General features: G+C 41.9%; 3 protein-coding genes across 5 annotated transcripts in view; all 3 read right to left on the reverse strand.

The window, feature by feature from the left end:
• Positions 1 to 558, reverse strand: part of Golga3 (golgin A3) — a 47217-nt gene extending 46659 nt beyond the window's left edge. The window contains exon 1 of the mRNA XM_028777415.1: positions 237 to 558. The gene's annotated coding sequence lies outside the window, so the exon portion shown is untranslated. The remainder of the gene's footprint in view (positions 1 to 236) is intronic.
• A 4331-nt stretch (positions 559 to 4889) lies between these two features.
• Chfr (checkpoint with forkhead and ring finger domains) lies at positions 4890 to 40052 on the reverse strand. Of its 3 annotated transcripts, none has more exons than XM_028777373.1 (18): positions 39939 to 40052; positions 39687 to 39830; positions 35352 to 35451; positions 32399 to 32508; positions 31164 to 31223; positions 30826 to 31041; positions 28847 to 29011; positions 24593 to 24752; positions 23573 to 23727; positions 22765 to 22927; positions 20891 to 21036; positions 19207 to 19323; positions 17646 to 17729; positions 14644 to 14714; positions 13370 to 13457; positions 9338 to 9445; positions 8085 to 8157; positions 4890 to 6035 (listed from the first exon to the last, which is right to left on the reverse strand). In XM_028777373.1, the coding sequence occupies exons 2-18, from the start codon at positions 39817 to 39819 to the stop codon at positions 5993 to 5995; spliced, it is 1992 nt and encodes a 663-aa protein (XP_028633206.1). In that variant the 5' UTR covers positions 39820 to 39830; positions 39939 to 40052; the 3' UTR covers positions 4890 to 5992. The 3 variants fall into 3 exon arrangements, with proteins under 3 accessions (XP_028633206.1, XP_028633205.1, XP_028633207.1); XM_028777372.1 differs by having other exon boundaries at positions 19207 to 19326; XM_028777374.1 differs by lacking the exon at positions 39939 to 40052 and having other exon boundaries at positions 19207 to 19326; positions 35352 to 35429; positions 39687 to 39793.
• A 10658-nt stretch (positions 40053 to 50710) lies between these two features.
• Positions 50711 to 67907, reverse strand: Znf605 (zinc finger protein 605). Its single transcript, XM_028777365.1, has 4 exons — positions 67893 to 67907; positions 58344 to 58464; positions 57796 to 57888; positions 50711 to 52584 (listed from the first exon to the last, which is right to left on the reverse strand). Exons 1-4 carry the CDS (start codon positions 67905 to 67907, stop codon positions 50711 to 50713), a joined length of 2103 nt encoding a protein of 700 aa, XP_028633198.1.
• Between the last annotated feature and the right edge of the window lie 4004 nt (positions 67908 to 71911).

The raw sequence follows: 71911 nt of genomic DNA on the forward strand, positions 1-71911 counted from the left end.
CACCATGTCACGTTCGTCATCAACTGCAAAAGGAGCAGACTTCAAACACGCTGACCCAACCAAGCAGCAGTAGCAAACGCTCAGGGCCGACCGCATCCCGTGAGGTGCAGAGGAAGCCTCTGATTTACCAACCCCGTACTGACACCAGCTGCGAGGCAGGGTTCCAGACCCACAGAGTAAAATGAAAAGCTGCCTTGAGCTGACCGCCGCTGACCCAAAGTCTGCGCGACCCTCACCGGACTCTGCATCCGCCTTGCCCCTCGTACGCCTCTCCGGGCGCGGCCAGGGTTGCCCCAGCAGTTCCTCCACGGTCCTCTACCACAAGGTCCCGACACTCCTCAGTACTAGCCCCACAACCCTCACCCGTTACGGCCCAACCCTGCGGCTCCGGTAGGACGTGGCTGTGCAAGGGGCGGGGCGCAACAGGGCACCAGTCTCGGGCAACCCCCCCGGAAACAAACTGTCCTCGAGGTCTTCGTTCCGGAAGAGAGACTGTCCTCTGCGGCCAGTAGCCACTTTCGAATTAGGGTTAGTATGGATCTCCGGACAGAACTGAGGTATCCTTCAGAATGTGGCCTTAAAATTTTGTATGCCTTCCTTTTAGAGAAACAACTTCCAGCCTAAAGGACCAAATCAGACCGAAAAAAAAAAAACCTTCCGGCGGTAGTGACGTAACCAGGACTCACCACGCTCCCGCCCCTCGCGGCCTTCTGACTGGTGGGTATGATGATCCACGTGGTCACGCCCTCTGGGGCGTGGCTTTCCCGCCAGACACCGCCCCCACCACGGTACTGGCAGCTTGTTCCGAAGTGTTTGGAAGCCCTGTTTGTATTACGCCAGTGTTATCCACGGCCTGACGCTGTGCCACGCGACTGCATTACCAATACAAGGAAGTCTAACAAGTATCACAAGCTCGAGGACTGACTGGACTATAAAGTGGGACTTGTCTTAAAAAGTAAAAAGATGTCTGCAATGTAGTTCAGAACTCTTGGGTTCAGTCTCTAGTATGTGAAGAGATCGGAAAAGAGAGGAAGTTCTCGCAACAAACAATATACTATATTAAACTGATCCCACAGCTACATGGGAAAAATGGCAAGTCTACATTTTTTTTTCAGTGCTAGAGACTGTATCCTGGGCCTTGAAAGTGTCTAGCAACCTCCCCACCTCCAAGCTGCATTTCTAACCCCCAATAAAAATTACCATAGTTTTACTAAGGTATAATTTACATACTGTAGAATTTACTCTTGTGTACAATTTGAATAAATTTGCAGCTGTACACCCATTTCTATAATCCAGCTTTAAGGGCACTTTCATTGGACTAGCTCTTCTCACCCCCTTCTTTCAGCCCCTGGTGACCACTGCTCTGTTTCTGAATGTCCATGCCTGTACATTTCATAACAATAAGATTCATATATCATATAGCTTTGAGTTCTTTCTCAAATTGTATCCATGTTGTACATCTTTTAGTGCTTCATTCTCATTGCTGAATTATATTCTATTGTTTGGATATTTCTTTTGTTTCTGTTCATCAGTCAATGAACAAATCTGAAGGGTCTTGAGGTAGACAAAAGGACTGACAGGGTCCCAGCTTTATATGTCCATGGGGGTAATGGGGGAAACTGCTGTGTCTACTGAGGACTGTTGGGTGCCAAGGACTTTGCCAGATGCTGTCTAATATCCCTGCTTTCAGAAAACTTACTTCTTGAAGATCATATAAAGGTGGAAGGAATGAACCAACTCTACAAGTTGGCCTCTAATCTCAACATGTGCACCATGATACACTCACCACATGTTTACACATATCGTGCACACACACGCGATAATAATTTTAAAACATTTTTAGAGACCTCTCATCAATCTCAGCCAGTTCCTAAACAAAACCTATCTGTGGAAATCTGCTTCAAATTTGCCTGAGAGGGTAGTGATCACGTGAAGATCTAGGAGAGTGTTAAATATGAGTAGCATGAGGAGGGGAGGTCAGTGTGAGGCTAGGGAATGGCCACAGAGGATCTGTGGCAATGGGAAGGCAGAACTTTCAGAGATGGCAAAGGCAACAGTAACCAGAAGTAAGTAATGGCCCAGGCAGGAACTCTGGCTATGGGAACAGCTCATTCTTCTCATGTAGAATGCAGTTGCTCTTCGAGAGAGATGAAAGATGATGCCTGGGTTTTGACCCGAGTCACAAGGTCATATTTTCTGAGATGCTGAAGACCATGAAGGCAGGCTTTCATGGTATGTGTGGGTGGTGTGACAGCATCTACTCTAGTTTAAAGAGAATTTGAGATGTCAGAAAGACAAGTAACACACTATCCAGTCACAGGCATAAGGCTATTACATACTCCAGGGAGCTCAGAGAGCATCGACTCTCTCAGAGTCTATTACACTCAGAAATAAGACTGGGGGGTGGGGTGGGTGGGGAATCTTTTGTGCAATGTATGGAAGCTTCACCTGTCAATAAAAGGTTATGAGCTTAGGCAAGAAATAGGGAGGTGGAAGTTCCTGAAGAGAGGATTCTGGAATCTGAGGCTTGGGAGAGATTTGGCTGGAACTCTTGTCTCATGAACCCTGAGGAAAGATAACAAGCCATGTGGCAGGACTTAGAATAGCACAAATGGGTTATTGACTTATGAGCTAGGTGGGGAATGGGCCTAAGCTTTGGGCCTAAGGATTTATTCATATATACTTCAGCCTCAGTTGTGATTTTGGGGAACTTGAGCACAGGTGAAAAGGCCCGTGGTTACAGTAGACTAGGAAGAGTTTCAAGGCAAGTGTTTATTCTCTTTGGTTTTAATATAAGTTATGGGGCTCTATGTTATATGATGTTTAAACTAATGTGTTTAATGGAACTTGTGATCAGGAGGCAGTTCTGCTATAGATCACCTGAGCTTACTTCATGTGGCTAACTATATCTGGTGAGTTTGTGAGACTGGCCTCTCCTACTTTATGGGCCTCTGTTCTCATTTCTTGAGGAGAAACCCAGCCCATTTATACAGCCCTGAGAGTGTATAAACATTAACTGGTGTGCATACAAAACTTGAGGGGAGGCAGAGAAAAGGCCAAGCCAGAGAACCCACAGGAACAATGCTGGGTTCCTCTTTCATGCCACACTTGAAGTTGGCTCCACACTGGACTTTTGTGATCTTTTTACTAAGTTTCAGTTTCCTACTTCTGAGCTTCAGCTGCCAAGTGTCTAGGTCTGTTACCCAGGCCTCACTACAGCTATGTAAGGCCATCCTGGCTTGCTATCACTCTCTTAGGCTACCAGACCAATGCAGGGTAAGATGTCACCAGGGTCCCCTCAATTGGCAGAAACCCACTTTGAACTCCAGCTACACCTTTGGGTTAGCTGTGTCTTTGATACAAACACAGTTCCAGGGTAGGGAAGCCTGCTGGAATCCTGGTCTGACCATCCCACCACCCCTTACCTACAGTATAAAGTAATCAAGATGAGTAAGCCTGAAGTTTTAATCAGCTTTTTGTAATTGGAACTAGGGGCTCCTTTGTTTTAAGCCAGTTTGTTCAGTTGGAATTGGGAATCTGGCCTAATGAAGTTGTGCTGGGGGCAGCCTGGTTCCTTTAGCACCCCTATGACCCTTTTCTGGCTTGTGCTTAGAACCCTGCATGGCAGGAAGGGTTTCTTCTGATAGGACAAGGAACGATAGATACAACAAGGCAAGGCAGAGATGTAGTTCAAGCTGACCAGAAATTCAGACAGAGTTAACAAGGAATATGGAGTGCCTCTTGCTGCACCAGGAATCACGAAGTGGATATCTGCAGGCCCCACTCTGTGTATGTTCCAAGGCTAGGTTCAAGAGCTACAGAGAAAACAGTCTGTGTCAATTCTATGAGGAAACCTGAATACCCTATAGGTGATAACAGGCAGCATGACAACTCCAGATTATTGGGTTTTTTTTTTTGGGTGGAGTGGTTCAACTTGATTGGATTTAAGGTTACCTAGGAAACACTAGGAAACACAACTCTGGGTGTCTGTGAGGTTGTTTTCAGAAAGGTTTAACCGAGGAGCACAACCTTGCGTGTAGGCTATACCATCCCATGGGCTGGGTCCTCAACATGAACACAGTACAGAAAGCTGAGCACCAGCATTCACTTCTCTCTGCTTTCTGACTGCAGATTCGATGCGACAAGCTACTTCACATGCCATCAACATGCCTTTCCCAGTACAATGGGACTATACTTTCAAACTAGGAACCAAAATAAGCCCTTCCTTATTTCACATACCATCAAGAAAAGTAATTAATATAGAATCTAGAGAAAGGAAGTTCAGATGATTATAAAGACACTGCCCGAGTCCCACAAGCCTGCCTCTTTAAGCAACTCACTCAAATTATACTCAGGAATGCTCACCAAGGCCCAAAGTCCTCATGCTACAGCCTGATATGCAGGGATTGTTCTCTCTGTCTGTGTTTATCAGAAACTCTGTGGAGTCCCTTCGGCCTCTCTGAAGTGATTCTTAGACATTATGCGTTCTTAAAGAACTGAGGATTAAGTGATTCCCAAGGAGCTTGATGCCTTGGTGCTGATGCCCCAGCTTCTTCCCTTTGGAATAGGATCCTGTAGACCTGCGTACAGGGGCCAGGGATTAAATACCAAGCACCGGAGCTTAAGGGGCAGATAACACATTCAGCACTGCCCAGGTCTGAAAACAAAGATACTATCTTATACTATGTTCAGAGACACTCAGGTTTTGAGCTCAAACATCCAGTTGGCTCACCTTTTGACATTATCTGCTGGTGAAGCCACCAGATTGACTAGCAGGCAATAAAGTAAATATTAAGAGTAGTGAACAATTAGTGTAGTGAAGAATTAGTGGTGCCTGTCTGCATTAGCATGGAGCATGTGGCACTGCACATATGAATACGACACAAGAAGAGAAACAAACACAGCTCATTTATTAGAATCAAAAAAAGAGAACCATCTCCCACAAACACAGAGTACTGCCTCTCAGTCTACATCAAGAGCAAGACAACAGTTGAAAATTGTATTCCTGAGAAGCAAAAAGTTACCAGTTTGCAAACAAATATAACAGGTGATCTCAAGAAAAGATTACAAAAAAAACCTAAAAACAAAATTTCAAGTATTATTCCAGATGACATGGCAAACCTAATGTACCAGATCAGGGCTTGGGAAGCAAAGGCCCTGTCAGCCTGGAGCCATCTGGAGTTTCAGCAGGGAGCTGCTCTCAGGAACTGGAGGGCTAAGGGCAGAGGCTAAGGGCCTGGCCTGCTGGACAAGAGACACTGGCCAGCCCTGTGTCAAGGACCTGGATACTCGAGACATCCTCCCCAGGATTAGCAGTTTTGGACATTTGATAATTTTTTTTAAATAAACAGAAACATATGCTCATTCTTCCAAATACCAGGCTATCCCTAATTTTAGTCAATTTGTAAATTATAAATTATAGTATTTGTGCTACAGTTTTTAATATTTAAATCTTATTAGAAGATAAGCACCAAACTTATTAAAATAAAAAATATACAAAAGGCTGTGTCTTTCCAGACAGAAGACTATCCTATATATCCCTGGAGGCTGTAAACTTATGCTTCCTTTCCTTCTGGAGAATGCTTCTGACATATCTGACAGCTTTTCCCACGAACTTTTCCATTTTAACTGTAGTCAAGGTACAAGGTAGAAAAGATACAAAAGTATAAACCTGCACTGTCACTGCCTCATCACACAGGAGGGGAGAGCTGCCTAGTGGCAGGGAGGTCTCAGTCTACTGATCCTCTTGCACTGACTAGAAGGCCATTGTGGCCAGTAGGCCTCCCAGGTTACCAGAGGATTTGGTATGTGTATCACCGAGGATAAAGTTCTACAAAGGGAAAAGCTACACCAGAGTGCCTGACCAGAAACCCCAGCGCTGCTTAGGGAAAACCGTAAAAATGCCCTTAAAGTGTTTGAAAGGGGTATTTTAAAAAACACAGTATCATTGCCTCCTGTGCTCTGTAACTGTTTCATGGGTCTCCTCCAATATTCAGTTCTTGAACCTTGTTTGCTCACAGATGTGATTGAATTTCCTGCAGAGAAAACATCAAAGACTATTCAAACTGTGAAACTGCACACTGTAATTGACACATAAGAACATGTGTGAATCATGTGAACCCACTCAACAATTTTTATGCTTAAAAAAAAAAGATTGTGGTTTTTTTTTTAATTTTTAAATTGATGTGCATTTATATGTGTCTGTATGAGTATATGCCATGTGTGTAGAGATGACCATGGTGGCCAGAAGAGGGAATCAAATCCCCTGGAGCTGGAATTATAGATGGTTGTATGCTATTTTACATGGGTACTGGGAGCCAAACTAAGTTGTCTGGAATAACGGGAAGTGCTTTTAGCCACTGTGTCATCTCTCCAGCTCCACTAAGTATTTCTTTTTTTTTCCTCTTTTTAAATTTTAAAATAGCCAGGCGGTGGTGGCACACGACTTTAATCCCAGCACTTGGGAGGCAGAGGCAGGTGGATTTCTGAGTTCAAGGCCAGCCTGGTCTACAGAGTGAGTTTCAGGACAGCCAGGGCTACACAGAGAAACCCTGTCTCGAAAAAACAACAACAAAAAAAATTAAAATTAAAATACTATTCGGGAACTCACTCTGTAGACCAGGCTGGCCTTGAATTCACATAGATTTACCTTTGCCACCTGAGTGCTAGGATTAAAGGTGTGTGCCACCACTGCCAGATTATAGCATGCACTCTTAAATGCTGAGCCATCTCTACAACCTAAAATTTCCTTTCTTGAAACAGACGGTGTCTGCTGTTCATGCTAAAGCACAATGCAAAGTTTTATGCCACAAAACTACTCATTAAGAACTCATTCTAGAGCTGGATGTGGTGATGCATGCCTTTAATCCCAGCACTTGAAGTCAGAGGCAAGTAGATCTCTGTGAGTTTGAGGCCAGCCTGGTCTACAAAGTGAGTCCAGGACAGCCAGGGCTATACAGAGAAACCCTGTCTCAAAAAAACAAAACAACAATATCTCCCCCCCCCCCAAAAAAAAAACCAGTCAACTCTATCTCTATTCTTGTTTCTTATACTGTGGGCAACAGCTCCAATGCCTTAATCTGAACCAAAAATTAAGTACTAGCCAATGGATTGACTGGTAGAGGACCATGGCACTGTTTTAAAAACAGGAGCAGAAAGATTGGTGCTGCACACTGACTCTGACTTCCTAAGGCAATGCACATGTTACTGTGAACAGAACTTGAAGACTATGTTGAAGACACCATGGTGGGGGTTGTAATGGCTCGAATCTGCTTGACCCAGGGAGTGGCACTATTAGGAGGTGAGGCCTTCCTGGAGGAAGTTTGTCATTGTGGACGTGGGCTTTAAGACCCTCATCCTAGCTCCCTGGAAGTAAGTCTTCTCCTAGCAGCCTTCAGATGAAGATGTAGAACTCTCAGCTCCTCCTGCACCATGCCTGCCTGGATCCTGCCATGTTCCCGACTTGATGATAATGGACTGAACCTCTGAACCTGTAAGCCAATCCCAATTAAATGTTGCCTTGGTCGTAGCATGTGTTCATAGCAGTAAAACCCTAACAAAGAAAGGAGGCGTTAAGTTACAACACAACCTCCACACACACAATAGGAAGAAAAACCCAGGTGTTACTCTATCACACAAATAGGGCCAGTAACTTGGGAGACATGTGCTTAGACCACAGCTGTTGGCCCAGAGAGAGCTAGCACTAGAATCTGCCTGTCGGCTCTAGAAGCTGTCAGGCAAGGCACAATGTGACTCATCCATGAAGACACAGATAAAAGATGGAGGACACTTGCAGAGAAGCCATTTAGGAAACACAGTAATGAGAGCACAATTTCTATTTGAAAACACTATTTTACATACTGCATGATTTTATAGAAGTATTGGGATTAAATTAGCATACATATGTGTATTTGGGGGATGGAGTAGGATTCTGGGAACTGAAGACATAACTTTACACTCTACTACTGAAGTACACCTAAAGTCCCCAAATTAGTGCATTTTTTTAGCAATAATTTATATTACTGTTGTCTTCCCAAGCTCTGAGCCCGAAAGACGTGCAGTTGACCCAAATGTTCCCTACTCACATTGCATGGTGAGCCTTCACCTGAGTGCGACAGTTACGGCCCCAGTAGCAATCAGGACGGGATGTTACGGTCACTGGAAAAGAGAAGGACATGTCTACATTACATGTATCATGTATCTCATATGTAGCTAAATGAATTTAACTGGACATACAAGGAAACTCAGCACAAAGCATCTTTGTCACTCGGTGTGTGTGTATGTTCATATAGGTGCAAGCCTGTGGGTACAAATGTATGTGTAGAAGTCAATGTTGGGCATCATCTACTTTGAATTTTTTTTTGGGGGGGTTGGGGGGGATAAGGTCTTTCACTAGCCTGGGACTTGCCAATTAGGCTAAGCTAGGGATCTTCTTGTTTGTGCCTCCCTAGTTCTGGAGTTATAAGTATGAAATGCTACACCTGGCTTCTGGCAGCTGCTGCTGCTTCTGTGAACTTGCTCTATAGAGCCAGCCAGCCTTGAACTCAGAGGTCCACCTGCCTATACCTCCCAAGTACTGGGATTAAAGGTATGTGCCAGCCACCTTCTTTGTTTTTAAAACAGGCTTATTTATTTTATGTGTACTAATGCTTTGCCTACATGTACATAAGTACACTGTGTATGTGCTTGGTGACCATGAAGGCCAGAAAAAGGTGCCAGATAAGCTGCCACATTGGCTTGTTGAACTGAACCTGGGCCCTCTGTAAGACCCACATAACCATAACCACCTCCTCCTCTCTCTCTTTTTTTTTTTTTTTTTTTTTTTAAGGGGTATGGGTTTTTTTGTGTAGTTCTGTCTGTCCTGAAACTCACTGTGTAGACCCTAAACTTCAGAAATCTGCCTGCCTCTGCCTCCCAAGTGCTGGGATTAAAGGTGTGCGCCACCACTGCCCAGCTGCTTTCTTCTTTTTTTTAGTAAAACATGAGGACTGAACTGGGTCTTCACACCAGCACAGCAAGCCCTTTACTAAGCTCACATGCTAGCTTACATCTTATCTCTCCTTATGATCAGTTTTCATAGACCATGCCAAGATTGCCAGACAAGAAAAACAAATCTATCTGAAAACCAAGTGAAAGAAACGTATTGCTCCAGTAATGTCTGTCTGATGTCTTTATGTATCTTGACCAAGTCTGAAAAGCAAATGCAACCTCAGCCATCCTATGTGCCTGTCTTCTGCCTACAACTTCTGCTAAGTATAGAGTATAATGCCATACTAAGTGTCTGTTAGAATTGACTAGTGACACCAATACAGACAGAAATGGTTTGTGGGCTCCTTACCTGGCAACTCAGAAGCAGGAATGTTCTGACGATACTGGTAGGTCAGCTCTCGGAAGCTACGCAGACCACAGCAGTAACATAGCACAGTATTTCCAGTGATTCTGTAATCTGGGGGAACATAGCTATATCTGGACACAGCCATTTATCAAGCAATATCATTTTCTAACACCAAAATAGACACAATACAAACTAGTAGGAAACTAACACACTAATCCAATAGATTAGACATTTGGAAAATAATCCCAAAACCAATCTAAATGCCAATTTAGCTGGATTTTTTAAAGATTTATTTGTATTTTATCAGTGTTTATGTACATGAATGTCTGTGCATCATATGTGTGCAGTACCTGCAAAAATCAGAAGAGGCACTGGATCCTCTGGAACCAGAGTTACAGAGCCACCATGTATGTTCTGGGAACCCTGGTCCTCTATAAGAGCAACAAATGTTCATAGCTACTAAACCATCTCTCCAGCTCCATTAGTTTAGTTTTTAATAGTAAAATAATCATCTATGGATTAAAATTTTTAAATATTTAAAGCCCCCCCCAAAAGTTTTAAGATTGGAGAGAGTATTTTCTCTTGTGCTAAAGTTAATTAAATTGTAATTCCTTATCTGAAACACATGGGTCAGAGATATTTAATATGGTTAATTATTCCTTATCTAGATCATGTAGGTCAAAGGTATTCTGGCTTAGACTGATTTTTCAGATTTGGACATATTTGTGTATATGTTCTCAAGGATTAAAATAAATTATGTGTTTTGCCTGTATGTATACCACATGTGTAGTTAGTACTTGCAGAAGTCAGAAGGCACTGAATTCCACGGAAATGGAATTATGGATAGCTGTAAACTATTATGTGGGTTTGGGGAACCAAATTTGGATCCTATGTAAGAGCAGTCAGTACTCTTAACTGCTGGGTCATCTCTCCAGCTTCCCTACATGTTTTTTTGAGATAGGACCAGGCTGATATTGAACTCAGATAGATCTACCTGACTCTTGTTTCCCCAGTACTGAAATTAAGGGTGTGTGGCACCATCCCTGGTGATTTCTGTATATGTAATGAGAACTGGAGGACCCAATTCTCACCACAGAATCATTTAGATTTTCTGCACATCTCATACATATTACCTGAGGGTGATTTGACACAGTGACGCATCACCACAGGTCTGGTATAGACAGAATCTTTCTTGTGGTGTCATGTCTTTGGCAGTGTTACAGTGTTGAAGGCATTTTCAAATGTGGGATGCTAAACCTCCATGTGCTCAGAGTAAAATCACATACAAGAAATGACTTGTAAATATGACTACCTGCAATTTAAAATCTGAAATTGATATTAAAAAAAATATAAACTGTGAAGTAGTAACGCTACAGTAAGAACCTATCTATAACACAAAGGGGCAGTACTACATACTTTTACAAAGATAGTATGTCAATGCGGCCAAAGGACCCACACACACACCAGCACCAAAGAGCATTCGTAAAGTCCAGGGTCATAAATAAGCAGATATAGATGCAAAAAGGCCTTCAATTTTGTTAATGCACAAGGCATTCAAACAGTAAGTCACTGTCAGTTTCTCTCATATTCACAAAATTAAATGCCAAATGCAAAGCTAAAAGGCAGGCAATGCCTCAGACATGAAGGGGAACCTGCACAAACTTGGGAAGGTTGTGTGTTCCAGCAAAGACTCAGCTGAGCATACCAGTCATAAAAAAAAAAAAGAATCCCCACTACTTACTCTAAAATGAAAACTTCTAGGTGTACAGCATTGCAAGCTCAACAGCTGTGGCATAAATGTAGTGGAAAACGAGAAAGCAATACCATTTAACAAAGTAGGTAAGTAACGTTATGAGAAGAGACTTCAGTGGAGAGCTGGCAGCATAGCTGAGTTGGTACAATGCCTGCTTAAGGCCCCGGGTCTGACCTTAACACTTTGTAAAACTGAAGTAGTAAAATAGGCTGGCTTCTGCCAGCACTTGGGAGGTGAAAATTAGAAGTTCAAAGTCAGCTCTGGTTGTACAGTAAGTCTGAGTCTAGTCAGGCTCATGATCATTTTCTCTAAGCCTGTCCCTTTCCACGACTCTCTGTGTAATAATAAAAAACCAAGGCAAGGCTGGGGATTTAGTTCAGCAGTAGAGTATACACAAGTACCCTGACCAGTTTCCAGCACCTCAAAAACAATGCCTGGAGTTTTTTGGCTGAAGGGAGTGAGTGATACATGCTGAGCAAACACAGTGCCTTTAGTAACAGGACACCATCTGCAATGTCACCTGAAAATGGGGTTACATTTCTGAAGAGCTTGGATGCACATGAAAACGCTATTTCCACATTTGTTTTATTCTTTGTTTATCATTTCCAATGCTTGGGACAAAACCCAGGGAGGGCCTCACAAATGCTAGGTAAGCAGTGTGTATGTAAGCACTAACCCAGGCCACTCAGCCAGTGGCTTAGCTGTGGGATTTCAAGTGAGTTTTACTTTATCCTATGTTCTTCCAAAAGATTACTTGTATTTCCCTTTTTGGTTTTTTGAGACAGGGTCTCTCTGCAAAGCCCTAGCTATGTAGACTAGGCTGGCCATCTGACCTCAAACTCACAGAGATCTTCCTGCTTCTGACTCTTGAGTGCAGGGATTATAGGTGTGCACTACCATGTCCAGACTTTTCTCCCCCACCCCCTTTCTTTCTTTTATGTGAGTTCACTGTAGCTGTCTTCAGACACACCAGAAGAGGGCATCAGTTCCCATTGTAGATGGTTGTGAGCCACCATGTGGTTGCTGGGAGTTGACCTCAGAACCTCTGGAAGAGCAGTCATTGCTCTTAACCAATGTCCCATCTCTCCAGCATCCAGCCTTTTCTCTTTCTCTCTCTCTCTCTCTCTCTCTCTCTCTCTCTCTCTCTTCTTTCATTCTTTCTTTTTCTTTTTTAAGTATTTATTTTATTTATAGTTGTGCCAGAGTATATACCCATGGAGGCCAGAAGAGGACGCCAGATCCCTGCAGCTGGACTGACAGGTGGCTGTGTACCAATAAGTGGGTGCTGGATTTTGTCTGAGTGTACTGGAAGAACAGGAAGCCACTCATATTTTCTGTATGAGCTACTCTTATTACAATACAAAATCAAGAAATCAAAGGTGCTCACAGAAGTTGTATGGGCTGCCAACCACAGACAAAACACACCAGACCATAATCACCAGAAAGAAATAGCTCAAGAGATTTTAAGCAAATTACTCACATTTCTATTAATAAACATTTAAGTCTTAGAAAAAAAAAACTGCTACAATTTCTATAGCCTCCCACACTATGTACTCCTCAGGAAGAAAGCACAGTACCCAACTTTATCTGCCAACTCAGTGCCAACAAGTGACAAAGTTGTGGAGGCTCCCTTAGCCACGCCCCCTTGGCCACGATCCCATCCTTTCCTAATAGGGAGAGAAGGTGCTAGAATAGATATACAGGCTTCAAGTGCACCAAGGTTTTTTGTTTTGTTTTTTTTTTTAAAAAAAAAAAAAAACCAACAAGTTTTTAAAACATCAAAAGTGATTAGGCATGGGCTGGAGAGATGGCTCAGCAGTTAAGAGCACTGACTGCTCTTTCAGTGGACCTGAGTTCAATTCTCAGCAACCACATGGTGGCTCACAACCCTCTGTAATGGGATCTGATGTCCTCTTCTGGTGTGTCTGAGGATGGCAACAGTGTACTCATATGCATAAAATAAATAAATTTTTTTTTAAAAAGCGATTGACAGGTATGGCAGCTCACATCTGTCATCCCAGCACTAGTGAGGAAGACAGGAGGATCAGGAGTTCAGGGACAGCCTAGGCTACACTGTGGGACTCTGTCAAAACAAAACAGTATCTAGACCCTCCTCTATCTTCTTAGGAAGGGTCAGAGTCAAAGACATATATCTATAGTAATACAGACAGGTAATACTGCCAAGTGTGGCCTGCCAAGATCTTACCACTTTATAAGAAACTAAGACACCCTTAAAAACTCATGCCCATTCTGGAGGACAGAGCTAGCTAAACATTGCTTACCAGACAGTATAAATACACCCCGCTGTAGAGCCAGGAGACTCTCGGTCAACATATTTTTCCATGTCAGACCCCTGGTTGCCAGGTAATTCTGTGATAGGAAAAAGGTTGAAAAGAAATTCCAGTTTAGATGAATCACTCAACTAGTAAGGGGGATACTTCATAAAAGGCTGGGAATGTAGACAAAGCCAGAACACAGCTGTCCTTGAATGGCATTTTCACAGAGCCAGTGGATAAACTACAGTCAGTTCCCTCATAGGTTTCACAAGCTCTCTGCCAAGAGGCTCTTTTGCTTCTGGACCTGAAGAAGAGTCACGATTCTCTCAAAAAATTCCACAAAGGCCTTCACAGCACAAGAACAGATAAGACACTGAAGGGGAGAAGGAAAATAGCAAGCTTTAACATTAAATACTATTAAAAAGGTCAGAGAAATAAGAAAACAGACTGTTAGTCACAGTGTTGCTTCTAACATTCTTCAAATCAAATCATTAAATTGCCAACATCTGCTTTTTGTAAACAACCTACCAGATCCCCCTTCCCTGATTTTCTGAAGAGGCAGATGTGCCTTTGGGAAGGGACAATCTCCAATGTCTGCTTAGATCCTACTTGGCCTCTATAAGCCACGGATGACTTTGGTAGAACCTAATCTCCTTGAATAGAAGCTAGCACACCCCAAGGAGAATTTCTCCTTTTTATCTCTGAGGACTATTAAGTTTCTCCCTTCTATACTCGCCCTCCAACCTCCTCACCAAGGGTGACAAGTATAGCTGAATGCTAGGCCCTTGTTTTCCCTGACACTGTTCAAGGCTGTTACTAAAAGGTGTTTTAATATCTGGTGATGTGTTCAAGTAAATAAATGGTCTCAAAGGGAAGCAAAGTTCTCAACACGAGCACAGAGGGTGCAGAACTGAATATATTACAATTCTAAGACCTGCGCTAGCTTCCTCAAACACGGGAAGAAAATATTCAGAAAAAGGAGCCAGAGCAAGCCAGGATTTAGAAACCCTTTCTCTAAGATTTATTAGCCAATTGCTACAGTCTGACAGCACAATGAACAGACAGGGATTTCCTCGTTTTGGAACATGTGGAAAACTTGATATATTAGAATCATGGAACTAACTGATTGTACTGGTCAGAAAATACAGTGTGTGTTTTTGACAGTGTACATTTTCAGGCAAATGCTAAAGAGAAAATGTGTGTCATAACAGAAACCACAAAAGTTATAGGAAAGCTTCTCTGTTTTCACTGATTCCCCAGGACAAGTATGGAGGTGATACCTTCAGGATATCCGATTCATAATTGTTATTGTTCAGCACTCCATCCAAGCACTTGTCCCCCAGGTTGAGCTCTGCCAGAGGAAGGAAGAATATTATCTGTTTTATTAGGATTCCATGTATCTTATCAAACTATTGTTTGCCTGACAGAATAACCAAATCTCTTTCCATCAAAGATTATAAAAAGCTAACAAGGTAAGGAAATGGCTGAGTCAGTAAAATGCCTGCCACACAAGCATGCAGACCTGAGTTTCAATCCCCTGTATAAATACAGAAAAGGAAAGAAAAACCAAGCCAAGTGTAGCAGGGCATGTCTGTAACACTAGCATTGGTAGAGGGAAGAGACAAGTGGATCCCTGGAGATTGCTGACCCAACTAGTCCTAGCCAAGTGGTGAGCATTAGGGTTCACTGAAAGACTGTCTCAAAATAAGGATGATGAAATATAATAAACAGAGTTAATGCCCAACTAGACATCATATACTACCAAAAGCTCCAGTACCAGGAATAGGTTACATCTCTTTTAGTCATTAGCTAAAGGAGTTCCATAGACCACTCCCAGACAGTACAGGTTATTGCCAATATTACAGGTTATCTTCCACAATCTGAGGTAAGACCCTATTGCTGAAATTGTCACATACTTATGTCACTAAACATGGAAAAATTAAGCTGGTACTCAACCAGACACTTCGCCCCTACTAACTAGCATTCCAAGTGCTCAAATGCTACCGGAGGCAGAAAGTAATCAACAGCCTCACCCAGCTAAGAACCCTGTGTGCTATAATAGTGACCTATCTGCAAGATACACCCACTGGTGCAGTAGTGGTACAAATGTAATGAAAGTAACCAAACACTTTTTAAAATTAACTTTAAGGCTCTCTCCATGAGATGGAACACGTACCCAAACTGTTAATGAGGTCAAGAATCTGGACTAGATAGGTCAGGGGCACTACAAGAAAATGTTCTACGACAGGAGCATAGCAATAAAATGATTGTTAGTGACATATCATTGTTCCCATAGATCCGAGCATTGCTCCACCATCTTCAGAGTAGCTGGTAAATCTTCTTATAGTAGCTGGTAAATTAACATAGAGACCTACTGTTGTGTCTGGACAGACCACATCAGGCCAATACAGTTCCACATGGGGTTTATTGTGGGGGAAGGGGGCAAAGGTGGTGGTGAAGACGAAGGGGAAAGAGAAAGAGGTCAGAGGGTCTGCCTTTTATTTGGATTGTGACATAACCGCTGGTAAAGGTAAAGGTGGGAGGTAAGCCAAGTGGATTCTGGGAATGTGTGGCAGTTGCCATGGCCACAGATGTGCGGGTCCCTGTCACCTAGGTGTGATGTCACTGGGTTTGGAGCCGATCTGCTATGCTGGTACCTGATATCATGCTGGTACCTACAAGTGGACTTTTGAGTTCTGAGCTCTAAATGGGATGTCTTTGTCATACTCCTCCCCTCAGGGCTAGGAGGACCAAGGAGGCGCAAAGACTGTAGGAGCAGAAACGTGGTGGAAGGCTCTTCAGATACAACAGGGCTGATGCACATATGAACTCATGAAGACTGTGATAGCGTGCATAAGACCTGAACAAGTTCAAGCCACACAAATTCCCAGCACAGCACTAAGAAGCCTCATTTCCAATCAAGAAGCTATTTGCAAGTGATGCTGCTCGGAAAGGGAAATCCCTTCTCTTCAGTGGAGTGATCGTGGGTGTGTCATCCACACTAGAGGGGCAGACTTCATACTCAAGAGTGGATGGCTAATTCAGAATGGATTCCACGGGTTGTTTTTTATCTTTTTGTTTTGTTTTGTTTCTCGACACACAGAAAAGTGGGGGTGGTAGTGGGAGATCTGGGAGTTTGAAGAGGGGAAAGAATAAGATCAACCTACATCACATGAAATAATTAAAAATTGCCGGGCGGTGGTGGCGCACGCCTTTAATCCCAGCACTTGGGAGGCAGAGGCTGGTGGATTTCTGAGTTCGAGGCCAGCCTGGTCTACAGAGAAACCCTGTCTCAAAAAAACAAACAAACAAACAAATTAAAAATCAAGAAAATTCAAAAAACAGTATCACTGACAAAAACAAATAAAAAAATTAAAATTTTAAAATGGAGAGCCAGGAAATGGCTCAATAGGTAAAAGCATCTGCTCTAAACCTGACAACCTGAGCTCAGTCTCTGAGATGCATGTGGTAAGAGAGAACTGAGTCCCACAAAGTCCTCTGACTTCATACATGTGATGGCAGGTGTGTGCACATACAAAAAAATGAAAATGAGTAATTCTTTAAAAATAAGGCAGGAGTCAATAGAGAACAGTCAATGTTGACCTTTGTCTTCTATCTGTACACATGTATGCACACAAAAACTCAAATATACATTTATGCTACACACACACACACACACACACACACACACACACACACACACACAGCACCATCACACCCAAACTAAAATGGAATCTTAAATAGAGAACAGGTAAAATTGATGCCCATCTCACTACTGAAACAGGGTCTACTTCCACTGTAGACTAAACTTCAACTTTTTTTCTTTGCGGAACGATCTCACTATATAGACCTGACTGGCCTGGAACTCTTATTAAGACTAGGCTGGCCTGGAACGTCCAGAGATCCACCTGTCTCTGCCTCCCTGAATATAGGTATTAAATTAAGCAACACCACACACCTGTTATCTTTGCATTTGCTATCCTCTCGCCTAAGTCTCTGGAAGGCTAAAATTATAGGGTACGGTTTTTATGTGAATAAGTAATTTCTCCTGTATAGGAAAACCAGTATTTTTCTTATTTTGTTACTGCTTGCTTTTGATGCAACATGGGTTTGAGACTTTTAAAGTGAGAAACCTCTGTAGTGTAGCAGAAAAGGGTAGGTAATCACTTGATGGCTCACAGAAGCCTCTTTTCTCTGAACATAACTCAACACCACCTGACCCAAATTCACTAAGAGAACTCACAAATGTCAAAGCAACTAAGGGCTGAAGAGTTGACATTACCACAGAATGGGGCCAAGCAGCCAAAGCAGCCAGTCCTCGTACAGCCCCAATACAGGTGGCAGAAGGGCTGCAGGCACACTGCACCTGTGGACAGAGGACAGTTGGTCAACTGAGACCTACAACTGTGGCTGTTCTCATACTTGAGGACATTTAGCACCAGACTCAAGACCTCAACTCTCTTTGAAAACAGCATTTCTGAGGTGTTTTCAATGAACTAGGGAGCAGAGACAGCATGGCAAGCAACACCTGAGGTAAAAGTGATACAACTATATAATTCACATTATCATATGTTATGTTATGTTAAAAATCGTGACCTTAAAGACAGCTTGGTCTCCGGCCCCAGCACCCAGACAGCCCTCGTTCACTGTCTCCCCAATCTGAGTATGTGATACACTTGAAGTAACTGCACATTCATGGCTTCAGAGAACTTTCTACTGACCATAAATACTGTTTTTACATTGTTATTGTGCTTGCCTTTGTAGAAAAGGTTTTTAATGTTTAATGTTCTCTACAATGCAAGTTTATTGAATATGGTACTAAATAAACCCTGGCTGAAATTCTTACAGGACTCAGTAGCTAAATTTTTTAAAGGGAATAATCATTTTGTAAAAGCAATCTCTACAGAATTAGCCAAAAGTAAAGACTGCCCTCTTAGCAAAATTTTAAGGACATAACCTCTGCTGCCACTTACTTCTCGGATACAAGGTAAGGTACTTTCTGGACTCTTCCAGGGATTCCTTTCAACATGCCTAGAAGTCACTCTGGTATGCCTGGGACTTGTTAGTTGCATATCCCAGAATGCACGTCCCTGCTGAGCTACTGTTTCTTCTGTGCTGCACTGAGTCCAGGATAGGAGAGCAATCTCCCCAGCAGCAGTCTCTGAGCACACAGAACACTCAACCTCACTGAAGTGGAGTGCTTGCACTGTATCAGACACTGTGCCCTTGATACGCAGGAGAATGGCTCTGGGACTCCAGGGACTTGTTGATGTGGCCACATGAGTTTGTATCTTTCTTTATTTAACAGCAATAATAGTCAAGCAACTTTCAAGTTGAGAAATATTTTTAAAAGGCAATAGATACAAGCTAGCATTTCAAGCAAAAGTAAATTCAAGCAGCCATTAAAGATGCAATGCTAGGAAGGAAACCCAGGAGCTTGTACATCTAAACAACTCTCCTACCACTCAGCTATGTCTCTATCCAAAGACCTCTTTTAATGGTAAGAAACATAAATTATAAACAAGATATTTCACCTATTAGAGTTATAAATAACATATTATATAATGACTGTAGTACTGATAAGAGAATGGATATAGAATCAGAACCCAGAAGAATCACACACATATGGAAATGTGGTCTCTACAGGGCAGTGTTATTAATTGGTGGGGAATTTAACACGCTCATGTGGGATCAAATGATTATGACTATATGCAGATGGAAAAAAAATCATCTTTGTTTTAAAGCTTACATAAAGTCAATTCCATTTGAAAATTAAGCCATGGAGGATACACAAGAATGTCTTCCTATTGCAGGGGGCACCTCAGGGAGACTGATATACTCACACTGTTGAGGGGCAACACGGGAATCCTGCTCACGCTCAGCTCTCCGGTCAGGCATAGGCTGGAAGCAGCAGGTGCATATGGCATGGCTTCCTTGAAGAGGGCACGTATAATCAGGGGCTGCTGACGTACATACATATTTAGGTCAGAGTAAGTCTAGGTATCAGGGGAAAGACAGCAGACAAAAAATTTACAACTAGAGAGGCAACTATGAAATACAAAGGAGAAGTGCCAGAACCCAGGAGGAATTCAAACTACTTCGTAAGTGGCCAAATGATATTCTGCTATTTGAAACACAGGAATTCAGGCTGGCTATAGCTCAGTGAGTATTTGTCTAGCATTTGAGAATCCTCAGCTTAATCTCCTGCACCAAAAATACACAATGCATGTACGCATACAAATATACAAATAAAATTAAAAATTAAAAAAAGTAAATGGACTAAGGTAGTTGAAATCAGGCATGGGTGGATACACCTATAATACTAGCCATTGGGAGGCTGAGACAGAAGATCAAGTTCAAGGCTAGCCTGAATTATAAATTAAGACCCTGTTTCAAAAAAGCAAAAAGGCTATCCTGGGCTATGGTCAAGCATCTACCTCTGGTTGCTGAGGACTGCTTTGCTTTCCCAACTGTGGGTTCTAGAAGTGGACCCCAAGAACCAGAAGAGAGTAGAGTAGCCAAGAATGTGCCTCCTAACTACCATCCTACGTTAGTGGCCTTCTAATACACTCAGGCTAAATAGCAGTAAAAGGGCCTGGGATCCTAAGGCTATCTTCAGTTTGGCAATGATTACAGTGTTGACTGTACTAAGAACTGGAAGAGCTACAACCAGAGTGGCCAGCCCCAGGCAGGGAGCACTGCAAAGCTACCTGAAGCCAGTTCAACCCTTAGAGCTAAGAACAGCATGCCACATGTAAGTAGGCAGCTCTCTTTTCCCTTCCTCTCATCTTCTCTGTTTTCCTTTTAAGTTGGAGTAGAACCCAATGCCTTACAAATAACTGCTTGGCACGTCCTCTATTGGTGAGCCGTATCTCAGCCCGTCCTTTGTTTTTCTCAGTGCATCTAGGCGCCTGTCTGGGAAATACACAACTGATGGGCAACACTATGGACATGCAAGTCAGCCAATGGGAATTCAGCATAATGCTAGAGAGAAGCCAGTCTCTTAAATTGGATAGTAGATACAGAATGATCATTTTGGCTTTGGAAAACTCCACTAAGAAAACTCCCTGAAGCAGTAGGCTGAAGAAAGACAAAAGTTAAAACCAGAACTGTCAATTGTTAGGTATGTCTGAAAGGGAAGACCCTCAAATAAACAATGTCCACTTAATTAATTAATTTTCTCTCTCTCCTCTCTCTCTCTTCCCCTCTGTGTATCTCTCTCTATCTCTTTCTTTCTGAGACAGAAAGGTCTCTCTGTTTAGGCCTGGTGATCCTAGAACTCTATATAAAGACCAGGGAAGCCTCGAATTCACAGAGATCCTCCTATCTCTACCTGGCTCTCCTCATTTCTTACCAATACTGGTTATGCCAAGCAAGAGGCTATGAGAGGCAAAGGATAGCTGAAGCAAAGGAAGAGCGAGCAGGAAAGACATCATAGAGGAATCACACCACAGGAAAATAGAACAAAAAACACAAGGATGTAACACAGTGGGAGGAAGAGCTCATGGTTAGACACCACGATCTTACCTATTGACAAGCTGGCAGATGTTGAAGGTGCTTCCCCACCAAGGGCCTGCGCAGCTCCCAGCTCACTATCTGGGACTGGGCAAGGAAGGGACTGCACTGCTTGCCTTCTGTACTCAGGACACTGTCTGCATACGATGTACGGCTGACTGTGAGGAGAAGAGCTGCAGTTACAAAGGAACAGGCTCCAGGCAGACATCATCACCTACCAGCTCCAGTTGCTGGGCTTCTACCCTTCAAGGCCTCTACTCTACTCTGCTCATCTGCAGCACCACTTCAGCATGTGTGAACAAGGCAGTGAACCCCACTTTTCTGCCCAGCTCCTACCACAGGGATGACACACCCATAACTACCTGGAACAGGGGTCTAAATGTGAGGATAGCATCCACCACAAGATAGCTGCTCTGTGCTCAGCCACTCTCCTGCTCAATCCTTCACACCTCATGCTTCAGCACATTCTACCCTGACCACTTACTCCCTACTTGGTGGACATGGACTCACAGGCTCCAAGGCCAAGAAAACCCAGGCTCATGAGAGAAAACTACACTGTAACTACTGCTAGTTCTCTCAATACAGGTATGTTCTTGCCTTGTTAGAATCAGAGCACAGCTGCAATCCCAGCATTGTCAAGGCTGAGGCAAGAGGATCTTAGTGAGCTAGGATTAAAGGTGTCAGCGGCCAGACTCAACTTAGTATGCCAGATTGACCAGAATATTCTCAGATGCTAGGCAATCACTCCATCACTCAACTACAGTTCTCAACCTTTTTTTGTTTTTGTTTGTGTTTTTGGTTTTTTGGTTTTTTTTTTTTTGGTTTTTGTTTTTTCGAGACAGGGTTTCTCTGTGTAGCCCTGGCTGTCCTGGAACTCACTCTGTAGACCAGGCTGGCCTCAAACTCAGAAATCCGCCTACCTCTGCCTCCCAAGCGCTGGGATTAAAGGCGTGTGCCACCACTGCCCGGCTAGTTCTCAACCTTTTAAAATAGTTTTGTTTTGAAACAAGAGTCTAAGCTTCTCAGGCTAGCTTTGAACTCACTCTGTATGCCAGAGGAGGTAATCTGCTCTTTATTTTTTAAAAATTATCATGCATGGCCTTGGCCCAAAATGGAGACCTGAAACCAATGTGTCACCAAGTAAAATTAGGTCTCAAAGGGCCATCTCCACTCTGCTTGGGTATTATGCCTCTCCTGTGATACTACTCTAAGAAATTATAACACTATCATTTACAGCCTAGGACTCACAGTCTCTTAAGAATTACATGTGCTTATGTGGGCAAAACAATACATATGACTTTTCTGCTATAGCCAGTGAACCAGGACTTTTGATGAGGGGGCCTCAGAAAATGAAGGGTATTGTTGGGGAGATTCAAAACCCACTGAAGAGTCTTGGAATGGTGGTTCATGCCTTTAATTTCACTGCTCAGGAGGCAGAAGTAGGCACATCTTTGTGAGTTCAAGGACAGCTTGGTCTACATAGTAAGTCCAGGATAGCCAGGGCTACATACAAGAGAGAGACGACTAAGCTAGGAGTGGTGGCACAGGCCTTTAACCCCAGCACTCAGGAGGCTGTGGAAGGTGGGATCAAGGCTAGCCTGGCCTAGATAGTGAGTTCCAAGATAGCAAAGGGTACATGAAGAGATTCTGTCTTAAAATTAATTAATTAAAAAGTCCATCAAGGCTCTCTGTGGTTCTTAACTTATTCATTGCTGCTCTGGGACCATTCAGTTCTGGCTATACTCCAATTTGAGGAAATAAGCTAAAAACATTAAGGAAACTGACTTACTGAGTCCTAGAGCTGTACACTCCACAGTTCAGTTAAGCACAGTACTAAGGTACTTCTCACCCGCAGATGCCCTCTTTGAGCCAGGCACAGGTCTAACCTGATGTCTGAGGATTCACTATCAACATCAGACAGCTCTAGCAGGTCCTCTGAACTTCCCTCCTCATCAGAGAAAGACCTCCTGACTCTGGGTTGCAGCATATCTTGAGTGATTTTATTCCTTGCATCCATACTTCTCACATCTTCTTCACTGCGACTCTTATCTAGACATAAAGGGCATAGCAACAGTCACTGTCGAGAGACATGTGGAGGTTTTGGCTTTTACTGTCTATTGTAATGCTATGTGCTGGTCCCTAAGATTTAGAGTCTGCACTTAGCCCCTGGGACCCTGCCCCCAAGTTAATTCTGATTGGTGAATAAAGATGCCGACAGTCAACAGCTGGGCAGAAGAGACATAGGTAAGGTTGAAGTTTCACAGACTTGAAGAGAGAAGACCATGAGGAAGAAAGGCAAAGAAGCCACATGGATGAAGAGCAACATGCAGAAGGGAGAAGGAGAGCCGCCATGGGCAAAGGGCCAAGAGAGCGTGGCTCAGAGGGTTGGCCAATTAGAATTAACAGCAGCCCAGATGGAACTCAGTAAATAGTAAGTGATAACTTGAAGTCACTGATAGAAAATTAGATTCTAACAGCATGGACGGTAGGCAGCTGCCTAGCTGTTATGCTACATGTAAGGCATATTAAAATATAAAGGCTGTATGTATTTTTCATCCAGGAACATAAATGGTCTAAGGTGGGGAAGAAGCCCAGCACCAGGAATGTTTTTCTACAGGACAGGACTAGAGAGACGATGGCTCAGGGCAGAGCTTCAGCCCCAGGTCCTACAAGAGAAAAGGTAGTGGAGCTGACCTGGGTGCTGGATAAGGTATGCTTCCACGAGGTTGTTCAGGATATGGTTTTTGCAAATCCGCTCCACTGGACATCGGCAGGTAGGGCACAGAGATGAACGCTCCATCCAACCAGAGTAGCAAGCTGCACAAAATGTGTGCATACAAGGCTGCAAACTGGCAGAATATGAAGGAATAAAGAACACATTTCCTGACAAAATCTTCCAAAGATCTGCCACTATTACACGCAAACAAAATCAGCTTCAGGCTGACCCAAACAGGATTGCAAGCTGGATCCCCAACCACGGGCAAATTGTGGAGAACTGTATCATCTAATCTAAAAATACTTAAAGCTCAGTATTAGAAGATACAAAATAAAAATTAGTAATAAAAAAAAAAATCAGAGCTATATGCCTGTTTTCAGAGAAAACAAATCATAGATCCAGCACCAAGTGTTTGGGTACTGAAAGTTGGGTAGGATCCACCTCCCAAGTTTCCAAACAAAAATCAAGAGAAGTTTCTCCCAAAGAGAATCCTGGGATCTTCATTCTATTGTAAGTATTATGTCTTTACCCAGGAATATTTTTTTTTTTTTTTGGTTTTTCAAGACAGGGTTTCTCTATGTAGCCTTGGCTGTCCTGGAACTCACTCTGTAGACCAGGCTGGCCTCGAACTCAGAAATCCGCCTGCCTCTGCCTCCCAAATGCTGGGATTAAAGACGTGCGCCACCACTGCCCGGCCCCAGGAAATGTTTAAAACCCAGTATACAACACATGATTCACCTACAAGGCAAAGACCAGGTTTGCTGGGTCACTCATGGCCTGCGTTAGTCAAAAACTAAGATTAATCACATCTCATAGATTCTGTGGCCCTGGTCTGCAGGTTCAAAAAAATCCTCCTTGTTGACACTACAAGTAAAATGGAAACCTGAGCAGATTACAGGGCAAAGAAGATCAAAGTCTGTTTTATTTATGGTCACTTCTTCAAACTTGTCAAGGGAGCTGGCACTGCTGAAGCCACCCTAGGATATGAAGCAGCACACCTCACACAATCATGCAGAAGGTCTTGACAGATGATACAGGTTAGTGTCTCCTCCATCTTGTCTGGCTTCACAGAGACGTCTTTGATATCCTCACTTGAGGTTTGGGCATTTCCATGCTGGTCTGCAACTAATAACTGGAGGTTCATGTTAAGCTCCCCATCTACAAGACAAAGGACAAATCCCAACAGTCACAACCACTTAACCTGAAGACACAGACAATCCTCACATTTCTATTGTCTACCAACAGCAGAGGAGACAAAGCCACTTAAAAAGACTTTTCCTGTTCTTCAGAGAGGCTCTCATGATGTAGCCCTGGCTGTCTATACAAGAACTCACTGTATAGACCAGACTGCCCTAGAACTCAAGATAATCTGCCTGCCTCAGCTTCCTGAGTGCTGGATTTCAAGGCATGTGCCACCATGCCTGGCTATGAAAACTATTTTAAAGATGGTCCCAAATAAGCCACATGTTCCTATGCCTAAATTCTGGTTTAAAAGAAGAGCTGCTGATGCATTAGACATAAAGATGACAAGTGGAAGGAGACATCAGTGGAATACTACTTTTATAAATGTCACTTTTGTTTAGACAAATAAAATATAACCCTATGCACAAAAGGAAGTGCTGGGGGAAAAAAAAACCTCTAAGGGGCACTGGAAGCTTTAAAAATGTCCTTTTGCCAGGCGGTGGTTGCACACGCCTTTAATCTCAGCACTCAGAAGGCAGAGGCAGGTGAATCTCTGAGTTACAGAGGCAGGTGAATCTCTGGACTACAAAGTGAGTGACAGAAACCCTGTCTTGAAAAACCAAAAAAAGAAAAAAAGATCCTTTCTTCTGATACATTTATATACATACATAAGCTACTACTGATATTATTTTTTTTTTTGGGGGGGGAGATTTCCTCATGCTGCCCTGATTAATCTCAAACTCATTAAGCAGCTGAGAGTTACCTTAAAGATCTGATCCACCTGCTTCCATTTCCCCAAGACTGGGATTATAAGCACACAATATCATAGCTTGTTCAATTTTAATTTATTTTTAAAAGCTGGATGTATAGACTGGGCATGACGACTCACTAGAGAGGCAGAGGCAGGGGGAATCTCTAAGCCTAGCCTAGTCTACAGAGTGACTTCTGAGACAGACAGCTAGATCCCAAATGAAATGTTGGATTCATTACACTTTGCTTATTGGTTTGCAGGGAGGGCAAAGAGATGCATATGGAGGCCAGAGGACAACTTGCAGGGCTTACCTAGCCCTTTCCTTCCACCCTGTAGGTCCTGGTGAACTGAACTCAGGTCTTCAGGCTTAGCAGCAAGCTCCTTTACTCACTGAGACATCTCACTAGTCCTCAATTTTTATTTTTAGTTAAAGAAATGCTTAGGGCTGGAGAACTTGTTGCTCTTTCAAAGTACCTGAGTTCAGTTCTCAGCTCATAACCACTTCTCACACCACCTCAAGAGAGCTGATGTTCTCTCTGTTCTCCATAAAATACAAATAAAAAAAAAAAAAAAAAAAAAAAAAAAGCCAAACATGAGGGTGCACACCTTTCTTCCCAAATGCTTAATCACAGCATTTGGGAGGCTGAAATAGGCAGATCTCTGTGACTTTGCTAACAGCCTGGTCTACATAACAAGTTCCAGGTTAGCCAGGGCTACATACCAAAAGCCTGTCTGAAAAGAAAGAAAGAAAGGAAGGAAGGAAGGGAGGGAAGGAGGGAGGGAGGGAGGAAGGAAGGAAGGAAGGAAGGAAGGGCGAGCGAGCATGAAAAGCATACAACTTTAAAAGTCACACAGAGGGAAACAAATGCAGTTATTCTCCACCTTGGCCTTTCCTTACCTAGTTTCCTCATCTAAGGAAATTATTCAGTTTTTTTCCCCCTGTGTATCTGTATTGTAATACTTCAGTTGATTTACTTTGTTTACAGTATTGGAATAAAATCTAGGGTCTTGTACATTAGGCTCAACCACTGAGTTACCCTCAACTGACTTATAATTTGAAAAGTCCTCTTAGGCCAGCCTGGTCTATAGAGTGAGTTCCAGGACAGCCTGGGCTATAAAGATGAACCCTGCCTCGAAAAAAACAAAAAGAAAAGTCCTCTTAAAATCATTGAGCAAATATTGCTTAAGCTACATTTTATGGCCATCATTATAAATATATTAAGTATTCATTGCTAAACTGAGTAGTCTAAACAAATTTAAGTTTTCTTTTTTTTTTTTGGTTTGGTTTGGCTAGCCTCAAACTCTAGAACTCAGAAATCTGCCTGCCTCTGACTCCCAAGTGTTGGGATTAAAGGCGTGCGCCAACACCACCCGGCAAATTTAAGTTTTCTATCTTACATAATTTTCTATTTTTAAAAACATTTTTTATGAATGTGTGCATACCTGTATGTGTACCATATACATGCCTGGTGCCTGCCAAAGCCTGACTTTACAGAGAGAGTCTCTTAAGCATCAGCAGTAAATAAAATATAAATGAAATAAGTAATGAGCTACATGGGGAACAAGCTCTAGCTTTTGGCCTAAGCAATTATTCATAATAATTTAGTCTCAGAGTCGTTATTTCTAGGAACTAAGTGGCCAGGAGGAAAAGCCCAAGATTACATGAATTGGGCACTAGGTCCCCGAAACTGGAATTTCATGTGATTGTAAGCTCTCAGGTGGGTGTTGAGATGCAAACTCAGGCCCTCTGCAAGAATAAGGGCTCTTTTATTTTTATATTGGATATTTTATTTATTTACAATATATTTGAATTTGATGTCATCCCATTTCCCCTCCCTAGAACTCCCTATACCATCCCCCTCCTCCTTTCTGCTTTTATACCATTTTAATTACCTGCATGTATTAAGGTCAGTTCTAGGTTGAGGGTCTAGCATTACAATAGATGCAAATAGTCAAGGAACAGGCAGAACAATAAACACAAAGAGACAGAGAGCCTTTGGGGCTGCTTGGCAAGAATCTGACATTGGCCAAGGACAAGAAAAGGATCCACTGCTTGGCAGGAATCTGACTTTGGCCAAGGACAAGGAAGTAGGCTTCAGGCAGGAATCAGTCATTAGGCTAGAACAAAGAAGTAATTTCAGGCAGGAATCTAAATCTTAGTCTAGAACAAAGAAGTAATTTCAGACAGGAATCTAAATTTTAGGCTAGAACAAAGAAGTATGCTTCAGACATGAAAACAACTTTGGACTAGGACTGGGAAGTAGGCTCAGATACTTTGGTAATCCTGATAAGCCCTTAGAAACAGTGATCCCGGGAGTGTTCATGTAATTGGGTTTAATACCTTGCTTGTTCTTTGACTAAGAATAAGGGCTCCTAACCACTAAGCAATCTCTCCAGCCTCTAAATTTCCATTTTTGTTTAAAAGTCACCTCTTATCAATATTTTTTTCCCCAAGACAGGGTTTCTCTGTGTTGTCCTCGATGTCCTAGAACTCATTATGTAGACCAGACTGGCCTCAGACTCAAAAGATCCACCTGTCTCTGTCTCTGAAAAAGAATTCGTGTGGCACTATGCCTGGCTTGATAATTTTTTCTTTTAAGGAAATTGTGTGTGCGTGTGCGCGTGCGTGTGCTCGCTCGCATGCGCATGTCTCCATGCCGTGGCACACATGTGGAGGTCAGAGGACACTTATACAGAGCTGGTTCTCTACTTTTACCATCTATGTGGGCTCCAGAGAGAGCAATCAGGCTGCCAAGCTTGCACAGCCTTTACTGGCTGAGCCATGTCACCAGCTCTATGTTTACTTTTTCCTATGTAACTATTGTGATTCATATCATGGCATCCACAAGCCATTAATTTAATTTACCACAGATGTTCAGATAATCTGGTTTTCTCCCCAGGACATCATTCCTAGAGCTCTTCTATCACTCTATTCCCACAGCCAGCTGGCCTTGAACTCTGACCCTCCCACCCTGTGTCCCAAGTACTGACACATATTATAGAGTATATGTGTCACCATATCCTGCTTAAGACAACATTTTTTAGAGAAATTACTATAATATCAAAAATAGAGGACTTTGACATCCATTTGTAATTGAAAAATGCAGTTTTCAGAACAATAGCATGGCCTAGTAGTGAACAGTTCTATTTAAATTATGCAAACAGAAAGAATTCTAGACTTTCATATAGAAAATGCAAGTTATTACTAAACCTGAGGCAGATCCACATACTTCTGCAAAAAGTGGAAACCTACTGCAGGCAACAGCCAGCACAGCACAGAGTACAAGAGACCAAAGGATGCACAGAACAGCAGTCTAACCTCTTCTCATCTTTTTTTTGGCAGGCTCCAATTCCTCATGGTCTTCGGTTTTCAACAAAGAAAAGGATGCTTCTTTGTCTTGGAAAATTGGAGAAAGGCTAGAGAGTTCACCATTTGCAACAAGTGAACTGCATTCTTTTGGGGAGATGCTTGTATTCCCAGGTCCTGTGAAAGGGGACAAATAAGAAAGATTTTTATGTATCTGCTTTAGAACAAAGTCGGGAAAGAGTCATTGATTTAAATCAAGTACAGTTTGTGATCAGAAATATCCGCTTAAGAATGATGCATGTCTTACACACTCATCCGTGAGTCATACCTTAAGTGCATTAGACCCCCCCATCACTGTGCTACGGAAGCTAGAGGTAGGCAGCACATTCATATGGATAGACATGCAGGGAGGCCCACAGCACAATCATCCTGAAATACTGGGTCTAAGATGTACAACACATTCTTTTTTTTTTTTTTTTTTTTTGGTTTTTCGAGACAGGGTTTCTCTGTATAGCCCTGGCTGTCCTGGAATTCACTCTGTAGACCAGGCTAGCCTCGAACTCAGAAATCCGCCTGCCTCTGCCTCCCAAGTGCTGGGATTAAAGGCGTGCGCCACCACCACCCAGCTGTACAACACATTCTTGCAATCACAAAATGCATATTACATACTAAATATCGGCAAAAGGTATGAAGCAGACACTTCTGCCAGGAGTGAGGAGTACTGTCAAGGAACTAACTGATGGAGTTGTGACCTAAACAGGCAGAAGCTTAAACATCCCATGCAAGTCGAATGAACTTGGCTAAAAAGTCAGGAAATTTTACATTATCCTCTATCTTATTCATAATATTATGATACAATACATATATGCTTTATAATATTCAAATGGTAAGTACTAGTGTTTGAAAAAGAAGAAGCTGGTTTATACTATCTAAACCAAAAAAGGGGAGGGGGGAGAGGCAATGGAATTATTTTAGGAATAAATAATACTCATATACTAACAAAAGAACAAACTTCCCAGGCTACTTCCTGGTCCTGGAACCTACTCATCCTCTGATCTTTAGTCTTTTAGGTTCAGCTTTTCATTTAGAACAAAGATTATATAAGAGCACTTCTATGGAAGGTCCCTGATAGGGGGACGGAATATACACAAGCACTCATTATACCGTCTCGCATCTGGTAGACACTGAGTAGTAACTATAATTGTGTTAGTATGATGTAGAGATATAGACATTTTTCATTTAAAAAAATGTATTTACCCATTTTAGGAAATGTGATTATTAGAAGGTTAATAAAGCCTTGTCGGACTACATGGCATGCACATGAATAGATGGAACAGAATACACATGTAATGATAAAGCAGGTTTTGAGTGTTTATGTATGTGTGTTGCTGGGGATCAAACCAAGAAAGGAAGAAGGATAAGCCATGGGGACCAGGGCATGTAAAACTGGTTCTAAGCTGGGCAGTGGTGGCACACGCCTTTAATCCCAGGACTTGGGAGGCAGAGGCAGGCGGATTTCTGAGTTCTAGGCCAACCTGGTCTACAGAGTGAGTTCCAGGACAGCCAGGGCTATACAGAGAAACCCGGTCTCAAAAAACCAAAAAAAAACCACAACTGGTTCTAAGCAACACACAGTTCTGGATAGACCTTGAAAACATTATGATATATGAAAGAGTCAGTCATAAGACCACATACTATGAACACAAACGTTCAGAACATGCAGAGATACATGAGTTTCCTTTTAGCTGACAGTGTTCTGTAACTAACAGTGATGGCCACATAACCTTATGAATGAAACTTCAACTGAGTGATATCTATACCGTATGAATTATATTTAGATAAAATTATAAAAGTATTATGTTACCATGGTCCTTAATGTTTAGTCTTTCTCTTGGGAATAAGTATACATGGCTACAGAACACTCACTGATGAATGGATTTGCTGTATCTCAAGGAACAAAGACTGTGACTGTCATTGTGATCCCGTCTCACCAGAGCTAGAGGAATGCTTTTGCCCTGCAGAGGTCAGCTCTGGCTCCGTAGAAGAGGTAGAGGCCGTGGGGAGGAGGTCTGATGTCGATGTTGATGGCTGTGGTTCCTCTAAGCATGTCTGAGCCATGGGTGACAATAGTGGAACCTGGGGGTCATCACCCTGCCCTGGACCTGAGGAATCTTTGGTCACATGGAACATATTTTCTTTATTGGCTTCTACAGGCACAAAAACAAAGGGAGTATACTCACAACTCAGAAAGACACTAAGGGGCTGAAAAGGCCATCCTAGTACACAAAGCCCTGGACAACATCCAGGCCTCTGCTATCCTTCCACTTACCAAGGGATTCTTGAGTTAAGCTCTGTTTGTCATTTAAAGATTCATAGAGGTATGCCACATCTAAAAGGAAATTAAACAAGTCAGGGAGTGGTGGCCCCGTGGGAAGTGCGCGCCATCTCTCCCCTTCTATGATCACATCACAACTTGTGTTTTGATTATCTTCATTTACCATCTGGTAACAACTTTTACCAGTTTAAGTGATTCTAATAAAAGTGAACCACATTTACCAACCTAAGTAGAAGGAAGCAACCAAAGGGGAAAATGGTCTCACAAGGGAGACAAGGGTGAAAAAGACGCACTTCACTAATAACTGTGAAATAACCACTAGAGAGAATAGATAAGACCCCATGGGGAGAGCAACAAGACCAACCAACCCGAGCTCCCAGGGTCTAACCCACCAGCCTGGGAGCACACAGGGAGGGACCCATGGCTCCAGCTGTCTATGTAGGGGAGGAAGGCCTTGTCGGGCATAGGTGGGAGAGGAGGTCCTTGGTCCGGTGAAGGCTGGATGCCCCAGTCTGGGGGAATTCGAGGGTGGGGAGATGGGGGGGGAGCTGGGGGCACATCCTCATAGAAGCAGGAAGAGGGGGGATGAGATAGGGGGGTTCCTGGGCAGGGGAGGGAATGGGGTAAGGGGATAACATCTGAAATGTAAATAAAATATCCAATAAAAAATAAATAAAATTTTTTTTTAAAAAAAGAAAAGATACAAGATCCTTTTGTGTGGCAAGAGGCTGGTTTTACTTTAAGAGGACTTAAGGAATATTTTTAGTGTCCTCTTTTTACTCCTTGCCAAGAATAAATTTATGGTGGTCTTCACATGTTTCTGGGTACCCTTTAAAGATTCTCCCAACTCTGCTTATCCCACATGGAGCTAGATCCAGTCTAACCTTTACTATCTCTTATAAAGTGTCCAAAAGCAGTCCTGCCAATGGCTTCTGGGCCCCATCTAGGTTTTACTCCCACATTCCAATTCTACTGCCCGGCCCATCTACCCATCCTTGGCTGCCACTCTGAGGTGTGCGGCTCCAGATGGGTTCTTGAAGAAAAGCCCAGCTGAAGGGTCAGCACTCCACCCAAGTGCTTACACCAAGAACCCGCATAACTGTCACTTTCTATGGAGATGTCTCCTTCTACACGTGTTCTTTCTGAGGGTGTTTCTCAGCCTCAGCTGGATGGCTTCTTGGTGCAACACCTGAGAAATGTATCTACACCAGTTAGTTTTCCTCTCTTACTGTGTTCTGGCTCATTCTTCCTGTATACCAAATAGATGATGTCCCCGCTCTGTAAAGGGTAAGTCTGCTTCTTAACAACTTGTAGCTTGTTGATTACCGTTCCATTGGTGCTGTAAAGAAAACAAAACAAAAGAAAACGAAACAAAAGCTTAACTTACCCCAATCAAAATAACTAAATAGCATAAACATTTTTCTACCGTATTAAGAAATTTGCTCAGCATTACTATCTTGAAGATACTCAGAGGGAAAAAAACCTATTTAACCATTTATGTATGCAAGTATCACCTGACAATGATCTAGACAAAAAGGTTGCCTGTTACTACTCACTTATAGCAAATTAGCAACCCAATTAACTAACAGAATGGTTTTTTCTCTTTCTGTAAAGATTACTTTTTACTCCTGTCCTTTTTTTTTTTTTAAGTGTATGATTATTTTGCATGCCTGCATGTGTGTAGTAGGCCAGAATAGGGCACCAGAACTCTTGGAACTGAATTACATATGGTTTTAAATGGTCTGTGGTTGTTGAGAACTGAACCTGGGTCTTCTGCAATTCCAGTGCAGGCTTTCTTGCACGCTTCAAGGTGGATCCTGAGGCACCACAGGGCTGTAATTTCCTTCTTTCCTGAGCTGTTGATAGCTCCCCCTCCCCCGCCTCCAACAACCAGTTCATTTTCTCCCCCTCTCTCATTCTCTGCCAGTTCATTCCTTACTGAGTACTGATCCCTCCCAAAAGATGCATTCAGGACAAAAGTAAAACAAATTGTAGGATTTCAACTGAAGGCATTGTGGCTCCTGTGCTCAAAAGACATGGAACCCCAATTATAATCCCATTGCTAGATGGGAAACCACAGTACATGTCCTGGGTCCAGAGTGTGAGGACAGGAAGGATTCTCTTGGGAAGAACTTTTTGGTGGCGACCTATTGGAAAATCAGACAATGAGTACATGATGGCCAAAGAGTTAAGTACACTAAACATAAAATAAATTTCAACTGAACCAAGCTTGGCTCTGCAGCTTCATTCCTGAGGTCCAGCACTGGAAGGAATTTGTATTTCAGACTTGCACAATAATTCTCTCAGGTCAAGGAATAGCAAAAATTTTCCATAAAGCACATGGCACTAGTTCAAATTCTGTAGTCACAAAGTCTCACTCCAACTACTCAGCTTTGCCACTGCTGCATGACAGCAGCCAAGGGCAGGACATAAATATGCAGGCACACCCATGTCCCAGTAACTGATGAAACAGCATGCAGACGTCAATCTTTACACAATCTTGACTGGCTTTCTGCAACAAGGTATCTTCTAATTGTCCATTTTCATATTCTTTCTCAAACAAATGAACTCCTGCTCTCAGGCTGAAGCCCAAATGCCCTACTATGATTTCTATTTATCGCCTGAACTGACCCCACATGTCCTTTTGCCTCTGCCTTGACTACCTGCTTCTCCTCTAGACCACCTCTGCCCCAGAAGGCAACACCTCTGGATCAGAAAAGAGATCATCCCAAGAGCATCCAGAAGGAATCAGCCCACCAAGACCCACACTGGATTTTGAACCTCTACAAACTGTCAAAAGTAAGTCACCATTCTCATAAGCTATTAAGTTTGTGGCAACTTGTTGCCACAGGAAGATGGCTTTAAAACTAGCACCATTTTCTATATAGTGTTAAGAGTTAAAAAAAATTCCATCTACTATCCACTAAAATAGAAAAAGACCATTAGTTCTCCTTAGAAAAACCTCTTCCCAGCTTCTATGCCTTGCCATCTCTACAAGTGTACAAATCTGAAATCCCAGGACTCAGGAGACTTGTCAGGAGACTCAGGAGGATCATGAGTTCTGGGTAGCCCCGAGTTCCACAGAACAGTGATATTGTATGAAAACAAACAAACAAACAAACAAAACAAAGTACCTAAAACTTAATCTAGTTGGTGTGTAACTCAATATACTGCCAGAAGGCTACCTATTGCTTGTACCAAACTTAAAACAACCACATTCTGAAGCAAGTGCTTCCCTTCAAAAGATAATCAGATGTAAATACAGTTAGGAGACCCACAACAGTGTCACATATAGTAAGAAAAAAAACAGAGGAGGGAAATAATAAGCTTTCATGAATAAATGGGATGTCTCCATCAAATCCTTCTGAAGGATCAGGGAACACTGCAGAAGAGGAGTTGAAAAGTATACAAGAGCCAGAGGGGATGGAAGACACCAAGAAAACAAGGCCTTCATACAAACTCACAGGAACTGAAGGAGCAGGAATGGACTTTCACAAGAAAGAAGTGGACACATGTCCCCATCCCTAACAGCTAGCTCCAACTGATAACCACTTGCAAATGAAAAATTAGTTTTCTCCAAGGAAGTCTCTGGGGAAACTATTCTTCAGGGTAGACCACATGCCAATCTGTAGACGCGAACAGAAAATGAACTCAGTGTTTTTGTTGGCATCTTTGAAGGTTCCTTGTCTCAAAATGTTGTCAACTTTTTTTAAAAAATTCAATTTTATTTTTCATTTTTATTTATTTACTTTTACCCTCCATACCTTTTGCACATATATTATGGTTTCTGACTTTGTGTTTTTGTGGGAGTCCTGGCTGTGTGAATGAATGTGTCTCTGTGTCTGTATCTTTTTCTTGTGCTTTTTCTCAGGCTCTCTTCCTTCTGTTTTGTCTTATCTGAATTTGTCTGCTTTTGTTTTATTTTATTATGTTTTATTATTATTTAGATGACTTTGTCTTCTAATAAGACAGAATAGGCATGAATCCAGATGGAAGGGGGGTAAGGAGGAACCGGGAAAAGTACACGGTGAGGAAACCATAATCAGGAGAAAAAAGAAAAACCGACCAATATATCTTAAATCTTATTTTTGAGATATATGAGCTGTATTACCACAATGTAACTGCACTGTCAGCTCCCTAGCTCCCTAACTTACAAAGGGAAAGAGAAGACAAAGTGCTCACCTTGTGTCTTCCAGTGTCACCTCACCAGATTTTTCATCCACTCTAAGTTTACAGTGATCTCCAGAGACCAGTTTATTGCTGGGGAAAGAGAGGTCACAGCCTAAAACAGATGGCAAGAAGACACTGGACATTACTGTGGGCTCTATGAGTACTACCACCTTGCTTTTCCAGTCTGTGACCAATTGTTGCCCGTGGACACAAACAACATTTAAATACGGAATTGTTAACCTAAAGTGAAGGGCTAGGATGTATGTCCTAACCTTCAACCCAGTCACCTGGAAGATATCACATCATATCAGCAGCTTCTTCATGATAGCTTATCACACAAACAGCTCAACAGATAATAGTATCTAAAGTGTAAAACAAACAAACAAAAACAAAACTAAAGGAAGGGGATTAATTAATTTTTTAATATTTTAAAAGAGTTGTCAAGTTTTTCCTCTATGGAAATCTGCGTTTCATAAATCAGAAAACTGAAGTAAAGACAGACACAGAAAATATGATTAAGAAAAGTACCATAGGGGATATATAAGAAAATAAAAAACAGAAAGGGGCCGGGTGGTGGTGGCGCACGCCTTTGATCCCAGCACTTGGGAGGCAGAGGCAGGTGGATTTCTGAGTTCGAGGCCAGCCTGGTCTACAGAGTGAGCTCCAGGACAGCCAGGACTACACAGAGAAACCCTGTCTCGAAAAACCAAATAAATAAATAAATAAATAAAAAACAGAAAGGGATCTATATTAAATGCAAAGTGGAAAATACTAAAAAGAAAAAAAAATGGTGCTTTCTCTAAATTACAGAAGTATGTGTGCTGATAGACTGCACCACTAGAGCTCCTCTCTTTGAATGACAATCACAGCTAGGCAAGAATCTCATACTGAAGTACCCCACAGGCTAGGGTAGGAGGATCATATGTTGAGGCCAGCCTGGGCTATATATGGTAAGACTGTCTCAAAATAAGGGTACGTGGGACACAACGTCCCACATGAGATCACAACCTTATTCTGTTTCGACCTATGCTTTGACTTCATCACTGACCTATGGGTGCAGGTTTGCTTGGCTACTTTGTAGGTTCTTCTTTCTTCCATCCTTTCAACCCCCTAACTATAGATAAGAGAGAGAGAAAAAAAGATACAGGGGAGAGGGACTGCATTATCTTTAAACTATTTCCTGCTGATTAGGGGCATCCAGTTCCTTGAGGCAAATTTGATCTTTGCCATTAGGATATTTAATTCCCTCTTCTTGTTTCTTCTTTGGGTACAACTACTTAACAAACTGTGAACAACAGCAACCAACCAACAACCAACAACCAGCCACCCACCCTGCCTCTCATGGCCCTAGCATTCATATACTCCTTGAAAAGTCCCCAGAATTCCAACCAATTGTCACACAATTGTAGAAGCTACTTGCCACTGGCAAAACCACGCTCCTTGCTAGAGCATGAAGCAAATCACAGTCAGCTGCTGTGGACAATTTGAAGCAGCTCTGTAACACCATAGTATATTCTTACAATATTCTTGTTTTTTTAAAGAAACAAAAAATTCCAAAAATTGCCACTATGTATGTGTTGGTGGATCAGAAGACTCAACATTTCCCCCTCCTTGAACCACCAAGTTTTATCAGCAGGAAAGGGAATGAGCCAAGGCCAGGATGCCTCCCTTCATCTATCAGAGGAAGCCCTCCATAAGAAAAAGAAAGTCTAGATATCTTATAACTCAGAGAACCTGGGGATGAGTGTTTATGTAACATATTGGACATTAACCAGGCTGCATAGTTGGCTATGTCCTGCTCCAACCACTAGCTGATGTCCACAAGCTGCTGGCACTCCTGGATATCAACATACACGATACCTAGGTAGGCTTAGATGCAGCTGATCATTGCCTAGATTTCTATCAACTGGGCTCTAAAGTGGACTTCTCTGTTAGCATGCATTCCAGGAATGCTTTCATGTCAAGCTACAGTAGAAGCTGTATTTCAAGATTCTAAAGGATACGCTGAAGGTCAATAACCTAATAACTTGCTTGTGTAGTTACTCCATGTGGTGACCACCTTAGCATCCAGCTACTCACTTTGATTTGGCATTGGTTACTCATCCTTCCAGTTCTTCTCTGCCAGGATCTCATACTGTCTTGTCTCTTTTAAGATCATGTATGTATAGGTCAACGCTCAAGGCAAAATGCATGTCCCTACCAGGCTGATCAGATGCTTTTGTGATTCTGCAGGCACACCAGCTTTTCTTCAAGGCTTATAACCTATACCTCTGGGTTGTTTGTGGTCAGTTAACTGATGTTGGCTTTCAGACTCAGACACAGGGTCTGTTCTGATACATTTAAAATCTGATTTAGAAATCAGCAGCAGCTAGATGGTAATACCCATCTGTGGACAAATCTAGAGTTTCCAATGAAGGCAGCAAGAATCTTGTTCTAAAGGTTCTCCATGGTCTTGCAGTGATGGCCACAGAATGTCTCAAGCCCCTGCTACTAGTACTAGCCTTCCCCTCACTCTGGTCTGACAGTCACTGAAAGTATACATAGTGACCTTTGCATTCCCTGCCAGTAGCTCAACAGACCCAGCCAACTTGCAGGCACAACTTAGCCACCAAAGAGGAAGATGAGGACATGAAAAGGTAAAAGACACAGATGTGGCCGAGCTAAGGCTCCATGGATGATGGGTTCACAGAAGTGTTCCTAGCCCTAAAGGTTCTACCCAGGCCCCTGAAGGAGGAAGTAACTAACAACTACTGGCAACTGTAGACAGTCATGGTGAGGGTATCTGCCAGTGACATTGGCTTGAGGAGATAGAAATAGCAGGAGTTAGAAGATTCTGTGCCATGGTGACAAATGCCTTTAATCCCTGCACTTGGGAGGTAGTGGTAGGTGGATATCTCCATGAGCTTGAGGCCAGCATGGTCTACAAAGGAAATTCCAAGACAGCCAGGGCTGTTATACAGAAAAAACTTTGTCTCAAAGAACCAAAAAAAAAAAAAAAAAAGAAAGAAAGAAAGAGAGAAAAAGAAGGAAAAGACACTACTTTTCTTCTCCTCTGGCATTCAAAGCCAATTCCATTAAAAATCTCATAAAACTTTTGTGTGAAGATCAGAGGACAACCTCCAGGGGTTAGTTCAAGCTTTCCACATACTAGTATCACCAAACTAGTGCAATGACCTTTACATTTTTAGTGAAAGTAATTACTGAAAGCATTTCTTTTAGAAAGCAGATTTTTGTTTCTTGTTTTAACAGGCAATGTAGTATCTTGATATGTATATTATAATAATGGGCTCTCTAATGTATGTGTATGCATGTGTACATGATCATGTTTGTGGAGGCAAACAGGGTCTCTCAATGAACCTAGAGCTCAAGAAGTCTGCAAAAGTAGTTTCAGCTAACAAACTTGGATCCTTCTGTCTCTGCCTCCCCAGAACTAGGATTAGCCATGCACCACCAAACTTAGCTTTTTATACAGGTGCTGGGGATTTGAACTCAGGTCCTCAAACACTTTACCATCTAAGCTTTCTCCAAAAAGCTAGCTCAAAGCTACTACAAGCAGTTCGTGTAAGTTTTCATCAATCCTCCTAGCAAAATAAGGTGGACACAAAGTTATAGAAATATATATCCTTAACCCAAAGCAATTGATGTCGGGACCTGTATATGACTCTGTTCAAATTCTGTTTCCTAGGTTCATTAAATAAAATATTCTAGTTCCTGGGACTTTGTGATCTTTTCAAATAGAAACCCTGCCATTATAAACTGCCCTCTGAGCACTGGTTTAACAGTGTCCTCGTCTTCCAGCATGTTCTTTGTTCTCTTTTGTCACACAAAACATTTTTCTAAAGTCCCTGTGGTTTATTTTTTTCATCCATCAACTGTTTAACAGTGGTGTCAAATTTCTACATACCTTTTCAGTTTTCCTTTTGTTACTGATTTCTAATTGCATTTCATTGAGAAAGGGAAGTGTACAGTAATGAGAACACGATTGTATTTTGAAGGATATATTTACATATCTAGTTCATAAAGTTGTACTGAGAACTGACTGAAATCCATCATCAAACATCCAGAAGAGCAACTGCACAAATAAATAACCCCATTTTAGGGGAAAAAAGGGAAAGCACAGTGCACCTACTCCCTAACCCCCATTCTGGTAGCTTCTGTCTCGCCAGCCCTGTACTTTTCCCACTTCAAACCCCCTGGTCGGTTTCCCCCATCTAAACCCACTCTGTCTAGGTCTTCGATCCTGCTCTAGGCCTTCAGTCTTTTCTCACTTGGGTACCCACTTTGGGTCCTTATGCTTAATCCCTGTCTACCCCTTCCCTCGTCCTCACTCCACTTTGGCTTCCGCACCTCTCTTCCTTCCGATGGTCCACTCGCGTTTCCAAAGAAGGATTTGGGATTCGTCCTCCTCTGCGCCTAGACGAAGAAGCCTCCCCCAGGGCTCCTGCGGTGGCGGCTGCTCTTCTTCCCCGTGTAGCTCCATAGGACTCACATCTACAGAGATCCAGAAACGCCGGCTTAGGGACTACTTCAAAAACTCTGCACCGCTGCTAGCCTGGCCGCCGCCTCCCTAGCCCGGACCCCGCCCGCCCGCCAGCTTACCCCCCGCCCTCCGCGGATCCCGGAACCGGCCGCACAGTCGCCGCCACCGCTGTCAACAGACATCTCGAGTACCCCAGCTGATCCACGGGAGGCGAAGGGGAGGGGTGCAGGGCGGTACGCCCAATGATTGGCTGGCGGCAGTGCCCACCGAGAGCGACGGCTAGAGCGGTGCCAGGAAAGGCTATCCAGAGGGGGCGGGGCGGAGCGATCTAAGCCTGCGCAGACAAGAGGTTGTGCACCTGATTGTCATCTTTGATGCTGGCAGGCGGACTTACCTTCCTGCAAAAGCACGGAAGTTGCTGTGGAGGGCGCCATGTTCTATTCAGGGGAGAAAAAGGACCGAGGAAGTTCTAAATTGGAAGGTCCTTAAGACCTTACTTGTAATACCGATACGGTTTGCCATTTAACCTGTAGCGAGATAAGGTGCTATTTTCATACATCAGATTGCAAGATATGGAAACTTAGTACTGTGGGTCAGCCCTTCGCAAGGAGCATAATTAAGATGTCAATTAGGAACTGGTAACTCGTCTCTGAGAGCAGATTTGTATTATCTTTCTACATTAAATCCTGTTCCTTAGAATCTTGTGTCATTCCCGAGTTGTATACCACAAGCATGTTTGTGGCCCCTGGTGAAAAAGAAACACTGGCAAAAACAATGCCCTGGAAGGAAATCACTGAAGACAGAGAAGCAAGTCCACAGAGTGGTACTTTAGCAGCTCAGAATAATGTCTTTGCTGGTGAACAGCTTCAAAAAAAGTATTAAACATCTGATTTTTTTTTTGTAAAAAGAAAACACATCCACAAACATATTTGTAATATATGTGGAAACGCATCTTTGCCTGTATCTACAAATATTTACTCGAAAACTTTTGAAAGGATATAAAAGGAAGTAGCAGGCTGCCTCTAGGAACAGAGTTGTAAGGGTCTGAAAATCGCTGAAGGAAGACCGCAGACTCAGGTGCAAAGATAAAGATCGTTTACTCTGCAGAAACAACCAGCACGTGGAGGTCAACCATTTTTTGAAATGGTAACCTCAGACAAAGATACATAGGCCTTCTTATAGGGAACCAGGGGAACTCTCTAGGAGGATTAGGTAATCTCTAATGTGACTGGCAGTGGCCAAATGAGTAACATTAGTATAACTTTGATTGGCTACTATGTTAGTTCTTCTATATTTAGAGAGAGAGTGGGTTAGGTAATCTAAAATTTCAATGGTGAGTGCTGGGGAGGTGCACGGGTCAGCTTCTGATTGGTTTGTGCCAGGTAGTCAGTGGTCTGCATTCCCATGTCATGAATGTTTAACTAGAGGATGAGATAGGTCTGCCCAACACAGATGACCCCTACTGGGACAAAATATTGTCACATTCTTGTGGTTATCCCCATGCTGTTCTTTGGGAAGAGGTTTTATGACCTTGTATCTGGATGTTATGATCTGTTCCTGGAGCTTGTCCCTTATGGCCTAGTTTCTGGGACTTATGGTCTGTTCCCAGAGGTGATGCCTAAGGCTTTCTTTTCAAAATCAGGCCTGGTCCTTAAATGGAGACAAATGAGGTTTATGTTGTCCTTTCAGAGTCAGGATGGCGCTTAGACTTCCATTCAACATTTATAGCCAGCCATTCCTAGCCTTCTGATAAGCGTGTTCAAAGAAGTGCTTCAGTAGATGATTTCTTTGTTGAGTATCATAGAATGGTAGCATCTAATACATAAAAGCTATATGCTGTCTATTGTTCTTAGGCTACCAAACTGAATAACATGTTACTGCAATGAACACTGTGTTGGGGTTCAGAAATTTCCTTACAAACAACACGAACACTGATCTCAGACAGGGGCAGTTTATTGAGCATATGCCCCAGGACTGATCAACCAGGCCCACTGTCCACATTTGGGAACTGAACTGTGACCCCAAGTTAAGATTATACAGGGTTTTTGAGCCCAAAATCCACAAATATCTGTGCCAAGTTATTCCACCAATCAGGATTTAGGGATGGGGGTTTACTTAGAAACATGTCTGTGTTGTATACTTATCCTGCTCCCATTGATTTAGGTATTCAACTGTAGCAGGGACTTGACTTTTTTTTAGGGTGGAGGGGTTTGAGACCAGGTTTCTTTGTTTAGCCCTGGCTGTCCTGGAACTCACTCTGTAGACCAGGCTGGCCTCGAACTCAGAAATCCGCCTGCCTCTGCCTCCCAAGTGCTGGGAATAAAGGTGTGTGTCAACACTGCCCAGCTCTTGACTTTTCTAATATTCATGTCTTAACTTAACTTGCCAAAGTTACCCATATACACGTTTCTTTCTGCCAAGTAGGATGTCAATTCCCAAGGATGCCTTGGGAACTTAAATTTAAGTCTTATTCCAAATGATTTCTTATATTGGCGCAGGTGTCTCTCTTATGATGGGGTTCATCTCAGGGGCAGCTTATACCATGAAAATTTATACACAGATGCAGTAAGAACTATTGAGTGGTTGGTTCAGGTCCAAGCTTATTGTGAATGACACAGTTCTACTGACATCTATCATGATTGGTTTCTAAGAGTATAGGACATAACAGACTATGTTATCAACTTGGCATTAGAAAGTTTCCTATGAGCTGGGCGGTGGTGGTGCACACCTTTAATCCCAGCACTTGGGAGGCAGAGACAGGTGGATTTCTGAGTTCGAGGCCAGCCTGGTCTACAGAGTGAGTTCCAGGACAGCCAGGGCTACACAGAGAAACCCTGTCTCGAAAAATCAAAAAAAAAAAAAAGAAAGAAAGAAAGTTTCCTATGAACAGCAGAAGCGTATGAGAAAGTTTCCTTATAATGGCAGGCTAGCCAGGAAACTTACTAGGCATTAACATTTTACCTAGGTCTTATAGGTACTTGTGGGGCTGGAGACATGGCTCAGTGGCTAAGAGCACTGACTGCTCCTCCAGAGGTCCTGAGTTCAATTCCCAGAAACCACACAGTGGCTCATAACCATCTGTAATGGGATCGAATGCCCTCTTCTGGTGTATCTGAAGACCGTGACAGCATATTCACATACATACAATAAATAAATCTTTAAAAAAAAATGTAGGTGTTGTGTTTATAAAAAGATAAAGAGTATGTCCTTTGGATGTGTGGAGAGGTATAGAGGAAGGGGATGTCTCACAGGACCCATGTCGAGGCATCTCTTCCCCCTGAGGGACCAGTCACACACTGGTATAGCATAGAATAGAGTTTATTCAGGGCATGGGGAGGGGAGCCAGGAGGGTAGTAGAGGCAGAGGCAGAGGCAGAGGCAGAGGCAGAGGCAGAGGCAGAGGCAGAGGCAGAGAGAGAGAGAGAGCGAGCGAGAGAGCGAGGGGTGGGGGGAAGGCCAGCCATGACCACGTGGAGAGAGGGGGAAGGGAATGGGGGAGGGGCAGAGAGAGGCTACAGGCAAGAGAGCAAGAGGGTAAGGGAGTAAGAGAGAGAGGAGGGAGCAAGCAGCCCCTTTTATAGTGGGCAGGCCTACCTGGCTGTTGCCAGGTAACTGTGGAGGTGGAGTTTAGACAGAATACTAACAGTAGGTAATTGTAATAAAATATCTGTGCTCTAAGCATAGAAAAGAAATGATATTAATACTAGACAATAGGAATTTTAAAGTTTCATTAAAATCTTTCATAGTCACTACTGCTAACATCATTAACTAAATTGTTGCTATGTGTTGCGTAATACCACAGTATCATTCTTAGTTCTATCATTCAAATAAAAATACATAGTAGATTGACGTTCCATGCATAGCAAAACCCATGAGTTTCATGTTCATGGAGCCAGAGTGCACTTCATTTGGTGTGAATTCCTGTCAGGGGCAGCTCTGCTTATACACAGAAGGCCTAAAATCAGCCATAGGCCTAAAATCAGCAATAGGCCTGACATACATGCCTGCTAACACAAAGTCTTGGGTCTCTGTGGAAAAACTGAAACAGATAGCTATAAGATACTGTAAACAGTCAGCTCTGGTGGAAATTTACCGCCTGGATAGGAACAAGTAGTCATAGGTCTTGTATATAGTCATAGACCTTGGGTAGCCTTGGTGGATAGTACCAACTTAGATAAGGACAAGTGAATCATAAGCGGAGTCATAGTGACCTGTCCCCTGAACCTTCACCCAGCTGACACTCTGTTCTGGAAGATGTCTGTACTTCCCCTGAACACCTACGCTCCTGAGTCATCCCCTTCCCCACATCCTGCCTTTTTGTGTATATAACCCCTGTGTGAAAAAAGTAAAATCATTGGTTTGATCAGACTATAGACAAGCTGTGTTTCTTTGTGCCTGCCTGTTTCCTTCCATCTCTCTCTCAGTGATCTCCCCAGACCCCTGTTTAATGCCCTGCTGGACAGGACAAATTCCTTGATGAAAAACGACACTCTGTAGAATACAACGATGGTGGAGTTAGTGAGTCTGTAGATGATAATGTAGATTCCATACAGAGTAGGAAAATCAATATCCATGTTGTCATTCCAGTAAGAAAATATCGCCTCCTTCCCAATGCAGTGTTCTCAACCTACTACCAGACCACTGGTTGGTTACCTTGGGAAAAGGAGCCATATCCAGAACTTTATGGTGGACTTCGGTACTAACAGATTGAATACTCTATAGTGGGTATAGTGGTGCAGACATACATGTAGGCAAAACACTACTAACATAAAATTTAAAAAAAAATCTGCTGTACATTGGTGGTATGTGTTTTTACTTTCTCAAAGGGAGATTATCTGTATAAAAACCTTGAGGCTTTGCTCCAAAACTGTCTATGGGACCTGCCATAGGCTGTAACTCACATCCATGTTTGTCACCGACAAATCAAACACCACTGGTTTTGCTGGATCATGTAACCCATATGGCAGAGCAGCCTGTATAAAAGTAGCAGGCTTTTATAAGGACTTTTAAAAAGCATGGACTGTTTCATTTTAGAATCTCCTGTTACGGGCTTCACCTCAAACTAACAGTTTTCTTTGCACTACACAAATGATCTGGTTTGAGTATACATCCTCAAAGTTTAAGCTCAAGCTAGCCTGGGATTCATTAGGTATTCCAGGCTGCCTTGAATGTATGGGAACCTTCCTGACTCAGCCTCCAAACTTCCGAGATTATAGGCATGATCCACCACAGTCATCTGAAGGCAATGGCTCTTAAGCAGATATGTAGGCAACGATAGGGTATGGTGCTGTCTGAATCAGGCCTCTTTGATAGTAGTTATTGTTTCAATCAATTTACTGTTCCATATCATACCTGAAGCAACTCTGGCTCAATTCTACAAGAGCTATTTTTCTTTCTGGCCTGAAGATGGTGATGAGAACTGAGATGGTTTACTGGACTCTGTGCAGACAATTTCATGGTTAGACATGAAAGTGAGAGATAAACATACAGGGAAGGCTCTTATGATAATTCACCTTCATTTAATTTTATGCTATAAGTAGAAGATAACAAAAGGATTCCTGTCCATAATCTTGTTTATACATCTGCATCATGACCAGAAACTAAGCATACTTAAGAATGAGCCAACCTCCACTTGAAAATAAGTGAAGTTTCCCTGAATGGAATCCTCATACTTCCTTTGCTTAATGGGGGCTTTAGACATGACTTCTGTGCTCTTGTTTCCTTATGTTTCGGCCAGGCTAATTTTGGCTCTGAACTCACCCAGACACAAACATTAAATCTTCCTTCTCCTTAATTTACTTTAGTCAGACATAGGTAATCTCAACTTTTCTGTAGGTTGCTTAGCCAGCTCAGAAGTAGCACAAGGGTTTATAAACTTTTTGGGTTGGGTTACAGCAGAGATTTAGGTATAAGTTCCACGTGGAAACTGATTCCAGGGCCATTAACATGTGCCCAAACTATAAAACGTTGGCATTTGTCACTTCCATTGTAATATTAAAACAAATTGGGAAATAAGGTATTTGGTAAGATTTTCACAAATGTTCTATGTGAACATGTACTAGTAGCAGATGCTCATGATTAGTAAATGTTCATTTTAACTAGAGTTTCAATACCATTTAATAGGGACTAAAAGATGACTCAGTGGTTTAGAGCACTTGTAGCTAGCTCATGCACTGGGTCCACATTTGATTCCCAACACCAATATGGTGGAATATAACCATCTGTGACTCCCACTCCAGGGGACATGATGCTCTCTTACACTCTTCGCTGGCACCAGCATGGATCTAATATACAAATATACATGCACACAGGCAAAACACTCATACATATAAAACTTTCAGTTTTTTGAAAAGAACATTTAATAAAGGGTTTATTTACAGATGTGTGTTCAGAATTAAACCAACCAGTGATGGACAAGCACTCAGGGGAATTAGCATCTTTAAGTCTGAAAAGCACGGTGTTTTGTTAGCTGAAAGCTGGAGAGCTTCAGCCACATAAGAGAGGCTGCTAGCCATATAGAAGTAGCAAAACCAAGGCCCAGTAGAGAAACAGGAATGGGACAGATTTCACCTCTTACTGGTTCAAACCCAGGAAGAAGTTCCAGGGAATCTGTCTCTAGAAGACAGAGTGAGCTGCTAGACAGAGGTAAAGAGCCATCAACACAGAACCAGTACCACATATATTTCCTGATCTTCAGTTGCTCCAAAAGCAGCTCACCAGAGTCCAAGGAACAGATGACACAGTCTGTAAAACTATACTCATTTAAGTCCTATTGAACATCTAGATGCCTAGGAGCTTAAAATATGTTACAAGTACTGTGGTCCTAAACAGTCAATTTATTCAAACAGAGTATCTTAAACTATTTTTAATCTTTTCATATAGCATTTATTTCCAGAACTCTTCACTCCCTATTCAAACTCATTCCAAATTTCCACTCTGAATTGTTTCCTGCAGCCTCCCCCCACTCCCTGCCCCAGCTTCCTTTGATGTATCTTCCTGGAGGCCCCTTTGTCTTCTAACTTTTTCTTTTTTTTTTTCTTTTTATGTTTTTCGAGACAGGGTTTCTCTGTGTAGCCCTGGCTGTCCTGGAACTCACTCTGTAGACCAGGCTGGCCTCTAACTCAGAAATCCGCCTGCCTCTGCCTCCCAAGTGCTGGGATGAAAGGCATGCGCCACCACTGCCCAGCTGTCTTCTAATTTTAAATCTCTGCGCAGGTGACATGCTGCCACCCTTTGTTCCTGTGTATGTATTTTCCTTCTTCCTCTTCAGGTGTTTTAAACCTGTTCAGTTTAGTTCAGACTAGTTCTCAGCAGTCTGGCGTGCATTACTGATGTTTTTTCAATGCACTTCAGCCTTGGGTTCTTGGAGCTTCCTCAAAATGCAGGATTAGTTTTTTGTTTGTTTTGTTGTTGTTTTAAAATCATATTTGGAACATTCTCAGCTCTTCCTCAAATAATTTTTAGGTTTTTGAGACACAGTCACTATCCTCCTGTCCCACTTGACAGAAGGCTGAGCTGATGTGGCTTCGAACACTTTCTTTTCTCATTGGCAGTGCAAGCAATTGAACCAGTGTTTTGCTCAGGCCAGATAAATGTTATACCAACTAGCTTATATACCAGACTTCAAAGACTTTTTTTTTTTTTTTAGTTCTGCCTTCTCTTTTTATATATCATTAGAATAATTGTTTTTTTGCTTATCAAGTTCACTGGTTTATTTACAATGTCCAAACCTCTGCTTTTAATTCCACTTAAGCATTTTAAAAAAAAGCCTGGGCCAGGCGGTGGTGACGCACGCCTTTAATCCCAGCACTTGGGAGGCAGAGGCAGACGGATTTCTGAGTTTGAGAGTTCAAGGCCAGCCTGGTCTACAGAGTGAGTTCCAGGACAGCCAGGGCTATACAGAGAAACCCTGTCTCGAAAAACCAAAAAAAAAAAAAAATCCTTTCAGTAATGTTTTGATATCTACTAGTTCCATTTGAACTTTTAAAACGTTTACACACACACACACACACACACACACACACACACACCTTTAAAAACCAAACCAAAACAAGGAAAAGAAGGTCTCACTGTGTAGCCCAACCTATCTTGGAACACACTGCAATCCTCTTGCTTTAAAAAAAAAAAAAAGAATTATAGACCTGTATCACAGTTGGCCTTGGATCAGGTTTCACCAAATTTGTATTTATTGATACTTTTTCCCCCTTCCCTTTTCCCTCTTGCTCTGGCCTGCTCGCCCAGGGCCTCCAGCCCCCGTTTGCTCCCAGCCCTGCTCACTCCAGCCCAAATATACTGTAGCTGCCTTCAGACACCCATAAGAGGGCATCAGATCTCATTATGGATGATTGTGAACCACCATGTGGTTGCTAGGATTTGAACTGAAAAACTCTTAACCACTGAGCCATCTCACAAGCCCTATTGACAACTTTATTTTACACCTGATCTTAGCCAAAAGCCTGAGAAATCACACACACACACACACACACACACAATATATATATATAATTTTTTAATATCTTTGCATACTCGATCATATTTGCCTTTTCTGGGTCTATTTCTGTTGACAAATGTTTCTTCCAGTTATGAATAAGTCATATTTTCTTGCTTCTTCTTTGTTCTCTCTCTTCAAGACAGAGTTTCTTTGTATAATAGCCTTGGCTTTCCAGCCTCCTGAGTACTGAGATTAAAGGGTGTGCACCACCATACCTGGTTTTCTTGCTTCTTTGAGTGCCTTTTGTTTTGTTTTGTTTTGCCTTTTGTTTCTTGAAAACTCATATAGATCAGGCTGGCCTGGAACTCAGAGATCTCCCTGCCTCTGCTTCCAGAGTGTTGGGATTAAAGGCCCTGCTGGCTCAGCAGGTGACTTTTTATATCAGACACTATGGACCTACTGTAGGAATTAGCTTTAATTCTGAACCATCTATCTGCTCCACGCTGCCCATACTTTCCAAGTTGTTTCACCTCTGACTGGTAGGAACCTATTTCCTTCATTCAATGAGTCACTTACCCTACTGTTTTCTGTCCTGGGCTTTCTATCTTAGCCTCAAGATGTTTCCTTTATCAGACAGATGTGCAAACTTTGACTAAGCCAAAGGACTCAAGGGAAATCCTTCAGATTTCTGATGTCCCACTGCTGCAAAGCTCAATCTGCTCCAAGACTTTCCTTGGAGCTTGTAGATACTGTGGCCTCCCTCAAAGCCAAGCCTGTCTTAGCAGTTCAGCAGAACTGAGTTTAGTTTTGTATCTGAACACCTGCAAACTGCTACCAGGCGATAGGCTGAGTAATTATAGGGTTCAGCTCCATTTGCCTACCTATGCTGGGAACTACTAACTTGTGTTTGTTTTATATCCAAAGGTCATTGTTACTCAAGAGATGGATTCAACTTAAGTGCCTAACTACATGAATAGAAAAAGTAAATACAGCATGTGTGCATAGGAGTATTATTCAGCCACCAAAGAATGAATTTCTGTGATTTGTAGAAATACATACAGAACTCAAGGACATTATGTGACATGAAATAAGTCCAACAATGAAAGACAAACACCACATATAGATTTTAAACACTAATAATGATCTTAAAGGAGAAAATAAAAGTTATTACTAAGAAACCCTGTCTCGAAAAAAAAAAAAAAAAAAAAAAAAAGTTATTACTAGAACCTGGGGAGGATGTGGAAAGAGAATGGGTAGAGGATAGTAAATGAGTTCAGTGTGCAACTATAGAGATTAGCTTCAAATTCTCCACAGCACAGCAATGTAACTGCACAAAACAAAACCAAGTATTTAAAATTATCTAATAGGAACCAAATATGCTGGTACTTGTCTCTAATCCCAGCACTCAGGTGGTAGTGGCAGGCATATCTTTGTGAGTTCAAAGCCAGTCTGGTCTACATAGGGAGTTCCAGGCCAGATAAGGTTATACAGTGAAACCCTGTCTTGACAACAACATAAAGCTAATAGAGAAGATTTTTTGAATATCCCTAGCAGAAAAAAATGATAAATATATAAAGTACTACACATTATGTCAATTACCCAGGTGTGATCATTACACATTATGTATGTGCATTGAAATGACATACTGTACCTGCAGAATACATACAACTTCCTGATGGCAATTAAAAACCTTAAACAATATTTCACATATATTATACAGTTTCCAGCTGTTTAAGGCAGGACAGTCCATCTGGTCCATTACTCCTCCAGAGTAGAAAGCAGATATCTTCACAAACACACTTGCTGGTTAAAATAGACAACTTTTTGCGGTAATTCATGTATAATGAATACAACTCCCTCACAAAAATCACTTGAGTAGGATCACACTAATTACACTTTTTTTTTTTAGAGACAGGGTTTCTCTATGTAGCCCTGGCTGTCCTGGAACTCACTCTGTAGACCAGGCTAGCCTCAAACTCTAGAACTCAGAAATCCGTCTGCCTCTGCCTCCCAAGTGCTGGGATTAAAGGCGTGCACCACCACAGCCCGGCTAATTACACTTTTTGAATCACCAGTTTGAACTCTTACTCATAGTATCCTTTGATAGCATTCTTTAGCAGTCAACGGGTTGTCTCTTTCAGATGACGTCTCTGGATCACTTGCTATAATAGCTTTTCTCCTGTTTAATACTTGAAACTTCTGACTAGAGGTTCTAGCACTATCTCTAGAAGTACTGACACCATTGTTACCATTATAACTTATTTCAGGTGCACTAAGCTGTGTCTTCTAGGAAAACTGCTTTCATATCGGCTACCTCTACAAACAGCCTCTTTTCTGCATTCTGATTCCCAACTCCTAAAGCCTTTTCAGCAGTAATGGTCTTGATAGACTCTTAGGCATAATCTCAAGAGGTATTAGGGGGACACCTGAACCTGACAGCATCTATCCAAGCTCCCTGCATTTATATGGCCTTTATTATATGATCTTTTTGATGTTTGATAAGGTGTGACTTCTTGTTGAAAATACTACCACACTGACTGCACCTATAGCACTTATCTCTTGTATGAATTGGCTCATGCCTCATTAGATGTGATTTTCTAGTGAAAGATTTCCCACACTGACCACAAGTATAAGGCCTCTCTCCCGTATGGATTTTCTGATGGATCATAAGCTGTGTCTTTTCAAAAAAAGCTTTTTCGCAATCACTGCATTTATAGGTCTTCTCCCCTGTATGATGTCTCTGATGCTTAACGAGTTGCACCTTTTGAACAAATGCTTTCCCACACTCACTGCATTCAAAGGGTTTCTCCCCTGTGTGAATCCTCTGATGCCGAAGGAGCTGTGGCTTCCACGCAAAGGCTTTCCCACAGTCACCGCATTCAAAGGGCTTCTCCCCAGTGTGGGTTCTCTTGTGATGAAGGAGGCTCGACTTCTCAGTGAAGGCTTTCCCACACTCACTGCATTTGCAGGGTTTCTCACCCGTATGTGTTCTCTGGTGTGATACTATGCTTGACCTCTGGGAAAAGGCCCTTCCACACTCATTGCATTTGTAAGGTTTCTCCCCAGTGTGAGTTCTCTGATGTGTCAGGAGCGATGACCTTCCAGGGAATGTTTTTCCACATTCAGCACACCTATGTGGTTTCTCTACTAAATGATTTTTTTGATGTGTCAGGAGCTGTGACTTTTCAGGGAATGTTTTTCCATACTCAGCAAACCTATGTGGTTTCTCTGCTAAGTGACTTTTTTCATGTGTCAGGAGCTGTGACTTCTTGAAAAAGGCTTCTTCACAGTCATAACACTGATAGTTCTCTCCTGTATGGGTCATACAATGTTTAGCAAGTTGTGGCTTTCTGATGAAGGCCTCACCACATTCCCTGCTTCTATGTGGTTTCTCTCCTGTGTGAATCCTTTGATGCCTAATGAGAAGTGAGTTCCTCCTGAAGGGTTTTTTACATTCACTACATACACAGGGTTTCTTCCCTCTATGTGACCTCCGATGAGTAATAAGTTGTGAATTCCAAAAGAAAGTTTTTCTACAATCACTACATTTATAGTTTTTTTCTCCTGTATGTATTCTTCGATGAATGATAAATTTCAATTTCTGAGAGAAAGCTTTCCCACAGTCACTACAACGATAAGGTTTATTTATTGTGTGAATCATCTCCTGCCTGTTTTGCTGTGTTTTCCTACTGTAGGCTTTTCCATGTGTACAGGGTTTCTGTCCAGTATGAGTTCTCTGTTGCTGAATGACCAGAGACTTCCTGATGAAAGCCTTCTGACGTTCATCACAACCATCTGGTTCTTCTACTGAGTGAGTCTTTTGGTGAAGAGCGAGCAAGGACTTTTGTGCAAAAGTTTTTCCACATTCATTGCACTGATAGGGCTTCTCTCCTGTATGATTTCTCTGATGTACAATAAGCTGTGATTTCTTGTTAAAAATTCTACCACATTCCATGCATAAAAAGATTCCTGGATGTGTCGTTTGATTTGTAACGAGCTGTAACTCATTACTGCTTGCTTTTCTATACTCGTTACACTCGTGAGGTTTTCTTTTACTGTAGGGTCTGTCAAATTTTAGATAAAATAACAATTTCTTACTGACTTTACTTTTTTTTCTTCCACAGTTACTTTTTAGAATAAAAAAATTTAAAGGATTTTTTAGACTCCTTTCACATGTACCACATATATGGAATCTCATTTCTAAATAAACAGAGTTCATTCTTGGCTGACATATTTCCTCTAAAACGTTATCTCCATTGCCACTCTCCATTCTTTTAATAAGCTTGTCTTGTTTATCTTGAGGCCATTGTTCAGAATAACTGTCTAGCCAGATTTCTAGAAAAAAAAAAAAGAAAGAAAATAAATGCACCACACTACATAAATCCTTCAATGATTGTAGTTACAAATAAAACTTCTAAAATAAAGCCTACTATCCTGGGAAGAAGGTAAGCCCTCAAATAATATATACTAACTAGAACTAATTGGTTTTCTGTTTGTTTGTTTGCTTGCTTTGTAAACAGTTTTACTATGTAGCTCACACAGACCTCAAACTAAAAATTCCTCCTGACATAAATCTAATAAATACTAGAACTCCAGGCATTTGTCTTGGATAATGAAACATGAAAGTTAAATTTTGACTTACAAAGGTTATAAATATGCAGTAACCTGTGATTTTCGAACATATGTCCAGAACTCAGAAGCAAAAGATTATAAGAGGCAGGTAATTACTCAAACAAAATATACTAGAAACTGAGAATAAACAAATATAAACATAACACACTCTGCTTTTGAATGATATAAAGAGAAATTGGTTGAGATGCCAAGCAAGTAGAGGCTACCAACTTTATATCTGAAAGATGAGAAGCACTAACCTTCCACACCATAATTACATTATGAAAACCCACAGTAGCTGGTAATGGTGACCCACGTTTTTTAAAAAAGGTTTTTTGACAAAAGAGTTTTTCAGTGTAGACCTAGCTGTCCTGGAACTCCTCTGTAGCCCAGGCTGCCCTCAAACTCAGAGATCCACCTACCTCTACCTCCCAAGTGCTGGGATTAAAGGCATACACCATTACTGCCTAGAGTTGGCACATGTTTTTAGTTCCAGTACTTGGAAGGCAGAGGCAGGTAGATATCTGTCAGTTTGAAACCAGTCTGGTCTACATAGCAAGTTCCAGGCTACACAGTGGGATCCTGTCTCAATCAATCAATGAATGAATAAATGAAGAAGGAAACAATCTCAGAGCTAGCAAGATGACTTAGTGAGTAAAAGTGTCTGCTGTCAAGCATGATGGCCTAAGTTCATTCCCCAGAAACCACACAGTGAAAGAAGTGAGCGCACACACAAAATAAAAATGAAAAAAATAATGTTTTTAAATAATTTCCCTTAAGATCATCAACTGGAGAGATAGTTCAGTGGTTAAGATAATTGACTGCTCTTCCAGAGATTCTGAATTCAATTCCCAGCAACCACATGGTGGCTCACAACCATCTGTAATGGGATCTGATGCCCTCTTCTGGTGTGTCTGAAGACAGCTACAGTGTACTCATATGAAAAAATCAACTGTACTTGGGAGGCAGAGGCAGGCAGATTTCTGAGTTTGAGGCCAGTCTGGTCTACAGAGTGAGTTTCAGGACAGCCCAGGCTACACAGAGAAACCCTGTCTCGAAAAAACAAAAACAAAAAACAAAAAAAAAACAAAAAAAAACAAAACCAAAAACAAAAAAAGAAAAGAAAAAATCAACTGAATTACTGGCATCAGTAACTTGACCATCTCTAAAACAAATTTTTGCCTTTAAAATATTTTTATGACTTTTTTTATTTATATGTGTTTGTGCACATGCTCTTTTTGTTGTTGTTGTTGTTGTTTTGTTTTTTTGGGAAAAGGTTTCTCTGTGTAGCCCGGGCTGTCCTAGAACTCACTCTGTAGACCAGGCTGGCCTCGAACTCAGAAATCCGCCTGCCTCTGCCTCCCAAGTGCTGGGATTAAAGGCGTGCGCCACCACTGCCTGGCTGTGTGTGCACATACTCAAGCACACATACACGTTTGAAAATTAAAGGGCAAATTGAAGAGTCAGTTCTTTCCGTCTCCCATGTGGGGTTCAAGAATCAAACTAAGCATGTCACAGTTGTTAGCAAGTGCCTTTATTGACTGAGCCATCTCAACATCTGCTCTGTAGGACAGGCTGAGCTTAGATTGTGATGCTCCTTCTGTCTCAGCCTCTCAAGTTTACTGTTATCAAAGTTTTATACTTATCCCTTTTTATTTTTATTTTATTTATTTATTTATTTTTTGGTTTGTTTTTTCGAGACAGGGTTTCTCTGTGTAGCCCTGGCTGTCCTGGAACTCACTCTGTAGACCAGGCTAGCCTCGAACTCTCGAACTCTCGAACTCAGAAATCCACCTGCCTCTGCCTCCCAAGTGCTGGGATTAAAGGCGTGCGCCACCACTGCCCAGCACTTATCCCTTTTTAATTGGGCCAATAATTGAACCTATAAACAAATACATACATATAACCTATATAAGTGATGCTAATAATAGAAGTTATTGCAAACCACGAGAATGCTTTATATAACTTTAGAATGGGCAGATCAGTGTTATTCCTGATTACTTAACAAACTTGAGACCAGCCTGGAAGACCCTATTGAAAGAAAAAAAATATTTGTATTACATTATTGCATTTTTCCTTTGAAGTACAATTACATCTGAATTCCACATGATTGCTTATTAAACTTGTTTGCTGGGTTGATTTTTCTATAATTATGCTTGTTTTCTGGTGATGGGAATTGAACCAAAGGTCTTGTACAAATACATCTAGCCCTATCTGTTTCTCTTTTTGAGACAAGGACTCTCTATGAATTCTGGACTCAAATGCATGATAAAGTCTAGACTGGCTTCCAACTTACTGTTCTTCTGTCTCTACGTCACAGGTGCTAATATTAGAAGCATGTGCCTCCTCAGGTGGCATTGCTGAACATTTTGAGGATTTTATTGAGTGTGTGTGTGTGTGTGTGTCTGTGTGTGTGTGTGTGTCTGTGTGTGTGTGTGTGTGTGTGTGTGTGTGTGTGTTTTGAGACAGTGTCTCTGTATGTAGACCTGGTTGTCTTGGAACTCTCTCTGTAGATTAGGCTGGCCTCAAACTTACAGAGATCCACCTATTTCTACCTCCTGAGAGCTGGAATAAAAGACATGAAAGTGATGTTGTGGATCACTGTCCTCTGAGTATAACAGAAATATCACCTTAACTGACTCAGTTGAGCTCTTTAACATAGGGCTTGATGATATTCCATCACAGAAGATGGTCATGTTGGTTAGGTCTGGGAAATTTAATCCATGCTAGAGTCATCTGAGAAGAGGAAATCTCAATTGAGAAAAATGTCCCATCATATTTGCCGGTAGGCAAGTATTTTCTTGACTGATGATTGATGTGGCCCACTGTGGGTGGTGCCATCCTTGGGTAGGTGGTCCTGGAGTGTCTAAGAAAAGAAACTGAGCAAACCAGGATGAACAGGTCAATAAGTAGCACTCCTCCATCATTTCTACTTTAGTTCTGTGATGGAAGACTTGCCAGGATTTCCAATAAAAAGCTATTACTCTTTTTCTGAGTGAAAAGGTTTTTGATGGGGAATACATGTACTATCCAATTATCAAATATTAGAATCTGAGAGAAAGAAACAACCAGTGCTGCTGATATGGAGGAGAACGAAATAAAGACTTGATGGTTGATGCATAGATACGAAGGAGAATTAAGTCTACAGATTTGTTTGTTTGGGTTTTGTTTTTGCTGTTGTTTGGTTTGCTGTTTTGAGATGGAGTTTCTTGTGTACCCCTGGCTGTCCTGAAATTCACTTTGTAGACCAGCCTGGCCTTGAACTCATAGAGATCTGCCTGTCTCTGCCTCCCAAGTGCTGGGATTAAAACCATGCACCCACCCGGCTTAAATCTGGTGATTAAAAACAAGAATCATAAGCTAAAATCAGAGTCTACCTGCAGAATTTACAGCAAGTCATTTTATGAACTATGAGAGAAAGAAATAGTAATTTTGTGGTTTTGTGAGTTTTTTTTTTTTTTTGAGACAATATCTCATTTAGCCAGTCAAACTCACCGATAGCTTTGAGGATAGCCTTGAATTCTTTATCCTCCTGCCTCTACTTCCTAAGTGGTGGGAATAAAGGCATGCACTACTATGCCCAGACTCAAAGACTGTACTTTTAAAATAAAAAATAAAGGGCAGGAGATATGACTCAGTGGTTAAGAGCACTTGTTGCTCTTGCAAAAGATCCAGGTTTTGATCCATATGATCTAGTACTCATATGGGTGGATCACAATCATTCATAACTTCAGTTCCAAGGGATAGGATCCTTCTTCTGACCTCCTTGAGCACCAGGCACACATGGTATATATATACACACATTCAGGCAAAATATTCACACATATAAAATAAGTAAATCTAAAAAAATCCAAATAAAATTATAGAATATGTTTATCTAATCCCAGCTACTCCCAGCCTTGCAAATTCAAATCCCACTTGGGAAACTTAGTGAGACCCTGTCTTAAAAAAAAAAAAAAAAAAGCTAGAAGTCAGGCATGGTGGTACATGCTTTTAATCTCAGTATTTAGGAGGCAGAGTCGGGAGGATCACTGTGAATTCAGTCAGCCTGGTCAACAAAGCGAGTTCCAGAACAGCCAGGGCTACATAGTAAAACTCTGTCTCAAAAACAAACCAAAAAGGAGTTGGGTTGTAATTCAGTAGTAGATTACTTGCTTAGCATATGTAAAATACTAGCATCAATCCCTAGAACTGCAAACCCTTTGTGTATACAAACTCTATTTAATCTAAATTAATGAATTGTAGTAAACAATAATAAAACAATTGATTTATATATTTAAAGGTTTAGGAATAGAATCGTGTCAAAAAAACAAAACAAGAAAACCTTAAACTGGGCATAATAGCTTATACCTATAATCCCAGCACTCTAAAGGCTAGGTAGGAAAAGTATCATGTATACTGGGCTAGTCTGAGCTGCACAGTGAACTTTAAGCCACCCAGGTCTGTAGACTGAGAATCTAAACTGGAAAATTGAAAATTATTTAAGTCAGTTTGACTAAGTTACACCATTGCTGCTATTGTGGGGGGCACATGTATATTTCTGCACTTTGTTTCTGTCACACAATGGCATACAGAATCCTTAATTCTATCTACTTCTATAAAATAATAGTCCTACTCCCAGTCCAGTTTATAATTCTGACTTCAGCACAGCATCTAGTAAGCTTTAAAAATTCTGACAGATTCAAAGTTTTATCATGATTTCTAGGCATTTATAGCCCTTTTTTTCCCCTCCCCTGATCCTTCTGCTACATCTTATAATACTCACAAATATTTAATTACAAAGATATTTTCTGCCCTGGGACCTTTGCCACTACAGTTGTCTCAAGATTTAGGAACTTTAAATAAAATTTATGAACAATGCTTCAAATGTACTCACCTGATCCTGAAAGTTTTAAGGCTTAATTTTCACCCTTCCTAATGTTTGTGACTTCTTACCTAAAAAGTTTTGACTTAGGATTTCTTCATCCATAATCCATGACTCTTGCTGGTCTAGCTTGAAAGCTACATCAGGTTTGATGGTTTGATTACCTAGAAATTAGAAGCATAGAATTTGAACCCAAATGCTTTAGTGGTGAGACTCAAACATAAAGAAATTTTATTATAAAGACCAGGAAATGTAGGGCTGGAGAGAAGGTTCAGCGGTTAAGAGCATTTGCCAGGGTTCAGTTCCCAGCATGGTGGTTCATAATCATTTGTAACTCTAGTTCCATGGATCCAACCCACCTCTTCTGACCTCTGTGGCCATCAGACATGTATGTGATGCAAATGCATACGAGCAAAACGCACATGCACACAAAATAAATAAATCTAAAAACACCATTAAAGACCATGAAATAAAGCAAGTGACTGAAAAAAATCATTATATATATATAGAAATGGTATAGAAATGAGGAAATTTGAAATTTGAAACTAATTTCTAAATCAGTAAGCACATCAAAGGAACGCTTACTAGCCACACACTAAATTACGGCAGAAACTCTCACCCAAGAAGACAAGGCTGCTGTAGTTCTCCAACATCACATCTCTGTATAAACCCTTTTGAGTAGGGCTAAGCAGCTGCCATTCGTCCCAGGAGAAGTCTACAGCCACATCCTCAAATGATATCTGAAAAGCACAATCTCTGTTTGATGTGAAGTGACTCTCGTGGGGCCTTGCAGGACACAGCCTTGTGTCTCTGTGGCAGACAACCTCAGTGGTCTCTGACTCCTAGAACTGGTGTTAGGCTTTTAAGTGTGGGCTGACCTCACTGACCACAGGACATAATGACTGGAAGAGCTAGGATGCTCTGTCATAGATTAGGTTCTCAGAGAATGTTAACTTCCTTCTTAAGAGTTCTTTCTCTTCCCTAGGAAAGTCTAGTAGAAACATTGTAAGGTAACCTAGCACAGAGCCACATACAGCAGGAAACCAAGGCTCGAACGTTCCTACGAGGATATAAGAACTAGATCTTCTCCTAAGTGCACCTTGAGATGGCCTCAATCTTTTTGAACATCTGATGTTATGTGTTATTCAAGACTCTGTTCAAGAATCAAAGATATAAGCATCCAATAAACCACAGAAACTGTAAGGTAAATGTTTTTTTTTCTCAGCCGCTGAGCACTGGGACAATTAGTCACTCAGAGATGAATAAATACTATGATACACTAATATTACATTATACTTTGAAGATGAAATAAAATGTTATTCAAATTTGTATAATAGTAGGCTGGGTGTGGATTGATTAACATCTGTAATCCAAGGTACTAGGGAAGCTGGGGTGGGGAGCCAGTCTTAGCTACATAGCAAGACCTCCCTGGCTAGGAGTGGTGGCCTACACATCGAGTTCTAGGCCAGCCAAGGGTACGTAGTATCTTAGTTAGGGTTCCCATTGGTGTGAAGAGACACCGTGACCAAGGCAAGAGGACACTATTTAATTGGGGCTGGCTTACAGTTTCAGAGGTTTAGTCCATTGTCATGACAGCAGGAAGCACAACAATGTCCAGATAGACATGGTGCTGGAGAAGGAGCTGAGCGTTCTACATCTTTATCCGAAGGCAGCCTGGAGAAAACTGTCTTTTGCACTGGGTAGAGCCTTAGCATAGGAGTCCTCAAAGCCTATCTACACAGTGACACACTTCCTCCAACAACACCACACCTTCTCCAATAAGGCCACACCTCCTAATAGTGCCACTCTCTATAGCCAAGTATTCAAACACACGAGTCTATGGGGGCCATGCCTATTCACACAGTGAGGCCTGTAGAGCATGCCTTGTGTACTGTATGGATGCATCACCTGTCAATTAAAAAGCCTATGGACTATGGCTTAGGCAGGAAACAGAGTTGGGATATCTGGGAGAGAGAAAGGCTTCAGGGAGAGAGTCAGGTATGGGAAGATTCAGAGGGAAAGTGTGAGGAGACAGACTGATGCAGGGTGCCTGAGCACAGGTAACCAGTCACATGGCAGAATGTAGGTTGAAACAATTGAGTTATCTAAGGTTTTGTTGTAGATTTGGTCTAACGTTTGCATTATGTTATTTGGGTTCCCAAAATGTCATGAGACTCCATATGTAAGTCCCTGCCCCCAGTTGGTTCTGACTGGTAAATAAAGTCGCCAGAGGCAAGGAGACAGAGAGGGGACTTTAGGATTCACTGGCAAGGAGATAAAGAGCAAAAGGAGAACCACCGTGCTGGGAAAGCAAAAAGCTCAGGCCTGAGAAGTGCAGGAAGAGAGAGAGCACGCCAAACATCTAAGAGCTGCCCCAGGGTGCTCCCCCGACTGGGTCCTGGGTGGCCGGGATGGAAAATAGGTTTTAATAAGTAATAACTCAGGAATATGGGAGGGGAAAGTGTGTTACCCATGTGGATATTTGGGAGTGCTCCAGCCAATGAGCGCTCTCTCACTCTCTCTCGAACTCTGCTCTGCTGTTGCCAGGGCGACTGGACAGCTTTCTGCCTACTGCAACAGCTTTGATCTGATTAGAGTAGAGCCTAGCTATATGGTCAAGGTATCTGTAAATATATTTTGAGTCTGAGTTTTATTACTGGGAGCACAGGACTGGGAGGAAGAACCGGCCATAACTTCTACAAAATGGCGCTCAACTTAACGGCAATTAGTACTCAAGCTTTTTTTTTTCCGAGACAGGGTTTCTCTATGTATCTCTGGCTGTCCTGGAACTCACTCTGTAGACCAGGCTGGCCTAGAACTCAGAAATCCACCTGCCTCTGCCTCCCAAGTGCTGGGATTAAAGGCGTGCGCCACCACCGCCCGGCAAGTACTCAAGCTTTTATACCCTAAAAAGGCCCGTGTAAAAAGTGGGAAATAGTCAGGCTAGCCAGAAAAACAGATCTGGTCTCTAAAAAAAATAAAATAAAATAAAATAAAATAAAATAAAATAAAATAAAATAAAATAAAATAAAATAAAATAAAATAAAATAAATAAATAAATAATGAAAACAGACCAAAGCGAAAGCACAAGAGTAGCAGCTGGGAAGGAGGTTTCCTAGTCAAGGAGCAGGGACCTACAGAGAGATAGTACAGAAGACCTCTTTTAAGAAAGCCCCCACTGAATTTAAAAACAGAACACAGAACTTGGGGCTTCTCCTAAAGGCAGAGCACAGTGGTAGCCACTGAGGGGGAGGAACCAGCTCCGGGTCACACACAGACTGAATGTAGCCAATGCAAGGGTGGATGACAAAACCTGTGGAGACTTCCTGGAGACCACAGCTTCGGGATAAGCCACTTCAGGTTCTCCCAAACTTGGCATGCAGGTTAGCCCAGTCTGATCCTGTGGGAATTAATGCCCTGTGTTCTTGGCATGCAGAAATGCAGCTCTAAGTTGGCTGCTTCAGCCAAAATCGGGAGGAAGGCAGAAATGCCTCTCCTTGTAAACAATGGGACAGGGTTGTGGACAGGAGCAGCACAATGTCTGAGCTAAAAACACAGCAGACACGGGAGACAGAGACAGGCAGGTCTATACAAGAAAGTCAGGAGAAGATCCTCTTCTGATAGATACAGCCACTTGCGAATGACAGTCTGAAATTCAAAATGACATTTTTTTTTCCTTAAAGGTACTATATAGGTTCTTGCTTAATAATAAATCGGAGGGGCCTGAGTAATTAAAAAATGCACATCAATCTTAAAGTTATATAAAGAGAAAGTGAATATGGGCATATTTATTCATATAAGGTTATATTTATAATTTCTTTTTTTTCTTTTTTTTTTAGTTTTTCGAGACAGCGTTTCTCTGTGTAGCTCTGGCTGTCCTGGAACTCACTCTATAGACCAGGCTGGCCTTGAACTCAGAAATCCACCTGCCTCTGCCTCCCAAGTGCTGGGAATAAAGGCGTGTGCCACCACTGCCCAGCTTGTTTATAATTTCAAATAGACAGATAATGCTTTTCTGTTGCCAAAAAGTATTTTGCCCTAGGAATGATATATTTTGCTGATCAATATGGGGACCCAGAGTTGGGGTTGGGTAGAGTTGTTTTGCTTTTATCCATAGAAAAAGAAAAGCTATACTCATGAGAGTTAACAGGGGGTAGAGTTTCACACTAATCTGAGCAGCCAGCCGGTCTCCTTGGAATGTGGGGCTCCCACAGGAGAACTAATAGCAGCTAATGAGAGCTAACATAAAATAGGGAGTCATACTAGTCTGAGCAACGTGGGCTTCCATGGGAGAACTGGTTACAATTCACACTAGCACATGATACATAAACAAACACAAGGAAAAGCCTCTAAGCATATACAATATTACTTGGGAATATGTTTATACAATAAATGGAAGAGAATCTGAATAAAATTGAATATAGAGGATATTAAATTAAGAGAAAAAAGGGCATGTTAAATAAATTCACATAGATAATAATCTCCGGGCTGGAGAGATGGCTCAGCGGTTAAGAGCACTGACTGCTCTTCCAGAGGTCCTGAGTTCAAATCCCAGCAACCACATGGTGGCTCACAACCATCCGTAATGAGATTGGATGCCCTCTTCTGGTGTGTCTGAAGACAGCTACAGTGTACTCATCAATACAATAAATAAATAAATATTTAAAAAAAAAATAAAATACAACAACAAACCCAACTATGAAAAAAAAATAATCTCCAAAGATGGGAGGAAGAAATAAGAATTGATATAAACGTTTTTCAAGGGTACATAGATAATAAATAAATCAATAAATCCAAGCCTTTGATCTCAATGCATGGGAGGCAAAGGCAGGGACAGAAAGGTTCCTTGTAAGTTCACAGCCAGCCTAATTTACAAAACAAGTCTAAGTCAGCTCAGGTTACACAGAGAAACTCTGTCTCAATAAATAATAATTGATTCTGACTGTTTTAATTGTTTAAAATTATCAAAATGAAGGAGGTTATAAGTTCAGTGGTTACGATGATATTATACACTCTCTATGAAAGAGGTCAAAATAAAACAGACCTGGGTAGGAAAGGGGCTACTAATGTGGATCAAGCTATATTTTTAATGACTTCAGACTGCCAAAGGACATGTTATGTTGGAAGAGAAACTCTGTCTTTATGTTAACAGGAAAGAAGAAAAGGCTTTGGACTCCTTCCAAAGTAATAAGGATTAGATTTGGTAGAAGGAGACCCCCTGAAGATCTCAGCTTCAGACAGAAGGAAAATCAAAAGGACCAAATGCACTGGTAATATATATTGTTAAACCCTCTATTAAAACAACTCTGAGCTAGGCGGTGGTGGCGCACGCCTTTAATACCAGCACTTGGGAGGCAGAGGCAGGCGGATTTCTGAGTTCGAGGCCAGCCTGGTCTACAGAGTGAGTTCCAGGACAGCCAGGGCTACACAGAGAAACCCTGTCTCGAAAACCAAAAAAAAAAAGAATAACCATTTTTCTAATTTTCTTGGTTTCCCAAATAGGAATTCTTACCCCAATTTAGCAGGAAGCAATTCTAAAAATCCCAGTCCCTTACATTGGGGTGGATGGTTTGGGTTATTTTATAAATTATACATATGTGGTCATTTTAAGGGATGATTTACAAATAGTTATGGTCTTGGATAGGGAGGAAATGCACTAGAGAGGTTAGATTAAGGATTTCTTTTCTCTCCTCTCTTACTCTTTTTCCTTAGGTAAAAAAAAGGGGATTGAGAAGAAAAAAGGATGGGGAATATTGAAATACTATAAGAAATTAGACAAATAGGGGCAGATTATTGAGTCTACTCTTAAACCAAAAATCATTTTATAGTCACAATCTTACATTGGGAGAGATCTTTATATTTTGATACAGAAATGAGGTTATATTTTGTTACATTGGTACAAAATTTTGTATATTGATACAGGTTCAAGGTTTTCATTGGTATAAATCTTTGTATATAGATATAAAATTTAAGATTAATTTGTTACAACATAATATTTGTATGTTTCAACGCTTGTATAGGTATTGTGCCTATGCAACTCATTTAATAATACAAGGTCTGGTCCCAGTCCTTTCAATAGCTGCTATTACAAACTTTAAGATAATTAAGTAATGCAAGTTAATAGTCAATCAATTGAATGCTTGGTCATATTAGATTGTAGACTCAATTGTCTCAAAATTATACATCCTGTTGCTTGGTCAAATATACTATATATAGATAGAAGATGGTCTTCAAAACCTTCAGAGATCCACAGAATATGGCACTTAAAATTATTTCATTATTAAAAGACGTAGTGAGTTGGCCTGCTGCTGTTTGTATTCTGGTGTTGATACTGCTTCCTCAAGAGGGGTTGCCCTCAACAAGCAGTCCATCATGTACTCAGGCGATCTCATGTGAACCTTCTCCCCATTTCCACTCGTCAATAACAGACTAGAGCCTATGATTAGTCAGTGGAGGGAAAAGGTGGGACAGGAGCTTTGAAAGTGAGAGGAAGGCAGGAGGAGAAAAGGAAGGTGAATGGAGAAGAGAGGACAGAGGAAGAGAAGGAGAAGCCATGACGGACCAGAACCACATAGCCAGGAGAAACCACAAGTAGCAAGGAGTCTTATAGCTGGGGAACAAGTTAGTATAGTGTTAGAGCTGCCCAATCTAGGCATATAACTTATAATATCTGGATTATATGGGTTTTTTACAAGCTTAGTAGGGTTGGGAATTCCAACAACAAAAAGGTCTTTTAACTATGAGACAAACCTGTTCCTGATAATATCCCCGTTCTACTTCAAAGAAGATGATAAGCATCAATAACTCCATATGGAGTTGCTTCAATTATGGCAAACTAGACACTGGCAAAGAAAATGCTCATGCTTCAACTACAGACAAACGGATACAGGGAAGTAGACTGACAATCTCTACCAAGACAGGGTAAGCAAGTCCTTCATAAGCCCTTCTTCAGAAAAAGTGTGTCATATTCTGGGCCAAAAGGCTGAAGATAGTTGCTCTAACATTATAGAGACGATATTAGGGACTGTCCAGGGAATCAGCTGTCTCTGTCATTTCTGTAATTTTTGGAAGCTGTATCCCTGAGCTTCCTGCATACTCAGGTAATACTCCTTCTGAGGTCTCTGATGGGGTTGAAGAGTAGACAGTCATAGTCTTACTGCAAGCTTAAGTTGTAAGATTTAAGAAGATGTTCTAGGTCTAAGACAATGTTGTTAGGATGAAAACGCAAATTAGGATAGAAATTGAGTTAAAGTACAAAACTTTGAAGATACTAAAATAGGATAGATAATAGAATATTTTCTAAAGTTGCCAAATACTAAGGACTAGACATTGTAAATGTATATCATATCTTATAGTTTTCATAGTTGTTATAATTGCATTCAACTTATATTTGAAAGGAGCCTTTTATATGACTAAAAAAACCTGGACATTGTAAATGTTTATCGTACCTTATAGTTTTTATAATTGTTTCGTAACTGTATTCAATTTATATTTGAAAGGAGCCTTTTACATGACCAGTGCATTTGGTCCGTTTGATTTTTCTCCTGTCTGAAGCCGAGATCTTCAGGGATTCTCTTTCTATCAAATCTAATCCTCATTACTTTGGAAGGAGTCCAAAGGTCTTTTCTTCTTTGTAGAATTGTAGAGAGTATCTTATGTACTGTATGGATGCATTCCCTGTCAATTAAAAAGCCTATGGCTTATGGCTTATACAGGAAACAGAGGTGGGACATCTGAGAGAGAGAAAGGATTCTGGGAGAGAGCCAGGAGTGGGGAGATTCGCTGGGAAGGTGTGAGGAGACAGACTGATGCAGGACGCCTGAGCACTGGCAACCAGCCATGTGGCAGAACGTAGGTTAAAATAATTGGGTTTTCTAAGTTTTGATCTAATCAGAGTAGAGCCTAGCTCTATGGCCAAGGTATTTATAAATATATTTTGAGCCTGAGTTTTATTTCTGGGAGCATTGGGCTGGAAGGAAGAACCATCTATAACTTCTACAGAGACCCATTCTCTTATTCTTGTTTTTACCTCCTCCTCTTTCTCCTCTCCCTTTTCCCCTTCCTCCTCCTCCTCTTCTTTGTTTTTTTGTTTTTTGTTTATGTTTTGTTGTTGTTGTTGTTTTCGAGACAGGGTTTCTCTGTGTAGCCCGGGCTGTCCTGGAACTCACTCTGTAGACCAGGCTGGCCTCGAACTCAGAAATCCGCCTGCCTCTGCCTCCCAAGTGCTGGGATTAAAGGCATGTGCCACCACTTCCTGGCTGTTTTTTTTTCAAGACAGGGTTTCTCTGTGTAGCTTTGCCTGTCCTGGAACTAGGTCTATAGACCAGGGTGGTCTTGAACTCAGCGATCAGTCTGCCTCTCCCTCTTGAGTGCTGAGATTAAAGGTATGAGCTTGGGCTGGAGAGATGGCTCAGTGGTTAAGAGCACTGACTACCTCGTCCTGAGTTCAAGTCCCAGCAACCACATGGTGGCTCACAACCATCTGCAATGCAATCTGATGCCCTCTTCTGGTGTGTCTGAAGAGAGTGACACTTTACTCATACATAAAATAAATAAATAAAACTCTTTTAAAAAATAAAAATAAATCAATCAATAAATAAAGGCATGGGCTCTCACTCCCAGTCAAGTAAGAAGATTTCATGTGAGTGTATGGGCTAAATTCTCAAGTATATTTTGTAAACAAAACAAAACACCTATTATTTTTGTTTCCTCTCCTACCTACTTTTAAATAGGATCTTACTATGTAACCCAGGTTGGCAGGAGCTCACAATGTACCCTATGCTAGCCTCAAACTCTTGATCCTCTTAACCTAGCCTTTCAAATATGCTCTAAAAACAGAATGACCCAGGGATTTAGGCTATGTGATGATACAAAGGTTATCGGTTTTTTACTAAAGATAATGGTAATGGTCTTTGGTCTAAAAGAGACCCTGTCTGAAACAAAGCAAAAACAGACAAACTTCATATGAAACAAATGATCTAGACCAGATTAAGAACTCCAAGCAGGATCCCTATCAGTGTAGCTGCATATCTGTTCTCACACTGTACATTCCCATTTCAATCTGGGACTAAGTTCTGTGGATATTCTCATCTTACTGACGCTGTTCCAGCGTAAAGACCTTGAAATCACTCCAGCTTGCTGGCCACATTCTGAAGTCAGGAACTGGAACTAGGGGAAAGGTATTCAAATAGAACTTGGAAGCTGTCTGGCTCTCCAATGGGTTGAGCAATCTTTTCCTGGTAAGGCAACTGCTAAGACTCATTCAAGCCATGAAATTCAAGAACTCTTGGTCTTCTTGCTTTCTGAATGCAGGGACTATATGAATCAACCATGCCCATCTCAAGGTCATGGTTGCATGCCTTCGTGCATTCCTAGCATAGGTGGTTTCTTTGAGGTCTTGGGGTGCTTCTATCCAGACCTCCTGAGGACACTTGTCTTCATTCTGACTCTGGACCCAGTACTTCTCCATTCCCCCCTTTCTCCAGTTCTCACTCTATACTCCAGGTCTACAAAACTCAGAGACATTGTATTCAGAGCTCCTCCCTCAGTAAGTAGTGAGATATCCCCTCATTTGTGCCAATGGTTAGATCAATTTCAAGGGAAGTTGGGAGGTATTTCTTGGGTTTTAGGTTCTCCTTTATCTCATTGCAGAAGTGATACAAGACCAACTCGTTATTCTTTGTGGTTTGCTGCTTTAACTTTAAATGACCACTTGGCACCTAAAGCTTAGCTTCATTAGTCCATCTATTGATTAGTATTATTTGTCCATCTATTGATTAGTATTAGGTGAAGGGCTATAATGACCACCCATCCTGCTACATGACTTAATTCTCTTTCTTTAAACCATAACCTAAACTAATGTGTATTTAAGACTCCTGTCTTAGTTTCTAAAACAGTGGTCCAAGTTCTTTAAATTCATGTTTTAAGCTCATATCAAGGAATTCTGTACAAACCAATCTGGGAAATATAACAATTTCAGGGTTGCTACTGGGGAACTTGTTTCCTAGACCATCCATTTAAATAGCTATTAAATAGTTTTAATATTTTCTTTTATTATAATGAAAATCTATTTAGTCTAAACCTAAGACCTTTCTTGTTGCAGATTCATGTAAGCCTCATCAACTCTGAGTAGAAAAAAAAATCATGCCGTAGGATATAAATAACTCACCTTTGATTCTGTCATCTTCTGCTATACTTAAGAAACTCAAGGTGTCATGACTTTTTTCTGTCCTGATTCCAGAGAGAAATGTTTGGAACCTAAGAACACATTCTCATTCTTGAGTCAACCTTTTATTTGTCTCATAGGAACTGTTTTATTCCTGTGAGATGTGGCCTGTGGAGAAACAAGATACATTATGTTAGTAAGTATCATTACGTTGGAGGTGCGAATCTTGGTTTTCTCTTAATGGGAACTCAGATAATTTAAAGCCTCAGGCTAAATGTCACAAATGAAAGAAATTGGAGTTTGGCATCCATGGCTGTCCTGGAACTCACTCTGCAGACCCGGCTGCCCACAAACTCAGAGATCTGCTTGATTCTGCCTCCCAAGAGCAGGGGTTAAAAGCATACACCACCACAAGCTTAGATTTTGTTTTAAGAGAACTAAAAGTTGCCGGCGGTGGTGGCGCACACCTTTAATCCCAGCACTTGGGAGGCAGAGGCAGGCGGATTTCTGAGTTCGAGAGTTCGAGGCTAGCCTGGTCTACAGAGTGAGTTCCCGGACAGCCAGGGCTACTCAGAGAAACCCTGTCTCGAAAAAACAAAAACAAAAAGAACTAAAAGTTGTACAAAGAACTAGGTACAGTCAAGTGGGATTAAAGTATGTGGTGGAGCACAAATAGGAATGTCTTTCTGCTTAGGGGGAGTTTGTGTAGAGCACAGGATTCAAGAAACTGGGGAAAAACTCAATCAGTTTGTTTAAAAACCTTTCTGTTGGGACTGATAGGTAGGTAGTGAAGTTAATCTTCCGAGGCAAGCATGAAAATGAAGAGGACCACTTTCAGGTTTGTCATTGCTAACAAAGGAGTACAACCAGACCTAAGCACTATTGTACTCAGATGATAATTCTTTACAGTGAGCCTCTTCTAGAATCCAAAAGGTGAAAGCCTTCATAATTTCTGCTGTTTCTCAGGAAAACAGGGTCCTATGGCACCCAAATGACTGACCATTACTGCCTCCACCAACAAAAAGAGTACGCATATATGCCGCCCAGGACTCACTGGTTTACAAATCTACAAAGCAACCCCTTACCACCCCCCAAGGACTTGTCTGGGGAATTCCACTAGTCCTTCATATTCCTAGGATCGACACCTATTCTCTCAGGCCAGAATGTTCTGATGTTCAGATGTTCCCCCATCTAATCCGTGTGAGTCACTTTCCCAGACAGGGTGCAGCGTCAGTGACGACACCCCCATCTTCCCCCATCCCCATCCCGCACTCCCTCCCCCAACCCTCACTCCCACCTTCAGCATCCTCTCCTTGCCCCAACTTCCTTCCAGGCGTTTGGTCGCTATCTCACAGAATGCCCCAGGCCGCCCCTCACCTTAATCCTCCCCAAAACCAAGACCCCAAAAATGCCATTCTGCACATGCGCAATGATCCTCTCCAAGGGCTCTGCGCTGGTTCCAATCAGAACCTAAACGCTGTTTGAGTTTGCCAAAGACCAGCATGGACACAGACTTAGCTCCCGCAGGACCACGTCATCTGTCACTCGCTTCACTAGCGCTTACTGCAGACCTGACAAGTGCAGAGTCGTTGTGGCCCAGTAGAGGAGGTGTCCATGCAGGACTACATTTCCCAGAGATCCACTGGCGCAAGTATGCCTGGGACTGAAGGGTGGGCTACACTTCCGGACCCCTCCACACACACACACCCCCCCCAACCCCGGCCCCAACACAGCCTTCTTGTTTCCTTAAGATGTCATCAGCAATGGCCTTTACCACCTTATTGTCTCACTGGCCTGAAATATTTTTTTTAACTCTTTTTTAATTTAAAAATGTATTTGTTTATTTCATGTGTATTAGTGTTCTTCCTCACATGCTTGTGCACCAGCTTAGTACCTACAGAGTCCAGAAGGAGGGTGTTGAATCCTCCTAAGACTGCAAACTCTCATGTGGGTGCTGGGAATTAAATTTGTGTCCTCGGGCTGGGCGGTGGTGGTGCACGCCTTTAATCCCAGGGTAGAGGCAGGTGGATTTCTGAGTTCGAGAGTTCGAGGCTAGCCTGGTTACAGACAGAGTGAGTTCCAGGACAGCCAGGACTACACAGAGAAACCCTGTCTCGAAAAACCAAAAAAATAAAAAAATAAAAAAGATAAAAAATAAAATAAATAAATTTGTGTCCTCTGGAAACGCACCACTGAGCCATCTTTCCAGCACCCAAAGGAGATAATTTTTTTGTTTTTGTTTTTCGAGACAGGGTTTCCCTGTGTAGCCCTGGCTGTCCTGGAATTCACTCTGTAGACCAGGCTGGCCTCGAACTCAGAAATCTGCCTGCCTCTGCCTCCCAAGTGCTGGGATTAAAGGCGTACGCCACCACCAACCGGCTAAAAGGAGATAATTTAAAGGAAGAATTCACTAACTTTAAAATATCTCAAGGATGGAAAAAAGATGAAGTAACCCACAACCAAACTTCTGACCGATCTCAGGGCGTCTTGTGGAGGAGTTGGGAATAGGATTGAGCACGCCGGAGGGACATCACAAGAAAACTTATAGGGTCAACTAGCCTGGGTCCATGGGGGCTCTCAGAGACCGAACCACCAACTACAAAGCTTGCAGGGGCAGGATTTACACATTTGTAGCAGATGTTCAGCTTGGTTTTCATTTAGTTCCCCTAACAATTGGAGGGGTGGAGGGTTGTCTCTGAGTCTGTTGTCTGCCAGTGGATTTCCCTTCCCTTAGCTGGACTGCCTGGTTGGGCTTCAGTGAGAGAGGATATGTTTAGTCTTTGTGCAACTTGATGTCCCAGGGCAGGTGGTACCCAAGGGATTCTTCCGCTCAAGAAGGAAAGGGGGTAATGGTGGAGGGCTTTGTGAAGGTGGGACAGCAAGGAGAGGAGAGGGGGCTGTGATTGGTATGTAAAGTGAATAACTAAAAACATTAATGAAAAAAAGAAAAGAAATGGAAAGAGACTGGGTTAGAACTAGGCTCAGTCTTTTCTCATAGTGCTCTGATAATAACTACTTTTATGGACTAAGAGGTCTATATCAAAGAGGCCCAGACCAGTAATTAAGGGCCTCCTACTAGGCTCAACCTATTAAAGTTGCACAGCACCAATACTAACATCCTAAGATTGAAGCCTCCAATCACAATGGACGCTAAGAAACTATCAAATCATATCTAAATTATAGCAAGCCTAAAATGTGTACATAAAAATAGTGTAAGTCCCCCCCCAAAAAAAATGGCTCAGAGGGCACTTGCCACAAAGCCTGATGACCTGAGTTCCATCCATAATGGAAGAAGAGAACCATCTCCCAAAAGCTGTTCTCTGTCCTTCACATGCACACTGTGGCACATGTGTGTGTGCACAACCATGCACATATAGTAAATAAATAATTCCACAGGACCCAGGTTAGGGTCCCAGCACTCACATGGTGGCTAACAGCTGTCTGTAACTCTAGTCTCAGGGAATCCAACGCACTCTTTTGGCTTCCAAGGGCACCATGTATGCAAACAGTGCCCCATCTGCATAAAGATAAAGCAGCTATATGAATAAAACAAATTAAATATGATTCTTATTTACAGAAGTCATGTGGAATCACATGATAAAAGACCATTCACCTTAGAGTCAGAGCAAGATATAGCCTCAAGGCCATACATACCTCCAAAGGTTTCAACTATTTTTTTATTTTTATTTGTTTGTTTGGTTTTTTTAGTTTGTTTATTCATTTGTCAGGTTCTTAAGGTCCAGGCTAGCTTTGAACTCTTTATCCTTTTCCTTAGACTCTTGAATTCAGGGATTACGGACATATTGTTGGGTAATAACCTCAAGTCATAAGGAATTGAGTCAGGCTGTACTGAGCAATATATCTCCTCAACATAAAGAATCTTTTGGGCCCCAGATTGACTGTTCATTCTATCTGTAGAAACAATATTCCTATGTATCAAAGCAAACCACCTTGCTAATCTACCCTAGCCCTACTAAATGTCGTCAAGTTTCATCCTATAGAAAGTTTGGGCCCTTTGCGTT

Source organism: Grammomys surdaster, unplaced genomic scaffold (genome assembly GCF_004785775.1).
Source record: "Grammomys surdaster isolate TR1022 unplaced genomic scaffold, NIH_TR_1.0 309, whole genome shotgun sequence".
NCBI classification, from domain to species: domain Eukaryota; kingdom Metazoa; phylum Chordata; class Mammalia; order Rodentia; family Muridae; genus Grammomys; species Grammomys surdaster.

Coding starts and splice junctions, on each gene's coding strand:
- Chfr (XM_028777372.1), bottom strand. CDS start 39,819: ATGGAGCTACACGGGGAAGAAGAGCAGCCGCCACCGCAGGAGCCCTGG. Junction 31,042..31,163: donor CTTAACTCAAGAATCCCTTG/GTAAGTGGAAGG, acceptor TTGTGCCTGTAG/AAGCCAATAAAGAAAATATG. Junction 29,012..30,825: donor AAAGCATTCCTCTAGCTCTG/GTGAGACGGGAT, acceptor CCCCTTTCACAG/GACCTGGGAATACAAGCATC.
- Znf605 (XM_028777365.1), bottom strand. Junction 57,889..58,343: donor CAGCAGCCTTGTCTTCTTGG/GTGAGAGTTTCT, acceptor TCTAATTTCTAG/GTAATCAAACCATCAAACCT. Junction 52,585..57,795: donor CCTAAGTCAAAACTTTTTAG/GTAAGAAGTCAC, acceptor TTTTTTTTCTAG/AAATCTGGCTAGACAGTTAT.